Below are 71502 nucleotides of genomic sequence, written 5' to 3' on the forward strand. Positions count from 1 at the left end.
TAATATTTTATAACATATGATATGTTATGTAAGTAATTTGCTGAAATTTAAGTAAGAATTTTTGCATCTATATTCATGAAAGACATCGGTCTACATTTCTCTTTTCTTCTATTGTTTTTGGTTTTATATGAGAATATAAAAGAGAATGACTTGCAAAGCTTTTTTCCCCCCTCTGCATATTTTTAGAGGAGTTCATGTAGAGTTGTATTATTTCTCCCTTACATGTTTGGTAGAATTCACCAGTGAAGCTATCTGGGCCTAGAGAACTTCTTGTGGGAAAGGTTTTAAACTACTAATTTAATTTCTTTAATAGATATAAGGTTATTAAAGGTTATCTATTTCTTCTTAAATGAGCTTTGATAATTTGTGTCTTTCTATGAATTTGCTTATTTCATCTAAGTTGTCAAATTTCTTGTCATAAAGTTGTTCATAATATTCTCTGTGTATTCTTTTAATTTTTGTAACATCTGTTGTTATGTTCTCTCATTCCTGATATTGGCAATTTGTATCTTTTTTCTTTCTATTCTCATTAGTCTGGCCATAGATTTATTATTTTTTTGAGCTTCTCTAAGAATCAGCTTATAATTTCATTGATTTTCTCAACTTTCATTGATGTTTATTATTTCCTTCCTTCTGCTTAATTAAGATTTAATTTGCTCTTCCTTTTTTGTAGTTTCTTAAGGTAGAAGCTGAGGTCCTTGATTTGAGACTTTTTTNGGCTCTGGTCATCTGTTGCTATATAATAAATTACTCTGAAACTTAGTGGCTTAGGACAATTACAATACTTTATTATTTCTCATGGTTTGATGGGTCAGGAATCTGGAATGGTTCTGGCTCAGGCAGCCATTGGCAGGAGCTGGAACAGGAAGCCTGGGGTCTCTCCCTCTCTTTCCATATTGTCTCAGGGCCTCCCCGGGCCATCTCCACATGGGCCAGTGTTCTTTACAGCAGAGTTCCTAGGGTATGTGGACTGCTTTGTGAAGGCTGGGGACTTGAAGAGCATGCGTTCCAGGAGACTGGTGGAAGATGCATAGCATTTCCTGGCCTGGCCTTGGAATTGCACACTGACTCCATTTTGTTGGGCACAGGCCAGTGGGTGAGGGGACACAGACCCCACTTCCTGTGGAGGGATCAAAGAATTTGCAAAGGGCTAGAAATGGCCCATTTGGTCAAGTCAAAGGAGCTCAGGAGAGCTGGAGTCCAAGGGAGCTATAGGAACAGGCAGGTGATGAGGACATTGAGGACTGAGGACCCAGCATGTGGCGGCCTTGCATGTCCTCTTCTGGAGCCTGACTCTTTGTAGAGGTGAGCAGGAAGCCCGGGAACATTCTGGAACAAGGTGGGGCATTATTCTGAGCCTTGGGTTACCTGTGGGGAGTTGTGGTTTGGAAGGGGGTCATATTGGGAGTAGAGGCTGTGAGGGGGCCGCAGTCAGGGGGAGGGTTCGGGGTGGGGTTCAGATGAATGATGCATTGATAGAGTCCTAGAGGTAGAATTGGCAGGTTTGGGGTCCGAGTGAATTAGGGGCAAGGGATTTGGGGCAGTGGGGATGGTGCCAAGGACTGCAGCTTGGGCCCCTGGAGGGTGGGCAGTGCAGCTGCTCATGGGAGCCAGGAAAGGGAGGGCTTGGTTTGGGAGACAGAGCCCTGGGGCTTCCTCTTCCTTCATTTTCCTCTGTGGAGTCAGCTGCTCTGCCATTGTGAGAGTGTGGATCTAAGCAAGTCTACCCACCTCGCATGTGGCCCACAATCCCGAATCCTTCTCCATGCTGGCCCCTGCACCTTTATCTCTAGGAGATGGTAGAGCCCAGTCTGTGATCCTCTCTGTGAGGGGGGCAATGTGTCTTTTAAATACCAACACTGTGCTGGTGCCTCCAGGTGAACAGGATGTTGGTGCTGGTCAAAAGGCTTTTTTTTGGTTCTGGTTTTTTTTTTTAAGTTTCAGGTGTACAAAACAATGTAATAGTTATACATTTCACCCCTCACAAAGTGATAACCCCCCTCCCCCAATCTATTGCCCCTCTGACATTGTATATAGCTATTACAATTCCATTGACTCTATTCCCTATGCTGTACTCCACATCCTGTGGCTATATATTATATATATATATATATATTATATATATATGTTATATATATAATATATATATATAATTATAGTTGACATACAGTATTATTCAGCTTCACCTTCAGGTGTACAGTGCAGTGCTCAAACATTTATACCGTCCAAGTGGTCTCCCTAATAAGACGTGTCCATCTGACACCCTACAAAATCTTTACAACATTATTGATTATATTCCCCAAACTGTCTTTCATATCCCCATGGCAATATTGTAGTTATACAAAATTGTAGGCAATTTGTGCTTTCTAATCCCCTCCCATTTTGGTTCTGTTTTTAAAATTGTGGCAAAATATACGTATCATAAAATTCACCATTTTCACCATTTTTAAATGTACATTAAGTACATTCACCACCATACAACTCTAAACCTTTTTCATCTTCCCCAGCTGGAACTCTATACCCATTATAAATCAATTTCCCATCTCCCCTTGCGCTCCAGCCCCTGTTAACTACCATTCTACTTTCTTTCTCTATGAATTTGACTACTCAGGTACTTCATAAAAGTGGAATCATACAGTATTTGTCCTTTTGTGACTACCTTATTGCACTTAGCATTATGTCCTCAAGGTTCAGCCATGTTGTAGCATGTGTCAGAATTTCCTTCCTTTTTAAGGCTGAGTAATATTACATTGTATGTTTACACATTTTGTTTAACTACTCTTCTGTTGACTAACAATTGAGTTGCTCACACCTTTTGACAATTGTGAATAGTGCTGCTATGAACATGGATGTGCAAATATCTGAGTTCCTGCTGAGGAAGAGCATGTAGCCTAGGACATTGACCCTCCACCCCCACCCCTACAATGTGAGATTCCCCACTGGTTACACAAGTAACAAGTGACTGTATCCAGTACTTGCACCTGGAGAAAAACAAGAACCAGTTTCATCCAGCTAGGCTGATTCCTATGACTGGGACTTGACCTTTAGCTAATTATAATGTCATTATAATCTCATTTGGATTGCAGTTACTATGACTCCTATCATGCATTTGACTCCATGACAGTTCCAGAGGAGCAAAATAAGGAAGAAAAAGTGGGAAACAGAGGGCTCCGCCCAGGGGAGGAGATGAATGAACAACGTCAATGGGACTCACCAATTCCTACCCAGGAAGAGATAAAAACTCTTGATCTTGACTTCCTCCATGCAACTAATTCTCTGAGTTTGCCGTACTTTCCTCTCAAGTATTAACTTTCATTTTTAATAAATCACTTGTGCTTTCCTGCATCTGTCTCGCTCTTGAATTCTTTCTTGCGGGGAGACAAGAACTTGGTCACTGCTGCTCTGGGTTGAGTCCTCTCTAGGACATCTCCGTGAGCCTCGGCAACACTGCCTTCAATTCTTTTGTGTATCTACCTAGGAGTAGAATTTCTGGATCATATGGTAATTCTATGTTTAACTATTTGAGCAACCACCGTACTGTTTTCTTTGTGGTTTTTTCTTTTTACAGCAGCTCCACTATTTTACATTTCCACCAGCAATGCACAAAGATTCCAAATTCTCCACATCCTTGCCAACACTTGTTTTCTTTTTTAAATAGTAGCCATCCTAATAGCTGTAAGGCGATGCCTCATTGTGGTCTTGATTGTGACTAGTGATGTTGAACATTGGTTAAAAAGTTTCCATCAGAAGGCATCCACCTTCTGGGAAATCAGCAAACTTGGCAGTGGAGATGTGGTAAACATGTGTGGGTCAGGACAGATGTGGAGGCCCAATGAAATCAATTGCCCCATGCTGTGGATCGCCCGGCCAGATGGAGGGCTCTTGAATAGACTAACACATGACAGGCTACCAGGGCTAGCAAGAGCAGAGATGAGGACTCCACTTATGGCAACGTAGGCTGGAAGTCTTTGCTAGTAGACCATTTTGTTGTCGAGGCTCACCGGGATGTCCAAGACAGGAGTCAACCCAGAGCAGTGCTGACTGGGTTGTTGTCTCTGCACAAGAAAGAATTCAAGAGCGAAACAGATGCAGGAAAGTGAAGTGATTTATTGAAAACGAAAGTACACATTTGAGAGGAAAGTGTGGCGAACTCAGAGAATGAGTTGCGTGGAGGAAGTCGTGATCAGGGGTATTTATCCCTCCTGGGGCAGGAATTGGTGATGTCCCATTGACATGATTCATTCATCTCCTCTCCTGGGCAGGAGCCTCTGTTTGGTTCCTCCTGAACTGTCATGGATTCAGATGCATGATAGGAGTCGTAGTAACCACAGTGCAAATGAGATTCCAATGACATAATTAGCTAAAGGTCAGGTCCCAATCAAGGGGATCAGCCTTGCTGGATGAAACTGGTTCTTGTTTTTCTCCAGCTGCAGGTACTGGATACAGTCACTTGTTACTTGTGTAACCAGTGAGGCATCTCACGTTGTACCCTGGAGGGAGTGTCAATGTCCTAGACCTCATATCTTGCCTCAATTTGATTAATTCTTGTTTGGCTTGCTGACACTTTCAACTTTGATCAGTGCCAAAGAATTGGCTGGTGAAAGTATAGGGATATTGAGTAAGAGGGACCATGTAATTTAATGTTTGTAAAAATGAAAGAAGAGCACATCAGCCTAAATTTTTCTAAATTCAGAGGAAAATAGAGGACTGACCATAAAAGACAGGAGGGCAGGCGCCAGCAATGTTATCCTAGAGAACTATTATAAAGGGGGATGAGAGGGCTCAAAAGAGAGTAAGGAGCACCTTGAAGCTCAGGAAGGATGGGAATTAGATTTTAATCCAACAGGCGGACCGATGACATGGAAAGACCTGGAAAAATGGTGTCAGTGTGGCAGTGCCCAGAATAAGCTGGGGCTTGGGAACAATGCTGGAACAGTAAAATGACTTAATTAAAAGCTAAACTACATTTGGACAAATGGTGAACACAGAAAGATTGGCTCTGTTTGGGGATGATGGTGGGCATAGCTTCTCAATCCTCTAATACCTACCTGTGTGGTCAGAGCACCAGCTTCACTACATCAGAAGGGAGTGAGCCTTTGGGTCTGGGCAGCACCTGGCCACGTGCATTGGGCCCAGGTGTGGGAACTCTGCTCTGGATGGTGTTTATGAATCTAGGTGATCAGAGTCTCTGGGGAGCTTTTCTATCTACAGCTGCCCTTTTCCCACACTGGGAGAACCTGATAAAGAGAATTCTAAGTGAGGCCTGGACTGTCTTGTTAACAAGTGCCCAGGTGATTGTAAAGCCCAGGCAGCCTTGGCATACTGTTGGGAGCTGGCAGGTGAGGGAGAGAACCATCACCAGAGTCCGCTCCAGTCCTGGATCCACCCAGAGTCCCGATGTAAGGAAGAGCCTGCTGCTCAGATGGCTCTGCCTGGTGACACTGAGGGCCCATAAGCAGGTGGTGACAGGCTCCGGTGATGTGCCCCGGAGCTCTCTCTGCTCACCTTGGACTTTATATCTGAATAATGTGGAAGGTTCACACAAGACAGTTGTGGCCAATGTCGTGGTGTGATCTGGGTCAAAATGCTTTCTGCATGCACAGAATTTGGATTTTGCCTAGCGCTCCTCTTTTATATACAAAAGTTTCACTCACATTGTTCACTCATGTGGCCCTACCCTGTTTAGACTTTGGATCAGTGACATTGGCATAGTACAGCCCCACATGTAGCCTAGGGTCTCAAAAGATGACATCAGAATCCATCTCTGTCTTAGGAAAGGGGTCCTCAGGTTCTATTGTACCTCTCCCGCGAGGGGGAGCTTAGTTCTCCCAGGCCACTCTCACCACGTGGAGACAGTGGTAGTCCTTAGAGATGCCTTTCTTACAGTGAGAATGACTCTCCCATCCAGACATGTAAGTCTCTCCTCCCTCATCCATGGTGATGCTGTTGACACAAAGACATGGATGTGTCTCCCCTAAAGCTTTTCCTTTCCAGGCCAAAGAGAGTCTCCTAGTACTTCTCAAAGTTTAATGTACAAACAAACCACTGGAGAATCTTCTGAAAATCCAGGTTGATTCTGTGTTTCTAACAAGCTCCCTGGTGGTGTGGAAGCCACTGGTCCATGGACCGCACTTACAGAAATCCGGGTGGGGGGTGAAGAGTGTCTACCTAGAAGTGAGACAGACCTGAGTGCTTGGGTTGGCCCCTCACTTAGTGACTGTGTGACCATGGGATGCCACTCCACATCTCAGTGCCTTTGCTTCCTTTACAGTAATATGAGGCTGATGAGGGCACCTCCCACAGGGTTGTTGTGAGGACAGAGGCCAGGTTCAAAGCTCCCCAATCAGGGGGGGGCACAGGACATGTAATTGTCAATGTGAGCTCTTGGTTGTTTCCTGATGAACAGCCCCAGGACCTTTAACCATTCCCTGGATGCACTCTGTATTTATGTACGCTCTACAGGAGATATTTAGAGGGGCCATAACACAATGGTACAAATAGTGGTTTTTCTGGGCAACTCAGATGAGTGAAATATTAATTCAGAAGCTAAAGGACATACCAACAAAGGTCTATCCTGGGAGGCTACACTGCTTCCATTCTTGTGCTGATTACCAATGCTCAAGGACAATTAGCTAAACCAATATACTTTGAGATGGTAAAATACTCTATTAGTATTTAACAAATGTCATTGTTGTTTGATAGATAGATTAAAGCTGGAGAAATTCTGGTTTCTTCATAGGCTGATGCACTACTTTGTGTTTCCTGACTCAGCTTTTATTCCATCTCCTGCAGGAAGCCCCGTTCCTTCCAGGCTGAGTTAGGTGCTCCTCAGACCACCCTATTAAATGACTTACCACATGGGACTGTATGGTCTTTCTTCTCTTTTAGATTTCAATTCCCTAGGTGCAGAAACCATATCTTATCATGGTATATATATCTTCAGTGCTTAGTGAAGTGCCTGGCACAGAGCAGGGCTCTGAAACTGTTTGTAATGGGGGGTGGGAGGGTGAGGGAGGGAGGAAAGGAGGATGGGGGGGGTAGGAAAAAGAGAGAGGGAGGAAGAAAGGAGGCATAAATGACCTCTTACACAAACAAAGAGAAAGAGAACATCATTTGGAAATGAGTTGGTCTTCACTGACTTTTTTGCCCTGGAGGCAAAATTATCTGTTTCTTAGGAACAAAGGGACATAGCACTTTGCTGTAATTCACAGAGGTCTTCTTTCTAGCTGACTTGCTGGGGAGCCAGGTGTCCTTACTCTCTGATATGAGCAGGTGTTGCATTCTGCCAGATGCCCTGTTGCTTTGCATCCACAGGAGCTAAGAGGACTGGGAAGTTGACCTTCGTCTTCAAATGTCTATCTTTATGTTTTCAGCACTATCAATGGCCCTACTCGTATTGCTTCTAAGACAGAAGATGGCTGCTTTCCCAAACATAAGCTCCCCTTATGTAAAGTATATTTTTCCTTGTGGAGACATGTTACTGTAACTATGGTTATTTTTAACTGAGGGACACTTCTTTTGTTAGGCATTTCCTGGGCCTTGAGAATTTTAAAATGAGATATTACTTTTCCTACTTGAATAAGATGAAAACAAGTGGAGAGGATGGTTGGCGATTTGGTGGCAGAGCCAAGGTCACAACTCTGTTCTCTTCTCTTGCATTTGGGAGTGAGTGACTTGGGGGAGCCAGACTTCATGGACGATGGCCTTCCTGCACTCCTGGCTCATCGCCTAGTTGACTCACCAGCTGCAGACAAACCTAATGGCATCAGGCTGGGGGATTTGTGCAGTGTTTTCACAGTAAAATTAAGGTGTGGCCACACTTGTTGGGAAAAGAAACAGGTATAAAATCCTGAATCCAAACCACAGACAGAATATGCTCAAGGCCCCTGTGTTTGTGAGTCTGGGACTTGGTGAGCCGGGTGCCTCCCCATCTTCCCAGCCTAGGAATCATTACCCCCTGCAAAAAAAACCCCAAGGACAATGCATTTTGTGTGGTCCCCTCAACAGCGGCCCTTCTAAACAAGAGGGGAGGTCCTTTTGCCCCCATTTTCCCCACATGGCGAGAATGAAGTGGCTCCTGCGGAAGCCTCATGGGAAGCCCACGCGGTTGCCCACATGGACGTTTGTTCACAGACCCCCAGAGGTGCAGGGGAGGTTACTGCATTCTGCCGCCTTGAGTTGATTCAGATACTTTCCTCCAAATCCCAAAGGCCAGGGACTTGGGGGAAAATACGATTTCCTTTTGAGCACAGAGCACAGCTACTGATTATTAAATCAGGACAGTCAGGGCCTGACTCAGGTCCCAGGTCATCTTTGATGGTGGGCTTGGGTCCTCCTCATCTTTGCCCCCCAGGACTGGTGGAGGTCCTGGCCCCAAGAGGGCATGGACAGGTGTTGAAGGATGGAGGGACACAGGGACAGCAGGAGATGCTGAGGCTGCTGCTCTGTTCAGACTTGAAGACCCTGCGTGGCCTGCAAGATGAGACAAAAGGCCTGAAGGGCATGTGGCCCTTTACTCACCAGCTGAGACCCACCACTGCCCACAGAAGAGACAGGAGTCCAGTGAAAGAGCCACATCTGCAAACTTGTTTCACTTCTTAAAAGGTAGCCTTTTCTTTACCAGAAAATAGCTTTCAGAGAAAAGTTTTCTCAGTAAAGAAAACCATTCTATTGAAATAAACGTTTTTGCAAGATTGCCTTGGGTGGGTCCTCAGCCATTTCCGCCTGGGGTGAGCTGGAAATGGCTGCTATGTCTGAGTGATGGGGTGGAGTCGACCTGGTGCTGCAGGACATAGAGGAGTGTGTGCTGGGAGGTTTGCTCGCCTGGTAGGGTTCAGCGCAGCCTTTCTGCAGGCCTTGGGGGCTTGCTTACTGTGTGAGCCTGCCCTAGAGATGGAGTGGGCCTGGTGCTGGAGCAGAACAGCCCTGAGCAATCAATCGGGGTGAACCCACTCTAGTGGCAGGGCCAGAGCAGAAGGATAGATAGGAAGGGAGGGGAAGAGAAAAGGATTGGAGTGGATTTGGGGTTTGGGAAGGGGCTCTGAAGGGACCAGGTCATGCGATTCGTGACCTCCCAGGAAGGGGAGCCCTGGGGTGCCCCAGGGGAGCCCTTTAGGTGAAGTTTTCTCAGGATCCTCACTTCCTTTGAGACTTTTGGAATCTCAAATGGCTAAGTGTGTGTGTGTGTGTGTGTGTGTGTGTGTGTGTGTGTGTGTGTGTGATTGATCTGAGGGAAGGGGAAGTAAGGTCTTCTGGGTTTATTTGGGGGGAGGGCGGTTAGCCTGCTATAATTCTCAAGAAATGCCTTCTGTGGCAAAGTCCTCTAGGTCATTGGTGGAGATGATGCCCAGGCTTGCAGTGCCTTCCCCTTCCTCCCCTGGGCTCTGGGGAGGTCCATCGGAGCGATGGTCTGTAGAGTGCTGGCTGGGGTCACTATGAGGCCCAGGGGCTGGCAGCAGGTCAGCATCATGGGTGCTCTGGGGCCCAGCGCCAGTTGCCTCGATAGTGCCAGGGCCCTGCCTTAGGAAGGTAGGGGCAGAGAGCTGAGAGGAGCAGCGCAGTGGCATCAAGGTGGTTGTGGTCAGGGGCCGGAGGCTGGGGTACAGCATGTAGGGGGCAGCAAGCACTTCTGGCAGGGGTGGCTCAGGAGAAACCCCCTTAGAAGATGGGATGGAGACCTTGACATATTTGCCTGTCTCTGGGTCATAGAAGGTCTTGATTTTCACCTGGAGTGGCACATCGAAGATAAAGTACTCTCCAGATTGGGGGTCTTGGAGGACCTTCTGGGTGGCCCTGTAAGGGGGCAGGGGCACGAAGGACTGGGGTCCCCCAGGCTGCTTACTGACCGGCTCTGAGAAGGTGGACACTGAATGGCGGTGCACGGGAGCGGGCAGGGAACGGACTGTGGGGAACCTGGGCCAGGGCCTCTCTCGGGGGGACAGGGGCCTGTGCTCTGAGTCCTCCAGGCAGGGCTTTTCCTCATGGGCTTTGCCATGCATTTCCTGTGTCTGGTCAGGCTTTCTCCTCTTGCTTGCCAGCTTCTTTGCCCGCCGCAGGGCCTTTTCTGTTTTGGGTGGGACTGCAGGTGGTTTGGTGGCCGCCCTCTCTAGGTGAGCAGGAGGTTCAGGTTTTTCAGAGAAGCTTGCTGAGCTGGTGGTTATGTCCACCAATGAGCCTCTTGGAGAGAGTGTCCTGAGGTCTTCTGCTGATGGCTCAAGTTGGGGGTCGGAGCTGGCCTCCCATGTGAAGGTGTGTGTCAGATCCTCCCTCCGGGTAACCCTGGCAGGGCTGGGGCTGGCCCAGGGGCTGGCATGAGGAGGCGACCCTGGCATCAGGCCCAGTTCACTGGGGGCCTGAAGAGCATCGTCCCAGATGCTGCTGGTGTCAGGGGAGCATGTGTTACTTTCCCCCAGAGAGCTGGTGTTGGGGGAAGTTGCCATCTCACCAGGCGCCAATCTTCTCCCTGGGGGCCATGCTCTGGGTGTAGATAAAAAGTGACTGCTGAAATCTTGCGTCTCTACTTCCCAGGAGGTTCTACGCTGCTGTGGGGGTGGCTGGTTTTCGGAGTCACTTTCGGGAAAAGCGATCAGGGGGATACGCCTTGGAGACTCCAGCTTCCTTTGGTCTGTGAAACCGCTCTTGCCGTCATTTGCCACAACCTTCCATGAGGCACCTGGGGGTGGCTTCAGCCCGTTGCCCTCTCCTACAAGTGTAGGAGATGAAACATTCCCTTTTGTCTCCATCCTGGCCACACTGGGCACCCACCCATGGTCCTCCATGCTCTTGTGGGCCACACGCTTTAAGTGTGTGCTCTGCATGCCAGTGGGTGTTGGGGTGCTGGGTATTTCTTGGCTGTGGGAGGCACAAAGACCAGCATCCTCGCCCCAGCCTTGCCTTGGCAATTCTTCCTCTTTGTGGCCACTGCCCAGTGGATCCTCTGAGGACAAGGTCCTCAGGAGGGGCAGCATGATGGGTTTTATCACGGGGGTGGCCCTGAGGGTGTTGTCTTTAATTGAAAACAGTATGTGTTTGTTTGTAGTGGAAGATGGTGTGGGGGTAAGGTCTTTGGCCTGTGAAAGGGCCACGTCCTTACTTCCGCCGATCCAAGTGCCTCTGACATTAGCTTCTTCCCTCGATGCCTTCCTGGGTCTCCCTCCAGACACACTTTCCCCTTCTCCATGCAACGTTCCCCTCTTGCCATGCTCCTCCACGCATGCGTGCCTGCTACTGGAGGCGCAGCGCTGCAGCTCGTCTCTCCCCATCACGTTCTCCCTTTCATCTTTCTGACTGTCACATGCATGCATGTCATTCTTTCTGTCTTCCCGCTGGCTCTCGATGAACCACGTCTTCTGCTGATCTTCAAACGAGGCAAAGGACTGATCTGAAGAGCTGGTGCTGAATTTGGCCTTACTCTTGAAGCTTGGCATAAAATCAGACTGGCTGTCGCTATAAAACACATCTTCCTCCTCAGGAGAAAGGGGCCCTGGGGAGAATTTCTGGTTGAAGTTTGGATTCTGAAGTCCTGTTTCTCTCTCAGGTTCTGTCTCTTGAGAGATGGATCTGGAGAACCCATCTTCTAAGCTGGGGGGCTTTAGTTGCTCCGCAGCCCACTCCACCTCAGGCTCTGTGCTGCAAAGCTTCAGGGACAGGTGTTTCCTGGGGCAGTGTTCCCTGGAGTCTGGACACCAGCTGGACCTGGTGGGGCCCAAATCCGAATCTCCATTGGCAACATCCTTCTCATAGCTGTTCCTGTCGGCAGCCTCCCCGTTGACACAGGAGGGGGCTTTGGTGATAGCTGGAGGTGAGCTGAGGGTTGTATAGTTGTCTGCAGAGGTTGCACCAGGATCGGATTTAGGATCTTTATGGGTACTGACCTGTGACAGAGGAGTGTCTGCTGGTGTCTCCTTAGAAAGCTCATTTGGGGGACTTTCCTCAAGCCCGTTGGGAAGGATGATGCCGTTGCTCATGGGTTCTTGTTTGCCTCTGGTTTTCTCATCGAGGCCTTTCAAGAGAGGTGAGGGACTGTATGTACTCTTAACGCGCTTGCGCACATCCTTCAGGTTAAACAGCAGGCTGGGGGCTTTGGATTTGTAGCTTTCCCGAGACGGACACTCACTGACCTCCTTCTCTTGGTATCCATTCAGCTGTTCTGGGGGTGATGGCTGGCTGTCAGATGAATCCAGGACATGCTTGGTAGGTATGATGGGGGTCAGAAGCTTACTGATGTTAAAAGGAGGATTATAATGCTCATTGGGGTCCATGGCATTGTCAAGAGCATCGTTTTCTGGAAATTGCTCCTGAGGATTGTGCTTTGTGTACAAGGTTGGGCCTCTTCTTTCGGTCTGCTTGTTCTCTTCCAAAGCATCTTGTACACTTTCTTTCCCTCCTTTGCGAGTCTTTGGTTTCCTCCATGGGGGCTGGGTCGACTTCACCTGAGGGTCAGGCTGTAAGCTGGAAGCATTTTCCTCCATAGGGAATACCTGGACTCCTGGGTCCCTAGATCTCCAGGGCTCTGATGTGGAGAGAGCACCTACTGCCAGCCTGTTCTCTTCTTGACCACAGCTGGCCCGGACTTGGCAGGGAGAGACTTTGCACTCAGCAGGGGCCCTGGGCTCTCTTAACAAGGGTGCACCCTCATAATGTTTGGGAGATTTGCTTTCAGGGACGGCCTCAACAGGGTCCTTTCTTTCAGGCAGCTGTGGTTGGTGGGTGCTCCACGACTCAAAAGCACTGTTTTCACTATGAAGGAAGGTGCCTTTGCGAGCCCACTCCTTGCTTCTCTCAGGCTCACTCATAGCTGGTTTGTGGGGTGGGGAGGGGAACTTGGACTCCAGTGAGTTTGCCACATTTTCAGGTGTTGGGAGGAAGCCGCTGGAGCCTTGACAGGCCATTTCAGGACTCTTGGGGGACTCCTGCTCTCCAAGCTTCCTGCCAGGCTGGTGGCTATGCTGATGGGTGCTGGAGACTTCAGCAGGCACCCTCCTGACAGTTAAAAAGGCAGAATCGAAACAGAAGTTGACACCACTGTCTGGAAGAGGAGCAAATTTGGGGGGGTGTTTGAGAGTCGGAGGCTTACTGGTAGGAGGCCTGCTATCACAATGTTGGCTCTCGGTCCTGTCAAAAGATTTAATTAGTGAAGACACTTTGGAAATAGGCCTGTTGCTGCTCCTCAGACCAGAAATTGGCACCTCCAGTCTCCTCTGGACTGGTGTCAGTGGGGGGCTGCTTTTGGGATACTTTTCTTCTCCTTGAACGTACTTGGGTAGCTGTTGGAATGTGGCTGCCCAACCCGCATGCTCTGTGCCTTGTGATGGTAACTGGCTCCAAATGCCACTTTTCCTATGGGTGTGGCTCACCGTTCCCTGGTGAAAATTCCCAAACACCTGGCGGGAGATATCCGGGGACAGGGCCAGGTTGGCATCATTGAAGGATGTGTCTTCTGAGATGCACAGACTCCGGAATGCCCTGTCTGTGAGACTGCTCACCTCCCGGTCGGCATCATCCAGCACACTGCCGATGCTCGAGGAGTCGCTGAGCCCATCCGTGCACTTCTTATTCCCCTGCATTGTCCACTGCCAAGGAAGCCTGTTCCTGGGCAGCCTGTGGGCACCTCTGCGTGATGATTCTGGGAGGGTTAGATGTAGCCCTCTTCACACAAAATTGGAGCTTCCTGTCAATCGGATATGATTGCAAAGTAGGATTTTTTTTCTCTGCAAAAAGAAGAAGAGCAGGGTATGAGCAGGATATCCGAGTTAGTGGCTCCATACAAGAACTATACACACTTGCCCAGTGGGTAATTGTGCCGGTGACAGTGAGTTTCAGGTGTCAGCTTGGCTGGGTCCTGGTGCCTAGTTTTTGGTCAAATACCAGTCTAGATGTTGCCTTGAAAGTATTTTTTTAGATGTAATTAATATTTAAATCAATAGACTTTGTGTAAAGCAGATTACTCTCCATAATGTGGGTGGGCCACGTCTAAAAGATTGAGAAGCCAGGAGGAAGAGAGAATTCTACCTGCAGTCTTTGGGCTGGAGCTGTGACATCAGCTCCACCGTGGTGTCCAGCCTGCTGGCCCACCAGCCCCCACAATTGTATGAGCTAGTTCCTTGAAATAAATCTCTCTCTGTACAGTCATGCATCACATAACGACATTTTGGTCCATGATGAACTGCATACCTGATAGTGGTCCCACAAGATTATAATGGGCTGGAAAATTCCTATCACTTAGTGTCATCATATTCATCATAATGTCACAGCACAATGCATTACTCACGTGTTTGTGGTGATGCTGTGTAAACAAACCTGCTCTGCCAGTCCTATGAAAGTACAGCACATACAATTATGTGCAGTACATAATACCTGATAATGATACTAAACAGTTATGTTACTGGTTTATGTATTTACGATACTATAATTTTTATCATTATTTTAGAGTGTACTCCTTTTGTTTATATATAAAAATGTTTGCTCTAAAACAGTATGCCATGTTAGGCTGGCAGCAGCCTCACACATCTTGTGTTTACTGCATCTCTTGATCACATCATTTTCTCTTGTGCTTGATTTAATGTCGTGTTGTTTTGTACAATAACATGCTGTACAGGCTTGTAGCCTAGGAGAAATAGGCTGTACTACACAGCCTGGGTGTGCCGTAGGCTGTGCCATCGAGGTCTGTGTAAGTACACTCTGTCATATCCCCACAGTGAAGAAGTCGCCTAAGAACACATTTCTCAGAATGTATCCCCATTGTTAATTGGCACATAACTGTATATGTACATATCCTACTGGTTCTGTTCCTCTGTAGAACCCTGACTAATACAGTGTCTAAAGTTCAGATGTGTCACTTTTGCAGAAAAATCTTCCCTGACATTCCTTGGGGTGTTCCCTCCTCACTCTCTCAGAATGGCTGGTTTATTTTCTTTGTTGTACTGAGCACAGTCTAAAATTAAATTTATTTCTTTGCTGCCTCTCCCCTCATTAGATGGTAAGAACCAGGAGCTTAGGATCTAGTAAGCTGTCTGTTCCATGATTATCCTTGTCCTCCAGAGCCTGTGTCTCCTGGGTTCCCTCAGTCACTGCCTTACCCTTGGGTGTGGCCAGTGGAAGGTGCCAGTAGAAGTCTGGAGTCGGGGGGCGGGGAGCATACTTGCCCTTGCCCCTGGGGCTGTAGGGGGATGCCTCCACTATTTTTGAGTGATTCCACATCTTGGGGTCTCCCTAATTCTGCTTATATCTCTGTTATAGCCCCTTCATTACAGTCTCTTCTTTTTTAAAAAATCGACACGAAATATACACGGCATAAAATTTACCATCTTAACCATTTTTAAGTGTAGAGCTCACTAGTGTTAAGTACATTCATATTGTTGTGCAACCATCACCACCGTCCATCTCCAGAACTTTTTCATCTTGCAAAACTAAACTGTGTACCCATTAAGCAATAATTCCCTTTTCTCTCTCTCTGCAAGCCCCTACAACCACTATTCTACTTTCTGTCTCTATGAATTTGACAACTCTAGGTACTTCATATAAGTGGAACCATACAGTATTTGTCCTTTTGTGACTGGCTTATTTCACTCAGCATAATGTTCTCAGGGTTCATCCGTGTTGTAGCCTGTGTCAGAATTCCCTTCCTTTTTAAGGCTGAATAATATACCATTGTATATTAATAGCACATTTTGTTTATCCAGTCATCCATCAGTGGACACTTGGGTTGCTTCTACCTTTTGGCTGTTGTGAATAATGCTGCTATAAACATGGGTGTCCAAATATTTATTCCGGATCCTGTTTTCAATTCTTTTGGGCTCCTATCCTGAGATGGAGTTGCTGGATCATATGGTAATTCTATTTTTAATTTTTGAAGGAACCACCATACTGTTTTCCTTAGCAGCTGTACCATCTTACATTGTGACCAATAGTGCACAAGAAGTCCAATTTCTCCACATCCTTGACAGCGCTTATTATTTTCTGTTTTAGGGTTTTCTGATACTAGCCATTCTAAAGGGTTTGAGGTGGTGCATGACTTCCTTTCTGGATCATGTGTGAGGATGCTGCTTCAGGCTAGAACCCTGACCGCCATACCTCCAATGCATAGGACAGGCCTGGCCTGTGGCAGGGGATAAGTAAATGAGTACATAAAAAGTTAGACAAAATAGCAAGCTTAGACCCTAGAGATGGCCCAAACGGTGGGCATTTGGGACCGCAGTCATCTGGCGGGGTGCTGTGAGACCTCAGCTCACAGATGGAGTATTGTCACACAGCGGCCATCCACGTCAGTAGCAGGTCAGCCAAAGCAATGACATAGTCACGGCTTTAGGGGCTGGGGAGTGAAGGTGCTCCCATTAGGAGTCCTGATCCTATCCTTGTTCCACATCTGGGAAAGCACACAGATGTCCTCAAAGGCCAGTGCTGCTGTGCTCGCAGTGCTGTTTCACTCCAGCAGGCCAGCCTTCTTTGGGGTTTATTGTTTCCTGTTTCCTGACCACAGCACTCTGGTGAGTTACCTATGCTGATCTGTTGGCAGGCCGACTGAGTGGACGCTGCTGGAGAAAGAAAAGGGCCCTGACTTCTAGCATTGAATGAGGTAAGAAGGAACCATGGACCCACTCTGGGAAAGCCTCTATTAGGTGCTGATCAGCCTGGCCTTGACCGTTAGGGCTGCTTGCTCCCCAGAAAGCACAGAGCATGCCTTTTAGAAGGCTGCAGGAAAAGGGAGAGTGTCTGTCAGACCCCGCTGGTGGCCAGCTTCATGACTTCCCCACCCCTCCTTTTTAAATATTTTTATTAAAATATAGCTAACATACAATATTATATTAGTTTCACATATATACCATAGTTTTTCAACATTTATATACCTAAAGAAGTGATCACCATAAGTCCCTCAACCATCTGACACTGCACCAGCTATCACAATATTATTGACTATATTCTCTATGCTCTACATTATATCCCCATGACTTCTTTGCTTTATATCTGGAAATTTGAACATTTTATTCCCCTTCCCCTTTTTCCCCCTTTAAAATATTTTCAGGGGCTGGCCTAGTGGCCCGTTGGTTAAGAGTTGGCTTCAGAGCACGAGCTCTGAGCAGCAGAGCCGCTGGCTTGGATCCCACATGGGCCAGTGACGCTGCGTCCTCTACAGCTAAGATGGTGAACAACAGCTCGACCTGGAGCTGGGCTGCTGTGAGTCGCCGGTGATGGTGTAGTCTGCAGCAGGGCTGCAGTGGGCTGCCATGAGCTATGTGAGTGGCTGTCAGCCAGCGTGAGTGGCTGGCAACCGGTGTGAGCTGCCATGAGCCGCTATGAGCGGCCGTCCAATGGCTGGCGACTGATCTGCTTCAGCCTGGAAGAGCGCAATGATCACAATACCAACATGGGCCAGTGAAGCGGTGTCCTCCACAACTAGACTGAAGAACAGAGGACAGCAACTGATCTGTTTCCCTTCCCTGATTCCCCAATCAAATCTTAAAAAAAAAATTTCAATTGCAGTTGACATTCAATATTATTTTATATTATGTTCAGATGTACAGCATAGTGGTTAGACATTATATAATTTAAGACATGATCCCCTGACTAGTCTAGTGTCCACCTGACACCATACATAGTTATTACCATATTATCAACTATATTCCCTATGCTTTACTTTACATCCCCATGACTATTTTGTAACTACCAATTTATACTTCTTAATGCTTTCCCCCTTTTCACCCACCTTCCAACCCCCCTCCCATCTGGCAACCATCAAAATGTTCTCTATATTTATGAGTTTGTTTCTGTTTTGTTTGTTTATTTTGTTCTTATGTTTTGTTCACATATAAGTGAAATCACATTGCATCTGTCTTTCTCTGTCTGACATACTCCACTCAGCATAGTACCCTCCAGGTCCATCCATGGTGGCACAGATGGCAAGAACCCATTCCCTTCCATGGCCGAGCACATCCTTTTTACCCTTTTTTCCATCAATGGACACCCAGGCTGCCTCCACATCTTGGCCATTGTAAACAATGCTGCAATGAACATATGGTTGAGCACATCACCTCGAAGTAGTGTTTTGGGCTTCTTTGGATAAATACCCAGAAGTGGGATTACTGGGTCCTTCTTTGTCTCTTGTTATGGCCTTTGTTTTAAAATCTATTTTGTCTGATACAAGTGTTGCTACTCCAGCTTTTTTTGTTATTTGTTTCCGTTTTCATGAAATATCTTTTTCCATCCCTTTACTTTCAGTCTGTGTCTTTCAATCTGAAGTGAGTCTCTTGTAGGCAACATATGTAAGGATTTTGTTTTTTAATCCAATTTAGCCACCTTATCTTTTGATTGGAGCATTTAATCCATTTACATTTAACGTAATTGTTGATAAATATGTAGTTATTGCCTTTATTATTCCTATTTTCATTGGTTTTTTTGTTTGTTTGTTTGTTTTGTCTTAAAGAAGTCCCTCTAACAGTCCTTGTAATACTGGTTTGGTGTCAATGCTCTCTTTTAGGTTTTCATTGCCTGGGAAGCTCTTTGTTGTTTGATTCTAAGTGATAGCTCTGCTATGTAGAGTGAGCTTGGCTGTAGGTCCTAGATTTTCATCACTTTGAATATTTTATGTGCAAAGTTTCTGTTGAGAAATCAGCTGACAGTCTAATGGGAGCTCCCTTATAGGTAACTGCTTTTCTCTTGCTGCTTTTAAGGTTATATCTCTTTGCCTTTAACCTTTGGCATTTTAATTATATGTCTTGGTGTGGGCCTTTTGGGTTCATTTTGTTTGTGACTCTCTGTGCTTCCTAGATTTGTATGTCTATTTCCTTTGCCAGGTTAGGAAAGTTTTCCACCATTATTTCTTTAAATAGGTTTTCAATACCTTGCTCTCTCTCTTCTCCTTATGGTACCCCAGAGATGTGAATATTGGTACACTTGATGTTGTCCCAGAGGCCCCTTAAACTATCCTCATTTTTTTAGATTAGTTTTTCTACTTGTTTTTCTGATTGGGTGTTTTCTGCTACCTAGTCTTCTAAATTGGTGATTCTATCCTCTGCTTCGTTTAATCTACTATAGGTTCTCTCTAATGTGTTCTCCATTTCAGTTATTGTATTCTTCATTTTTGACTGGTTCTTTTTTATGTTTTCTGTCTCCATTTTTATGTTTTTTATCTTTTTTGAAGTTCTAACTGAGATCATTGAGCATCCTTTTAACTGTTACTTTGAATTCTGTACCTGGTAGATTGCTTGGCTCCATTTTGTTTAGTTCTTTTTCTGGAGTTTTCTCTTGTTCTTTCATTTGGGACATAGTTCTTTCTTTCTTCATTTTGGCTGTCCTTCTGTGTTTGTTTCTATGTATTAGGGCTTCTATATCTCCCAGTCTTAGTAGAGTGGTCTTATGTAGTAGGTGTCCTGTGGAACCCAGTGGCACAGTCTCTCTGGTCACCTGAGCCAGGTGCTCCAATTGTATCCCTTGTGTGGGTTGTGTGTGCCCTCCTGTTTTAGTTGAGCCTTGGTTGCTCTTTGCATGTCAATGGAAGGGTTTGACCCTCGGGCTGGTTAGTTGTGAGGACAGGTCCTTGGAGGTAGCAGGGTAGAGCTCTGGCTTGTCTGAAGCTGTGCCAGCCCCAGGCCCTTTTGGGAGGGGCTCTGCCACAGGCCAAGTTCAGCAGCAGCCTGTGTCCTGCCTGGGGCCACCTGGCATGAGCCACAAAACAATCTACAGATGGCTGCCACCTGCACTGGGATTGGAGATGTCTCGAGAGACTAAGTTGCAAACTAAAGCCAGCTGCCACTCATGCCAGGGTTGGAGCTGCTCAACAAAAGGTATAGGACATGACAAAGCCAGCTGTTGCTTGTTTGTGTTTTGGGAGTCTTTGAGAGGTTTTAGGAAAGTCCATATCATAAACTAAGACAGGCCATTTGTATAGAAAAGCCACTAGAAGTGGCTTGGGTGTGCCCCAAATTTGGGTGGGGTGGGGGTCTCAGAAAATCACCAGGACAGGGTTGACAAATGGTATTAGCTAAGTTGATGGAGACTCAATATGGTGGCCATCTATGTCTGCATGTCAGGAGCCGGGAGGGCTCAACAAAGAAACAATGGATTCTGCCAGCACTTCTGTCTGGGAGAAAGGTGCTCTTCTAGCCTCCTGAAACCCAACAATTCAGTTATTCCCCATATGTCCCTGGTGCCATTCAAGCTGCTGCCCCAAAGCTGATGCTCAGAGTGAATGAGTCGTCAGGGAGTAAATCTGTGAGTAGGCCCTTTAAGAGGAACACCTGGGACTCTCCCTGCCCTCTGTCTCATGCAGCCACAATGTCTGCTCGCTTTCACAGACGGAAGTTATGGGGACTTCTCTCCCTGGCACTGGAACTCTGGGCTGGGTTACCTGGTTTGGAGCTGGGACCCTTTGCTCCTCTGGGGGGAACCTCTTCAGCCAAGGTATGCCTCCTGATTTTTAATGGTCACATGCGGGTGTGGGACCAGCCCATTCCACTTCTCTGCCCCTCCTACCAGTCTTGAGGTGGCGTCTTCTTTATATCCTTAATTGTAGGACTTCAGCTCAGGTAGACTTCAGGCATTTCTCAATGATGGTTGTTCTGTAGTTGTAATTTTGATGTGGTCATGAGAGGAGGAAAGCACAGCATTTACCTATTCCACCATCTTGACTGAAAAATTCTGATTTCCCCATTTTATAAGGACACAAGTCCTATGGGGTTAGAGCACATTCTCATGACCTCATCTTAACTAATTACATCTATACTGAGTCTACTTCCAAAGATCACATTCTGAGTTCCTGGAGGTTAGGATTTCAAAATATGAATTTTGGGGGGCTAGAATTCAACTCATGACACTGAAGCATTCACTCTGCATCCATCAGGGATGAACAAGGACAACAAAGGCCAATATGTTGAAGATGGCAGGGTGGACAGAGAAGAACAGTCCTGGGTCCTTGATTGCACTGCTGAACCATGAGCCTGTGCCAGAACCACCTCCTTCCAGAATTTGTGTTACTGTGGTGGGGTGGGGAACCTTGATGTCTTCAGCCACTGTAAGTCAGATTTCCAATCCTTTGAGGTCCTACTGATATAGTCAGGGTGTCTTCTGGTGTTCTGAGTGCTGGATTTTGATCTTGGACAATAGTTGAATTCAGTAATACTGGGGTTTCTATACTTCTGTATTAAGATGAAAATAGGATTGTTGGAGATCTAAATTTAGAATCTTAGAGTTGTAAACCCCCCCTCCCAATCCCTCAGTCAATTAAATACACCTTACTATTAGCAGATATTTGTTATTTCTTTTGAACACTCAGCTTCTATCCCGTTCTTCTGAGTAAAAACACTTGATACCTTTTGGGGAAATTTCTCTCTCCATGGTGTTTAGTCTTGGTGAAAGTCAAGGTGCCTGCCAAGACCACTCTTGGCCAAGTGCAGATATGAGACCCAGGCCAAGTCCATTGTACATTTGTACTGGAGTGACACAAGGATGGAAACGTTCTTGGGCATCCTTTGGAGCAGCACAGCTCCCTGTTCGTCTTTTCTCTGCCTGTAACTCGGCCTTCACCTTGAGTCTACAAGGGCTTCAATTTCCTTTGAACACTTACCCATTCCTGCTTGATTTTTTCAGTGTCTATTTCTGTTGTGTGTGGCCAAGGAATCCTAGCTGATCTTGGGTTTGAGCCATAATTCCAGACAGTAATGAAGGATGCTTACTGATATTTAGCATACTCAGAAAATAACCACATTCCTTCTGCCTCAGTAAATAGAGAGACCTCCCTCTTGCTAGCTTCATTCAATTCTGATTTGATTTACCTGGGTTCAGATAGGACAGTCATAAAGTTGGCCTCATCCCCCCCTCCACCCCCTAGTCCTCCCCTACCCCGTGGAACTCTTCAGTATAGTAGCTAACAACTGTTTCCAGAGGCTGGCTCTTGAGTTGGTGGTTCCATACCTTTTATAACAGTGGGGGCTGCCAGTGCCTGCCTTGCTGAGTTTTAGGATCTGTAGTTTTAAAACTTCTTTGCATGCTTATGTTTGCTGTCATCACTGCCCATCTAGAAAGAAGAGGAAAAATAATTTCAGTGGAGCCCAGCTGACCAAAAGACCAAGCACATTTTCAGGGCAAAATATATCTTTAAATGTCAGTAATACACTTGGCCTGCGTGTTTTTGTTTTTGTTTTTAATCCACAGTTGAACTCAAGAAAATTCCAAGCATAGGCATTTTTGGTGAAAACCAATATAGGGCCAATTTATATCCCTTCCAATATTCATTAATTTGTCTATGGTCCAAGAAATCTTCAGGAAACTGTTTCAAGCCTTTGGGATTTCTAATACGATTGGCCCAGTTGTGAATTATTTTCTGTGAGTCAAATATGACCAGAGGCCCTTTTTCCATGTGAATTAATAACTCAGGTTTTGCAGTAAAGAGAAGCAGAGTGGCCAAACTTGAATCCACTCAGCAAGCTGTAGCACAGTGTTTGATTTACTGATGGCAGGAGGCTTGACTACCTATTTTGACAGCTAAAAGAAACAAAAAGCTTCCCAGGAGAATTTTAAGAGTGCTTAGAATGAAGTGTAAACTAATCAAAACAAATCCACGATGCAGATTTTAAATGCAGACCATCAGGGCTTCCATAAGACCTTCCTCATCACACAGCTCCTGGATAGTCATCTAGTCCATGGTAGTTTATTTCTAATACTAATAATCATACTAACTCAAATTTGTGGAGTACATTTCGTTGGAGACTTACAGAGGTGCTCTGCATCACAACCACCCAGTTCGCCTGTCCCTGATTCCCAGGCTTTCCTTCAGGACCCCACAGCAGCTGGGCTTACCTTTTCCATATTATATATCACAATCATATGTGATATGTGTTCGAAATTGATGACTGCTTCTTTGTCTCCTTCAGTAGAAAGAAAATTTCTTAAACCCAGAAAGGGTGACTTATTTGCTTCTGTGTACTAAACACACCAACACAGAAGTCAAATAAATGTGTGTAGCAATGCTCTGAAATGGATATCTTTATGCTGAATTTTTTCTGGAGGGCAAACCAAGACAGAAAAGGAGCAAAAAAAAAAAAAGGAGAAATTCTATTCAGAAGGACCCTTGGCCGTGGGTCTTCAGGCCACCTGAAAAATTCAGTGATCCATTTGTGTCACTGAATAGTGAGTCCACTCCCCTGCCTGCAGCCCCATGGAGATACAGTTTAGGGATGAGGATGACATCAATCCATGTCTAACATGGATAAGGATGAGACAGGTGGTGGCTTATATTTTGTGAACATACCTCTCTGTGCCTGGGTTCAGGGACTCCCTGTCATTGCCAATGAAATGCATGTTTCAGAGGCCAGCACAGAACTGTCTTGCTCACTGCTTTGGGCCATTTAGGGGAAGCCAGACTGAATTAGTGAAAAGTCTGGCTGGTAGAGCACTCTTCAGGCAAAAGGGTGTGGTTACCCTCAGGTGATATGAATGAGGAAAAACTGCATTTTGCTGAGCCATGTTATAAACAAGGTGTTGGAATCTGCTCTAATGAATACATAGGAACAAAAATGAATGTTTAACCATGGCATGGTAAGTTCCAATTTATGTCTATGGCCTTCAAAATAGTTTGTTCTCTTAAATGCTTCCTATCACCTCCTAGCTCCCTTTATTTCCTTAACTCATTTTGCTCCCCCTTTAGTCCCCCTCCCCCACTGGATCCTTCAACAGGTGACCTTTGCCCCTCATCTGACTTAGCTTCTAAGCTGCAATCAAGACTGATGACTACTATCTTCCCGAGAAGCAATCCCACCCCTTGACTTGTGGGATGCACAGTTCTCCCTGCCCCTCTGGCATGCTCAGTCTCTTATCTTCTTCTTCTGGATGGTTGGATTTCCTCCGTTCCTGCCCTAGGGCCTCTTCTCTTCCCCCTCTATGGTCTCAACAAGGACAATTTTACACGCACACGTGCTCTCAGCCAGCAGCCTCGCACTGACGGCATGGCCAGCCAGGCTGCTTGTCTGGGCTCCAGCCCCGATCTCCACTGCCCACTGGAGAACTCCACACAAATGTCTCACAGCTCCACAAACTCACACGTTTAAAAGGGAAGCCGTGACTTTTGCACAAGCCAGTTCTTCCATGAGATCACAGGACTATGAGAGTCGCCTGTGACTTCTCCTTCGCCCTCCTCTTCATGCCTCCTCCAACCTGATCCACCTGTCTTCTGCTCATTGCCAGGATCATCTTGGTGAATCAGAATATGTCAAACAAACCAAATCTGAGCAAGTTCCCCACAAATAATCTTTTTCTCATGATGAGCAACAAAATGTCCTTTGCATAGTCACCACTAAATTCTAACCCTCCCAAAATGTTTTCTCATGTGATGCTTTTTTCAATGTCATGTTGCATGATGCTGTTGAACTATCATGGACTGGAATACACTGCTTTTTGCAGAAACAATGTTCTCTCTCTCCTGGTCCCTTACAAAAGCCTCTGCGTGACCCTTGAGGTCTCCTGATGGGGGGAGCTGGAGCTCTCCCCAAGCTCCCTCTCCCTCCAGGCCTGTAGTGCTCTGCAAGAGGGAGCTGCAGGCCTAGATGGGTCCTGGTGTGGCTCCTCTGAGAGGGTAGTCCCTCCACCTGGAAGGTCTCTCTCTGCTCTCCAGTCACCAACTGCTGACCATTTCCTCCTCAGTTCTCCTAATCCTTGTAGGATTAAAAAATAGTCACTTGTACTGCTTTATTCCACTTCATTTGCTGTGAATTCATCTCTCCAATAAGGGTTTGAGCTCCTGGGAGTGAGGTCCCCAGCCTTGTTCCTCTATGACTGACAGGTTGCCTGGTGCGTGGTGGTCACTCCTCAATGTTTTCAGCTGCCCTTGCTGAGTGCGCTTCTTGGGCCCCAAGGATGTGATGACAGAGCTTTGCTGCAAGTGCGCAGTGTGCAAATGGAAGGCTAAAGCTCTGCTGCCCATGTTCTCCATGTCTCTCCTGGGGCTCCTGCCAGCAGCCAGCCCAGGCCAGAAAGGTTATGTAGCCCGGGCTCTGAGGGTTTGCCCCAGGCTGTGAGGACAGAGTGGCTGGGGAGGGGCTTGTTCGTATCACCCCCTACAGGCTCTGATCCAGGTCTCCACACACAGCCACTCATGTGAGCCCCACCACTGAGGAAGAGTGACAGGCCCACAGAACCAAGGCCCTGATTGGTGACCCTGGGAGGCCCTGCTTCAGAACCATTCATCCATGTGGAGGTTACTACCAGCTTCATTTCTGAGAGGACATAATGGAGCCTCAGCGAGGTGAGGAGAATGTCCACGTCACAAACACTTTTTTAGTATATGTCTCATGCAATATCTGGAATGTAATTTTATTAGTCAGAGTTATCTATAAAATTAATCATCACATACTTACACTAAAAATAGGTATTCATTGTTCATCTGAAATTCAAATTTCACTGGACATCCTGTTTTTTATCTGGCAACCTGAGGTCCTCACCAACCTGTAGGACCCAAGGTGTATCACAGCCAGAGGAGGCCAATACAGCGAGTCCACACTGGAATGACTCAGGTTTGCACGTCACCCTGCAGTTCAGGACTCACTTCCGCATCCATTATCTTGTTTAATTCTCCTGACTCCTAGGAGGTGGGGTGATGAGGCCTTATTGTCACCATTTTCTGGGTGGAGAAATAAAAGCACAGGTGCGGAACATTGCTCAGTGTTACACAGCATAAAAAGAAGAGAAGTGGGACTGGGATTCAGTTGACCAACCTGCACCTTTTCCAGGATGAAACCCTGACACTCTGTTCATGGGCTCAGGAGCACAGGGTGTGTCTTGGGTTCATGGACTGGAGTTCAAGGGAGAACTGAGGATAGGTGGAGGAAAGGAGGGTTTTCATTTCTATTCACATCCCAACAATCTTCTCAGCTCAGTTTTTCGTGACAACCACAGGAGTGGAACTGATGACTCAGCCAGTAAGCACAGGATCCCACCTGTTTGGGGTGGTGGGTGTGCGGGAGGCTCAGGTGACCGGTGCAGAGCTGGGAGGGACACTCTTGAGCTGTTAAGGAGGCGGTTTGAGTCTCCTCTTGGCCTGCTGTCCCTGAACAGGAAGCCACTGGGGTTTGCTTTGCTGCTGGGTTTGACCACTTGCCTGTAGTGTGGTTTTTGAACCCAGGCTCTTTGGGTGGATTTAATTACCTTAATTGAATGGTGTTTTCACTTCTCAGTAAAAGGGAAGCAGGAAGCTGGTGAAGATGACAGGGGTTGGCTTTATCACACCCAGAAGGCCCTAACAAGTTGGAATTGATTTCTCTTGCGCCTCTTTCTAGGTGTTTTTTTGAGACATTGACTTGGGCATGCCTTAGGAGTGGTTTGGTATAGAGAACAGTGACAGATGGTGAACGTTCCCGCCGGTACATGTGCAGAGGTCCCACATGCAGCCTCCACCACCCACCCGACATCGGACCTTTTCTTGAGCCCATGCCCTGTTGGCCAGTCTTGGCCAAGCTCTTGACCTCTTTGTGTTATCGCCAACAGCCCTCCTGCTTGCTGTTTCACAGGGAATGTCCTTGTCTACATCCTACATTTTACGAGGTGAATAATGAGACGGCAGATTGACTTCCTCTGTTGGGGTCCTTCAGGAGAGGGGAGCAGACGTGTGTCGAGTATCTGTGGGGTGACAGGTCTCAGGCCCACTGCTGCATGTGTCTGCATTCATTCCTCGATAAAAGTCAGCGGGGTAGGCCCCACTCCCCACCTTACAGCTGAGGAAACTGCGGCTACCTGGGTTTGAGGCTACACATGCAGAGGGCCTTCAAGCCCTGGTACATGTGGGAGTCCAGGACATCCCAGGGAATGGGGCTGAAGAAACTAGCTTGCCTGGGATTGCCGGGCTCACGGAGTTGGCTGTGAGTGGTAGTTATAGCTGCTGTGGGTGTTTTGCTGCCCTTGGAAGAGAGCTCAGGAGCAGAGACTCTTTCTTTCTGGGGCTCAGCCCAGCCTCCCACCACCATACCTGGCCTAAGTCACGTCTGGTCTGCTATATCTGGATGGGATGTTTCCTTAGGAGACTTTGAGCACTGCTTAGACCTGGGGCCATGTCTGCAGTTAGAGACCAGGAAGCCAGTACAAGAAAGACCAGGTCTGGTCCAATTTAGCGCTCCACAGGACAGGGTGGTGATGGCACCTGGCATCACACAACTGGGGCAACTCAGTCGTAGATGGAAGGGGAGAAGCAAGACATGGAGGCATGGCGGGCTGGGGCTGAGCAATGTTTAACAACCAGCTCTCTGGGGCAAAAGCCCTGCTTTGTAGCACTGGTCAGTTTTCTGCTGTTGACCCGGCATCACGGCAGAGGGGATGAGGTGTGCACAGAGGGCCCTCACATGGTGGGTGCACAGCAGTTTCTCAGATAAGGCTACCTTGGCAGTGGTTTCACTCCACAAAGGCTCTCAGCAGCACATCTTCACACTGCTTCTGATCCTTTCTGGTGGCCAGGCATTGGGAGATCACTTCTTGGAGCTCCTGGTGACGAGATGGACTGGACTTGGTCCTCACCATCCCCTCCACCAGGAGAGCTCAGGCCTGGTGCTGCCCAGTTCCTTGACCCTGCTCCACTAGGAACCTCAGTGGGTGGCTAGATGCCCCCTGGGCAAGGGCCTCTAACCCTGCTCGTGGGCTCAGAGGTGCCTGATTTACCTTTACAGGAGCAACTACACTGGCATCAAAGATCAAAGTAGGGACAGAAAAGAGCCGACCCCAAACAGCCCTGTCCTCACCTCCCTCGGGACCCCAGAGCTGGGTGAGTGCCATTCACATACTACTGCCCAGGGAGGTCAGAGGTGAATTGTCTCAGAGGTGAAAGGCTGGGGAAGACGAAGGGAACAGGCTGGCAGGAAAAGTTTTGCGGCTCAGCCCTTTGAGCCTTTGACCTTATTACTTATTAGATCCACCCAAGCTCTAGGGGCCACATCCACGGCGGACAAGGGCAGGATAGCCACTGGAAGGAGACACCAACTCTTTCAGAAACACGAGGGCCACCAACACGGAGGGTCCAGCTGGGATCTAGGCCAAGTCACAGTGCTGCTCTATACCTGCTGAGTAGAGCTTGGCTAGGTTACCGCACGTCTGTGGGCCTCAGGTTTCTCATCTGTAAAATGGAGCTAATGATCCCCACCTGTCTATTAACAACAGGGTTTCTCACCCGCAGCACTAAGGACTTTGCCAAGGCCCCCTGGGACAATTAGCGCTGGTCGATAACGGCTGCCATAGAATCAAGGCGAGAGCGTTAGCCCAGCCTCTTCTCATCACTCGTTCATTCATTCGCTTATCCTTTGCACATTCGCCAGAGCATCTTGCCCTGAATTCTGGAAATGGTAGGAACTGAAATGAGACAGGAATCAAATGGGCAGTTCTAGGCAGTAGAAAGGGCTGGAGACCTGGGTGAAGGCAGTGTCACCTTTGCAAGTCACTGAACCTCTATCTATACCTGTAAAACAGGGACAATAAAAATAGCCCTGGCTCGTCCCCCCACCCCCAGGGCGGGGCTGCTCTCCAAACTGGAGAGGGCTGAGGAAAAAAATTGTCATGAAATTGGTCTGGAGCCGTCAATGCCTGAGAGTCTCTAGACCCTCAGAGCTGCCTGACTCAACTAGTCCTGGGGTCTTCCCCACCCAGGGGACGCCTGCTCCTGAAGGAGGCGCAGTGAGCCCCAGCCACTCAGCCCTGTGCTTTAACTGTAGGCCCATGGGCAGCAAGGTAAATAAATACAGAGGGTGCCAAAAAATATGCACACATTTTAAGAAAAGAAAAAACTGTATTAAAATTGTAATAATATATACTGATAACAAAAGATGAATACAAGTCATGTGTATACATCTTTTTGGCACCCCGGTATGTGCACAGTCCTTTCTTTACACGTCTCCCCAGAATAGAAGTATCACACTTGTTTAGTTTCCCCTCAACACACAATAAGAAAAATATTTACATCATGGCACAGAACATGCTCAGACACACCCACGCGCGTGCGCACCCCCCCACACACACACACGCCCCAAAGAAAATTCATGAAGCAAAACTCACCCTGCTTATATGTGCTGTCTGAAAGTTCCATTCTATTCTTTTCTATTCTATTCTATTCTATTCTATTCTATTCTATTCTATTCTATTCTATTCTATTCTATTCTATTCTATCCTATCCTATCCTATCCTATCCTTTCATTAAAAAAGCCTATTTGTAATTTAGTAAGCGATTTTAGGATTCAACAATGAGTGATGATCTGCAGTGGTTTTCAAAAACCTGTTCTGGACCAGTAACCCTAGGTGTTCCTGATGAGGCTCAGTTGCTGCTGCCCTGTCCATAGCGATGCTGGGTTTTCATCAGGATAGAGAAATGGAGACCCAATGTCCAAACGCAGTGACTGGCAGGGTCGGACCAGATTCACAAAAGGGGGAGAGGAGAGGACACCTGAGGGGGGAGCCACAGGACAGGCCCTGCCTTTCTACTTCAGTACTGTGTCCCAGTCCCCACGCAGAGCCTGGGCCTACCACAGGGCCATTCATTTGTTAAATAGATGAATAATGAAGAAGAGAAATCCCCATTTACTGGATATTTGGTGCAAGATAGGCATTTTAATAGTCCAATATTATTTATTCATATTTATTATTATGTAATGATTCTTGCAACCTGTGAAGTAGAAATTACTCTTGCTCTTTACAGAGGAGGAAACTGGGGTCCACCAAAGTTTAATACCTGGTGGTGTGGAGCTTGAACCTGGGACTGCTGGAGAGGGAGAGGGTCCCTGCATCCTGCATTTATCTGCGTTCCTCCTGGAGCCTGCTACATATTGAAGTGCCCTGCTCAGCACCACCCCACCCCTGGCCACCCTGCAGCCCCCACGCTCCTGGTTCTCACTCTCAGGTCTCTTTGGTGCTCATCTTAAAACCATAGGATGTCCTTCTATTCCTTGCATCCCATTACACTTGGGAGTCCACATATGGCCTGCAAAGGCCTTGACAGCCTTCCCTGCCTATTACTGTCAGGCACACAGCTCTCTAGCTAATAGCTGTGGCATAAGACAGACTTTGGACAAGTCTGAGCCTTAATCTTGTTTTTGTAACCTGGGGCTGATGGGAAGGCAAACCCAGCAGCCTGGTTCTCATGAAAGCCACTGTGGATTGTAAAGTGGGTGTTGCAGGGATGAGTGTAACCGATGGCCCGGGCTCCACCTTGGAGAGCCTTTTCCAGAGAGGAGGCCCCTTCAGAGGCTCCCAGAAGAAGAGGCACTTGGGTTTGTTGGGAGTAGGGTGTCTCTCAGCAACCACCCTCTTTCCAGCTGCTAGGGAGGCATACCCCTTGAAAGCAGCCCTGGGGTGTCCCAAGCTTGGGCAGAGAAATGAGGTTCCAGGAAGGGCTCCTAGAACCACTGGAGGGCTGGGGTGCTGCAGAGTTCTCCTCATCATCTGTGGACCCAATTTCCCCATCTGTAAACTGGTGCCATAAGGCTGGGTGACAAAGGCAGAGAAGAAGCGCTGGAAAAGTCATCACTGAGCATCAGGAGTCTGCCGGGCACTTCCAGAGGCCCATCCTGGTTATCCAGCTCCCACTACCTGCCATGGATTTAACCCACAATCTCATTCAGTGGTTACAACCTCTAGGCCAGTTGGTAGGGCTTGTGCTAAGGGAATCTAAGGCAGAGAAATTGAGGATCAGAGAGGTTGAGGAACTTGCTCAAGGTCACACAACCAGGGAGCAGCAGAGTTGGGATTCAGACCCAGGTCTCTGTGCCACATGCCTCTGCCCTCCCTATGCAGCCCAGGCAGAGCGGGACATCAGGTGGGGTTGGGGGGAGATCACCCTCTGCAATAGTGGCAGCCTTTCTCTTAGCACCTTCTCTTCCATCTCCCATGGCCCGTTGCTTCCCACTAGGGAGCATTTGCTTTAGTAAAGCCAGAGAAGCTATCTTTTGGACCTGGCTATCATGTCGAGAGCATCTGGGAGGGTGCCATCTTCCCTGTCCTCTGACTGCCATGAAGGTGAGAGTATCTGGCATGGGGGAGAGCCACTGGGAATTTCTAAACCTCCCCAACACATCAGAGACCTGCTGTCCCTGGCCTTCTCCTCACTTCCCACTGGAGGCTGAGAAGTAGGTGGGAGATGGCTGGTTGGTAGATAACAACTGTCCTTTCTCTGACAAGTGTGGCCACAGTGAGCCTGGCTTTGCCAGAGAAGGAAAAGGGGAGAACTTTTCTGCCATGGGGGACACAGCACTGACAAACATCCCACCTTCTTCATGGAATGCTTTACAGAGGCAAGAAAAAGAAGTCAGTCTTGGCCACCCAGGTTATTCTTCTGAAAATTAAAACTGAAAAGTGCTCTTCCAATAGGCAAGGTTATGTAAAACAATGAATGGCTCAAGTTGATGTGAAAAGATCAGTTTCTTGGAGCTTCTCCTTCTGTGTTTGAGAACAATGAGGGAGTCTTGTCCTCCTTTCCTTCCCTAAGGCAGTCTCCTCACTGCTCAGAAAGCCCTGGGGAGCTCATTAGACCACATGGTGGCCACACCCAAGAGGGCCCTTCGGGAGGTCCGGGTGGGGAAGGGAATGGGAATCCTGCTGCTGCCCTCCTGGGACCACATGTGGAGCACCGCTGCCCTGGGCCTTGTGTGATCAGAGGCCGTATCCCTTTCTGGGAGGTTTTATTGATAGGTCATAGGCTCTTGGGTGACTCAGGTCTCAGGGTTGTCAATCACTGTGTTTTGGGCTATGTTTGTCTTGTGCTAGGCCTGGCTTTGGGCAGGCCGTGTATGTGCAGGGTGCAGAGGTGAATCGGAAATGTGGCCCTGTCCAAGGGATGGTCACCTATGAAGGGAATACCAGGCAGAGGTAAATACAAGCTACAGGGTCAGGAGATGGAAAGAGAGGTCTCACTGGGCTTGCTTGAAGGCAGCTGTGAGAGAGCTTTGGCTGCCAGTCTATACACAAACAGCCTGCTGAGTCCAACCTGGGCACCAAGCAGAGGGTGGTAGAAAAAACAGGAGGTTTAGAGTCAGACTAGCACCCCCCATTCCTAGCCTTGTGCCACCTCGACAAGTTACATCACCTCTCTGAGCCTCTGCTCGTTCATCTGCAACAATACCTACCTCCCCGGGTGACGGTGAATGGTGGAGGTAAGGAATTGTCAAAAGCCCAGAAGAGACAGGCTTACAGAATAAGGACTTGATAAATGGAAGCTTCCACCACTAGAGACCTTGGATCTCTGAAGCAGACAGTGTGGGGAAGGGATCCTGTATTTACCACAACAGGATTGCTGAGTGCTTTAAATGAGCTTATGTATGGAAAGCATGTAGTAGGGGCTTACTGAATGCTCATACACATCATTTCGAATCCCCAGACTGGGCGGTATAACATCATGAAAAGGGTCTGGACAGAAGCCAGACCCCCTTGGGCATGGTTCCTGGCTTTACTGGCTGAGAGTGGCCCTTGGCACATTATAAAGCCTCTTTGTGCTTTGGTTTCCTCATCTGTGAATTGGAAACTACTATTCGTACCTACCCAGTGATTGTTGTCTGTTAGGTGGTCGGAACCTAGTGACCATCCATAAATGTGACTGTTGTCCCCACCATGCAGCCTGCTTAATCCAGGGCCAGGGGCCTGAGGGTCACTAGAACGACTTTGCCTTTTCCCAACATGAATGGGGGAGAGAAATGAGGCAGCAACTGACTAGAGCACCCAGAGGGCTCCCCTGTCCTTGGTACCACCCCAAGTTTGCCCTCTCTGCTGGTTTCCTAGCCTTAGCAATGCACTCAGGTCTCATTCTTAGAATGGATCACAGCTGCCCCATTGCTCTTGAACGATGGGTCTGGACCTCCTCGGCAGCCACCTGAAGCCATCTGAGGAAATCTTGCACCTCAGTTAGTTTAGACTCCTGCCCTCCCTTGCTCTTGAGACTTAAGATTGAAGTTAGGTAAATTATGTCAAATTAGGTAAAGTTTTAACTGCCTGTCTATTCCTCACGAGGAACTGGGGGGCAGAGCAGAGTGTCCTGGCTGATGTCGGTGTGTGCTGAGGTCCCCAGACACTGCCACGTTGCCGTGTGGGGGTAACATCACTTCCTCTCTAGGGCTGCGTCCTCCACCCCAAGCACTAAAGGCGACGAGATCCATGATGCTCTTTGGCACAAGAGAGGAGGTAATAAGGATGTGTGACTGTCCCGAGGCCACTGTGAAGAGGGGGTCAGTCCTCTGTGGTGCCAGCTGCTCTCCCCCAGAGCAATGAGCACGATCACCTGAGCCCTGAAGCACTGGAATTTCTTTTTAGTGGCCTCTGGGGAAAAAAGCCCAAGTTGGATTTAAGCAGGAGAGAAAATAATGGACAAATAGGACAGTTGAGGGGGACAAGCAGTTCTTGTATTTCTATCATGGGCCTGGCACTTTTCACGTTTACTCATTTAATGCATGAAGGACCCTTTGAGATGGAATTCCCACTGGATGGCAGCCAACACTTGGTATCCCCATTTTTGCAGAGGGGGAAGTTGAGGCTCAGGGGTTTGCTGAGAAGGGCAGAGCTGGCCTATGAATCCAGTTCTGCTATGTCCCGCCGCCCCTACTGAGCACTCCAGCCACCTCCCAGGAACAGGGTAGACTGCCTGAAGCTCTGAGGGGATGGACCTGCCCAGGCACTCGTGTCCTTTCTAAGGGAGGTTCTGACTCCTGGTGAGTGGAATGGCTCCCTTTGTAGAGAGACTCCTTTGGATGCTGATGTGAGCTATAGGTCTAGGGAGCAGTTAGGGAAAGATGTGGACTTTGGACTCAGGCCCCAAGTTTACATCTTAGTTCTTTGGTAGCTGTGCATACTGGGGCAAATTACTCAGTCTCTCTAAGCTGCAGTGCCTGCTCTGTGAAGGCGTTCCTAAGACCTGTCATGCTGGATGACCTTGAGAATAGCACCAGGCAATGTACGTAAGCACCTTGCATATGGTGTTAATGCAGCCAGCATTTGCCCTAATGAAAATGGTGGGCACACCAAGGGTAAGAAATGGCTCTGAGTTCTGACCCCTTGACCTCTGTGACCTTTGGGCCTAACCTGCCTCAGAGAGGAGCAGACAAGGCCAGGTGAGGTGAGGAGCTGGTGGTGCTGCATGTGGCTAGGCTGCCCTAGGACAGGGCAAGCCAAGGGGCAGCTCCAAAGTGACCCGGCTGTCACAGGCATGGCTCAGAGGCGTGAAGCTTGAAACCAGCCTCCAGACTTGGCAGGGAGTGGGGAAAGCACTGGTCACTCAAGCAAATCTCAGAGTTTCCTCTCCTTCTGGCCTTCCCTAAGCTGTGGGCGAAGGCTTTAAGACAGGAGGTGGCTGAGACAAAATCCCTCCCTTAGCTCAGCCCTGCAGTCCCTCAGAGGCTCAGGCTCATCTTGGAAGGGGCCCCTCAGGGACAGAAGAGACCAGCTAAGGCCAGGGAACAGTGTGCAGGCAGCAGAGGCCCCTAGGAGGCCCTGAGCTCCCACCGAGGCCATGTGCTAGCAACTCCTGGGGATTTGGAAGCCCTTCTGGGCCTGGCCATCTGGGCTGTGCTCATGTCCTCTCTAGGTACAGCCTTGAAGGAGGGCCATGTAGAGAATGGAGGTCACGAGGAAGAGCTCTTCCCCACTTTCACATGATGTGGTCCAGAGGGGTCTGTTTCCCTTTCTACCAAGAAAGGCAGGTGTCTGTCAGGTGCTGGGAAGAAAGCTATTCCTGGTTGATTGGCTCTTCGGATGCTCTTGCTGTCAGAATCCCAAACACTCTGATTCCACTCTCAAGCTCTGTGAGGCTGACTGACACAGTCTCCGAAGGGAATTCACTTGAACCAAACAGTCTTCAGTCTTCTACTTGACAGCTGAGGTCAGCTGAGAACCTGCTCTGCTTCCATCTTGACTCAGGGGGCTATGTATTACACATGCAGCCCCCTCCAAGGAATGTTTTAGAATGATATTGATGACTTACGGTGGGGGTGACACATCAGCAGTGCTTCAAGTGCCCCACTTCTAGGTCTTGATGCATGTACCTTGACCTTGTCCTCCCCCTCCATCCACCCTCACCAGCTTGAGTCATGGAACCCCTGGGAACCAAGTCAAAACTAAGAGGTGTTTTGGGTTTTCCCAACTAACTAAATGAAACATAACATTGAGTTGTAGAGCCATGGATTGGCTGGATTTGGTGAAATATGGTTTAAACCATCAAATGGCAATAAAACCAAGACCCATGGTAGCCTGTTGGGAAGTACCAGCACTGTGTTTCTCCATGAGGGCTGTCTTCTCTTACCGTCCTCTGTGTCTCTGTAGTAACCCTAGGCAGATGAAATGAAATCCCAGGAGACAACGAAGAAGATGGCCCAGCCTTGGCTCTGCTGCTGGTCGGTTTCTGTACTGAGATTTCTGGCATAGGCTGGAGGGATAGGGCTATTTCCAGCCACGGGGCTTCCCCATTCTGCAAGTGTCTCTAGGGCTTCTTTAGGGTCAGGAGCAAAGAAGTACAAAAACACAAGACACTTGCTTGTGAAAAGACATTGGGATGAGCGCATACTTTTTCTGAGGACTTGTGGCCCTCTCTGGTCTTCCCCGTCTCCTCCACATACCTCTGTCTCCCTGGTTTCCAGGTCATCCAAGCCCCTCTGTTACCAGGACCCAGCATTCCACCACTCCCCTAGTTCTTCCCAGTAGGCACAGTTGCTCCCATCCCAACAAGCTTCTGGTGACCAGAGAGCAGGCACAATTGTTCTCCCCCCAAAGACCCAGGGGCAGACACACGCTGGACTCAGGTCACCCGGAGATGTCTATTTATAAACCATCCTGATAAGCACAATCTGCCTTGCTCAGCTCAGCTCAGGCCACACTCCACAGCAAAGCTAACCCTCCCAGTCGTGAACTGAACACTTCCTGTACCAGCCAGACGAGAAAAACCGGCCCAGGGAAGAGGCATGGGGCTCCAGAGCCAGCCACTGGTCCATCTCACAGGCTGTGTTAACTGCCAGAACTCTCACTGCGCGCGTGTGTGTGTGTGTGTGTGTGTGTGTGTGTGTGTGTACCTAATTGACTCATCTCAAGGAGAGCTGTCGTACAGTACTTTCTCTGTAAAGGGTTGAATAATAAATGTTTTTGTTTTTGCCAGTCATATGGCCTGGGCTGCTGTAGCCATAGACAATATGTAATGAACAAGTGTGGCTGTGTGCCAATAAAACTTTATTTACAAAACAGGCACTCAGCCCACAGCCATGGTTTACCAACCACTGTTGTAAAGGGAACTCAAATACTGGAAAATTAGACCTCATTTAACACAAACATTTATTTAATCTACACTCCAGGATCCCTATACTTGTGGGTTTTAAAAATATTACCTCAAATAGAGTTTATTAGAATGGGACTATATGTGTTGAAAGAAATGGTCCATAATTTAGTTTTTAAGAAAATAACCTTTATTTTCTAGAGCAATTTTAGGTTCACAGCAAAATTGAGCGATTGAGTGAAAGACACAGAAATTTCCCACATACTCCCTATTTCTGACATGCATGGCCACCTCTATTATCAACATCTGTGGGGGTGTTTTAAAGTCCCTAAATAATAATTTTTAAAGGCTGTCTAGCTTTCTACCTAGATTCAATATTGTTCTTCTCAATGATCAATTCTTCTCTATGAGAAAAAATAAAGATACGATTTTAGATTTGGCCAAGCCTGCCCTGCGGGAGTCTGGTTGGGGACCCTAAGAGTATGGGGGGAACACGCAGCCCGGGGGGGGGGCTCTGTGTTGAGGACACTCATGCTCTTAGTGTCCATGGGCCAGAATGTCCCAATGACCAATTACCCTCTTTGTTACAGCTGGTCAGATCCTGCCGGGCCCAGCACTGGGGGACACAAGATAGCCAGCCTCCTGCCATAGAACATGTGATCTTGGGGTCGCCCACATTTGGCAACACAGCAACCTGGGCACATCCACAGGCTGGTGACCACTCGGCATGTGGGAGCAGAGTGCCCTGACAGATGCACATAAGGACCAAGTCACACATGTCTACACCACATATTCTGTCCGACGTACCCCTCATGGTCCACACAGCAGTCCCACGCCCACAGCACACCCAGCACACTGAGCAACAGCCCCCAGTATGCCTCTTGTCACTCACACTGTCCTGCATAGCACCCTGGCCCAGAACTCCATCCCCAACCCTGCTGGCCCAGAGTGAAGGTCCCTGCCGCAAGGGGAGCTTGTGCCTTCCTGCCTACGCCAAGAAACCGAAGTCTGCACCCTACCTTTCGCTCTCCTTGTCTCCTGCTGCTTGATCTTCAGGCCTCCACAGGAATGGAGGAGACTCTTCCAGCAGCCCAGCTCTCCCCAGCAGCCCAAACTTCTTCCCTTGTTCGCTGGGCTGCCCAAAGATGAGAGGGGGAATGGATTCAAGACCCAAACCTCTTCTTCACAAACCTGCCCACCTGAGGAAAATCAGTGAGCAGAAGCTGGCCAGACACTGGAAGTTCGGGCAGCGTACCTAAACAGAGACCCAGCCGGGGAAACCAAATGGTGTTCTTGGTGGGGAAGAGGCAAACAGTGCTACTGGAACACCCGCGTGGTGTCAAGTAACAGTCAGATTAAACAAACAGCCTCAGCAGCTATTTTTACATCCAGAACGGCCGAGGGAGCGGGTAATAGATAACTTGGGGAGTGCGAAATTGCTTGCTGCTTAGCTGGACCCTAAGCACGATTCCAACTTCAATCCAGAACCATTTCTAAAGCTATTCCAGCACCTATATTCAAATAAAAATATCCCAAGGTGCAAAGGAAAACATTTGTTTAGGGAAACAGTAAAAACATGATAGTGTGTGCCTGGGAGCCAGCGCCCAGGGGCCTGCTGATGTCCCGGGCAGAAATAGCCCCTTTCATCATCGGCTCAGAGGCCCGCAGGCTGCATTCCTCGAGTAAGGAGCCTACTCTGCTGTGCTTGTGGAGCAAAATAACATGCCCAGCTGCAGGCTGGGGAAAAGCCAGGCTGGGGTTTCAGGGTGAGGGTTGCAGAAGGAGACGAAATAATCAGGGAGGAGGCAAGGTAAGTGCCCACTTGGTGAGCCTGACCATCCAAGGCCCAAGTCCCAGGAGACATTTCCCACTCTGCCAGGTGAGAGCTCCCCTCTTCGTCTCTGGGAGGGGCTGGCCCAATGGTCATTTGTCTTGGCCTGGGGTGACCTGCTCCCCAAACTGCCTGCAGACCCCCAGACATTCTCCAACCCCTATGCCTTTGCTCATGTGGTGCCAGCTCCTGGGTGACCTCACCCTTCCCAAGTTGGCCCCATGAGAGTCCACTCACTGCCAGAATTTAAAGCCAGAGCTTTTTTTTCTTTCTTTCCAAGAGCCTTTCTCACACTCTTTGTCCCACAGCCTGGGAAAGCTGAGGTGTCTAGTTCCTGCCGGGAGCCCTGCTCTGTGTGGTCCTCAAAACCCAGGGAAGTCTGCATCGCACTGTATCTCTGTATCTATTTTCTGTCTACCCCTCCTGCCCCCATGGGTTCCTCATGACAAGCAACCTCTGTCCCAGCCCTTACTCAGGGCCTGGCACCACTTCCAGCCTTGAACCCGCTGCTGGCCAGGGTCACAGGGACCAGAGTCTATGCATTTCAGTTAGAATCAGGTCAGAAAGAGGAGCTAGCTCCTAGTTGCCCCACAGATGGAGGGGTCAGGTCCCAACCAGCAGGAGTATCCAGCCCCGGCTTCTCCTCGGAGCCTCGTGCCTTGCCGTTTGCCCTGAGAACGTCGGACCTGGCTGTGGGGACACCTGCTCACTGATCACTACTCAGAGATGGTTTGAGGGGGGCCCAAAGTGAACCCTTTGATTTTACCCTCTTTACCCACCTCCCCTGCTTGTCAAAACTAATGCTAGCTAACCTGGCCGATGAAAAGAATCAGCTTGAGACATGAGTCAGCACTTAAAAAACAAAACAAAGCATAGCATTTGGAGCCTTGGCCCCTGTACTTTTTAACTATTTGACACCAGCCAAATCACTTAACCTCTCTGTGCCTCAGTTTACTCATTTCTGAGATGGATGATTGCCTATGCTCTGTGGGGTTGAAAAGCAGAGTTCATGTACATGGATATGCTTGTATATTGCAAAGCTTCTCTAATGTCAGTCATTTGCTATTTTTTTTTCTTGATTTTTGCCACATCTTCAACCACCTGTACCATTCATTGCTTACTTACTAATTTTCCTTAAAGAGATCTTTTAAAAATAGAGCTTTATGACAAACAACAATACCTGTGAAATCGTGGATTTGATGTTTTAGTTAATTTTTTTCCCGTTTACACATGGAAACAAATTTATAGCCAGTTCAAAATGTTACTCGCGTTTGACTCAGTCATTTTGTCCCAGAAAGGTTGCATCATTAAATCTCATTTCTACGGAGGAGTTTGCTTTGGGGCACAAGTAACGTGAGTTGAACCGGTTCAGCAGGGCCCCTGATTTTCCTGATCTGCTTTCCTCCCAACCCTCAGTGCATTTCTTCCCAGCTTACTTTTAACTCTTCGCAGGTGGAGAACATGACTTCATGCCTGGTTTAGGATCCTAGAAGCAGTGAGCTTTGCTGTGCAGCAGGAGCTGATGGAGAAAAGAAAACCGTGAGGATGACCCAGGGAGACTTCAGGGGCGGGGCAGCGGCCAGCAGCTTTGTCAACCACGTCAGCAGGAGCGGTGGGAGAGAACAATAAAACACAGTAGACAAGGCAAGAGCCTGTCCTGGGAGCGGGAACCCTCAGAGAGGGGCTGGGGCCCCATGCAACTAGCCTGACCACAGCTGACTGCTGCGGAAGCCATTTTCTCCCAGAATGGGCCTCCTTCTGCCCCGTGCCATGGACCCCACCTCTGGTTTGGTCGTGATGGGCACACTAGCACTTACCACCCCAACACCAAGCACAGCCTGAGAATTCAGCCCAAGCTCTAGACCAGGAACTCAGGGTATGCATGAGCCGGAGTTGGCATCTTTCCAGGGGACGGGCCCAGGCAAAGTGACCACTCTCTTCCAGTCCAGGAGCCATGAGCTGCGTGGAAAGAATGTGAATGAAGACACAATTCTAAATGTAGAATCACGGACGCTATGTGAGCTGGCTCTCTAATCGTCCAGAAAAACAAGACCCGCTTGTACATTCTGCAAGAGCGTAAATAAAGCTGTCCTCAGACGGCAGGCTACAGCGTCCCAGCCTCGCAGTGACATCGCTGGCCCCAGCTCCCCGCAAAACTCATGGAACATTGTGGGAGCTGCCCACCTGTCTGTGTGGGTGAAAATAGCCCGGCTCTTGCCTGGACGTGCATGATGCTTGCTAACTTAATTTTGCAGCAAATTTATGCTGTTCTGCATCTGTATTAGATAGAAAAGTTCAAAAGCTGGTAATGAGGGCAATGTGGAGTGGGTTCGTCAGGCCAGTTTCTGGTTCTGGGTGTTTGATGCTCACATCCCTGCGAATACCATGAGGCACCTTCCCGATTCTTCCACCTTGTGACGTGGTTACTTGGATGGCTTGTCAGGAGGCCTCAGGAGACTTTTCTTCACTAGTGCTCAGCCTTCTTTAGGATTCTTCTCTATAAGCTTCTTCAGCAGGTTGGTGCATTTCCCAGGCTTAATAATAACAACAACAACAACAATAATAATAATAATAACAACAACAACAACAACATAATAATAATGCTAGCTAACACATATGAAACCTTTACTCTGAGCCCTGCACAGTTCTCAGCCTTTATGTAAATTAACCTGCACACTGGATACTCTTTATCTTAGGACTGGCACCATTTTGTTCGATCCCCATGAATCACTGCCTACCTGTCAGGAGCCAGGCAAAGATGAGGTAGGGAACTGGTATTTACTAAGCACCCGTTGTGTGCCGGGCTCTGTTGCTAAATCCTCACGAAGTCCCTGTGTGATGGCTGCTCATGGCCCCTCTTACAGATGAGTAAACTGAGTCTTGTAGAGGTCCTGGATGTCATGCAGCGAATGGTGGCATTGAGGGTGTGGATGAGGGTTTGGTCTGCCTGCCAGTCCAGCTGGCACATCTCTGTTGCACCCCCAGCTAACCGCTCTTCCAGCCCCAGCCCAGGGACACAGCCTCCTTTCACCCACCTGTTCTCTTTGCCTCTCTCTGGCGAGAGAGCAGAGTCAGGCAAGGGCACCTCCTTAGCTACTGATTTGTTATGGGAACCGAGGGGATTCAGTATCTCAGAGTTGGAACAGTAAAAGTGTGTCCTCAGGGCTGATGGCAGAATGGGTCATCACCACAGGAGGGTGCTTCTGGAGCTCAGGCCCCACTGGGCCACTTACTTGCTGAGACCCCTCCTTCAGATTGATTTTCTTACTATTGTAGAAACTCTGGGTTGGACCCTTGGTTGCATGATAATGTATATCCAGTGCTTAGCTCAGAGGGACTGCATTTATGGGGGGGGTGGGCTCTGTTTGCAGCTTATGCTAGAAAACAGCCCACCAGCCTAGGTCGCTGAAGCTCTCTCCCTGGCCGCTGCCCTCCCAGCTACCCACCTGGTGCCAGGAGGCTCCCCTGAAGGATTTCCTTCAGGATTCTTTGATTAGAACTTTACAATGACAGATTACTTAATTAACTAATTAATTAATTTACGGTTTGATTCTGTTTATTTAAAGTTAAAACATTACCCCAATTAACAGCCAACATACTAATTAGTCTTTTTAAAAATTAATTTATTTTTTCCCCTTCATCTTTCCCCCTTTTTAAATTTTTTCAGTTACAGCTGACATTAAATATTATTTTATATTAATTTTAGGTATACAATATAGTGGTTAGACATTTGTATAATTTAAGAAATGATCTCCTGATCAGTCTAGTACTCACCTGGCACTATACATAGTTATTACCATGTTATTGACTATATTCCCTGTGCTTTACTTTACATCCCCATGACTATTTTGTAAATACCAATTTATACTTCTTAATCCCTTCACCTTTTTCTCCCTGCCCCCAGTACCCCTCCCATCTATCAACCAACAAATTAATACCCGTCTGACACTATACATAGTTATTACAGTATTATTGACTATATTCCTTATGCTATACCCTACATCCCCATGATTACTGTGTAACAACCAATTTATACTTCTTAATTTTTTCTCCTTTCACACTCACCCCCCAAACCCTTTTCCATCTGGCAACCATCAATGTATTCTCTGTATCTATGATTTTCTTTCTGTTTTGTTTGCTAATTTTGTTCTTTAGATTCCAAATATAAGTGACATCACATTGCGTCTGTCTTTCTCTGTATGACATACTCCACTCAGCATAGTACCCTCCAGGTCCATCCATGCCACCACAGATGGCAAGAACCCATTCCCTTCCATGGCTGAGCAATATTCTATTATGTATATGTACCACCTCCTTGTTATCCATTCTTCCATTGACAGACACCCAGGCCACCTCCACATCTTGGCCATTGTAAACAATGCTGCAATGAACATATGGTGGCAGATGTCCCCTCGAAGTTGCATTTGGGTTTCTTTAGATACCTTGAAGTGGGATTACTGGGTATTTCTTTGTCTCTTATTATGGCCTTTGTTCTAAAGTCTATTTTCTCTGGCATAAGTATTGCTACTCCAGCTTTTTTTTCATTTCCATTTTCTTGAAATATCTTTTTCCATCCCTTTACTTTTAGTTTGTGTGTGTGTCTTTTAATCTGAAGTGATTCTCTTGTAGACAGCATATGTATGGGTTTTATTTTCTTGTCCATTCAGCCCTCCTATGTCATTTGATTGGACCATTTAATCCATTTACATTGAAAGTAATTGTTGATAAATATGTAGCTATTTTTCATTTTATTATTCATAATTTTGATATTTCCCCCCATCTTAAAGAAGTCCCTTTAATATTCCTTGTAATGCTGGTTTGGTGGCAACGAACTCCTTTAGCTTTTCCTTGTCTGGGAAGCTCTTTATCTGTCCTTCAATTCTAAATGATAGCTTTGCTGGGCAGAGTAATCTTGGTTGTCGGTCCTTGCTTTTCATCACTTTGAATATTTCATGCCAGTCCCTCCTGGCCTGCAGCTTCTGTTGAGAAACCAGCTGACAATCTTATGGGAGCTCCTTTATAAGTTACTAGTTGTCTTTTTTTTTATGCTTTTAGGATTCTCTTTTTGTCTTTAACTTTTGCCATTCTTATTATAATGTATCTTGGTGTGGGCCTGTTTGGGTTCATCTTGTTTGGGATGCTCTGCAAAAAGCCAGGGCAGCCCAAGGCCTGCTGCCGCCTAATTTCTATGTTCTTTTTTATGTTCACTATCTCTTTGTTGAAGTTCTCACTAAGTTCCTTGAGCATTCTTATAACCATTGTTTTGAACTCTCTATCTGGTAGGTTGCTTGCCTTCATTTTGTTTAGTTCATTTTCTGGAGTTTTCTCCTGCTCTTTCATTTGGGAAGTATTTCTTTGTTTCCTCATTCTGGCTGCCTCTCTGTTTGTTTCTATGTATTAGGTAGACCTGATATGTCTCCTAGTCTTGGTCAGGTAGCCTTACATAGTATGTACCCTGTGGGGCCCTGGCACAGCCTCCCTAGTCACCTGCTCCAGGTGTTCCAGGAGTGTCCCTTATGTGGGTTGTGTGCCCTCCTGTTATAGTTGAGTTTTGATTGCTATTGGCACATCAGTGGGTGGGATTTACCCTCAGGCTGACTAGCTGTGGGGTCTGGCCACATCTACAGCCTATAAGCTGCTGGGAGGGGGGCTTACCCCATGGGTGTGGAATTTGCCCCAGTAGGCTCTGGTGTCTGTTGAGACCACCCTTTGGGTGTGGCACTTGTGGGACTAATTGAGTGGTGCTTTGTTGTGGTCTGAAGCCGACCTCCAGGTTTGTTGGTTCTGAGGCCTCTTGGGAGGGGCTCTAGTGCAGGCCCAAGTCAGCTATTGCCTGGCTGGCTGTGTACTACCTGGTAGGAGCTACAAAGCAATCTGTAGCTGGTTGCTGCCTGTGCTAGACCAGGAGGCTGTGGGAGAGGACTTGCTGTGAACTGAGGATGACTGCCACCAGTACCGGGCCTGGTGTAGCTCTGCAAAAAACCTAGGACACCCCAAGCCCTGCTGCTGCCTACCTACTCCCATAAAGCTCACCTGTTGATTAAGCCTTGTGCAGTACATGAGTTGGGTGAGGCAGGGTCTCAGGGAGTCATCAGGGTGGGATGAGTGGTGTTCACTAGGTTAATGTATTGGGTGTCAGAAAAGTCATGACGTAGTTTTTCTATGTTTTTTGTTGCAAAAATGGGTCATGACTTTTCCAACAATCCAATATATTCTGGTTTGGTACCAGTGCTGAGCCTGGAGCTATTCAGCAAAAGTCTCAGAGCACACTGAGGCCAGCCACCACATGCCTGGAGCCTAAGGACCCCTGAGAGTTGTCCAATAAAGAGTGCTGCTTGGGCAGGGCTGGCTGCTTGCTGAGAAAGTGACTCTGGTGTTGCATAAGTTGGGTGGGGCAGGGTCCCAGGGAGTCACCAGGGTGGAGCAAGTGGAGCTCAGCAGGCCAATGCTGATTCAGATTTGGCCATGTAGGGGAAGGCTCAACACGGAAAGATGGTGACAGCTTGGCAGGTGCATGGGAGGAGGACTCTATACAGGGAAAATGGTGACAGGCAACTGTCCCTCCAGTCCTTGTTTTGAAGCCACACAAATCAGTCTTTCTCTATATGTCTCTGACACCTCCTGTCCCTCCACTGGAGCCCAGGGTGAATGCCTGTGAGCGTATGAGTCTGTGTGAGGGCCCTTTCAGAGGACATCTGGGTTTCCTGCAGCCTTCTACCCTACCAGGATGGTAAGAATCCCCACTGTTTTTCACAGCCAGATGTAGTGGGGGTTTCTCTCCCTGGCATTAGTACTGTTGGCTGGGGAGCCCAGTGTGGACCTAAGGTCCCTAGTTTCTCCAGCGGGGACCTCAGTGGCTGAGATATCCCTCATGATTCTCAATCACGATATTCGGGCGTGGGTCCAGCCTGTTTTGCATCCCTGACACTCCTACCAGTTTTGACTTCTTCTTTATATCCTTAGTTATTAAAGTTATGTTCAATAGACTTAGATGGTTCTCCAGGTTCATTATTCTATAATTTAGTTGTAATTTTAATGTGGTCTTGGGAGGAGGCAAGCCCAGCATTTATGTACTCCACCATCTTGGATCCTTCTGCTTCTACAATGAAAAAATTAAATGACAGAATTAGAACCTGTACTGTAAAATGAAGTAAATCCAGTTTATTAAAATCCTACCAAACAGTAACAAAATAATTGTGGCCATCGGGGAGGTTGGCCACCAGCACATCTGGAGTCCATTTTAATCATCTCTCTAGGGAGAGATCTGGAAATCCAGAGTCAGAAGGAGCTATTCTCTAGAGTATGGGTCAACAAACTTTTTCTGTAAAAGGCTAGAGAGTAAACATTTTCAGCTTTGTAGTCAAGATAGTCTATGTCACAACTTCTCAGCTTGGCTGTGGAAAGTGCTCAGAGGATGTGTAAACAAATGGGCTTGGCTGTGTTCCAATAAAACTTTGTTTATGGACACATTTAAATTTTGTATATTTTTCACATATCACAAAATAGACTTATTTTGATTTCTCCCCAACTATTTAAAAATGTAAAAATCGTTGTTGGCTCAGAAGTCTGTGCAAAAACAGGGGCAGGGTGAATTTGGCTCATGGAACAGAGTGTGCCCACCCTTAAGCCATTCTGTCCACTTCAGTCACCACCAACCAAGTGTGGATAATGAGCACTTGATACCTGGCTAGTCTGATTTGAAATGTGGGGTAAGTGTAAAATGCACACTATATTTTGGAGACAGTACAAATGAACAAAAAAGGATGTAAAATATCTCCTTAGTAATATTCTATATAGAATATTGTATTGAATCTGTTGACATGATAATAGTTTGGATATTTTGGATTTAATAAAGTGTATTATTAAGGTTGTTTTAACGTGTTTCTTTTTATTTTTTTAATGTGGCTATTGGCAGATTTAAAATGATACATGGCTCTCACTGTACTTCTATTGGACAGCACTGGGCTAGCTGTTCTCCTGGACATGCACCCTACCTCATTACCCACTGTGTCCATGAGGTCAGTCTGCTCCTGGGATCAGGGCTAGTGTCCTCATGGTGAAAATGTCTCAGCTTCTCCACTGATAACTGCTCTGACTTCAAATATTAAGCAGGAACTTTTTATTCCTAGATCACTAGTATTGATGTTCCTATGTGATTCTACCATTATCTGTAAAATATTGGACCTAAGAAATTAAACTTTCTGCTAATGAAATAAAAAAAGATGACAGTTATCATTTTTCAAGCACCTATTAGACACTGGGTTAGGTGTCTATACACTGTGTAGATTTTGATCCTCACAATCATCCTGGGAAGGAGACATTCCTATCTCTATTTTTAGATGCAGAACAAGGTCAAAGAGGTGAAATCTCTTGCCCCAAATTATGTAATTGGCAGCCGAGTTTCTCTCAAAGAGAGAATGAGTCTTCTTCCTGTACCATAATCACTAAGATGCTCACAGAAACAGGACCTTCCTGGAAGAATTGCTTCTCCCTACAGTGCAGCGAGGTGGTGGGGAGACCACACAGAGCAGCCTGGCTGTGGGGGAAGAGGATCTTGATGCAAAGCTGAAGTGTAAAGCCCAAGTGTGCCCTCTTGCTGCTCTGCAAACCTAGCAGTAGCTGGAGAGGAAGACCATTTTTAAACTGTTCTACAGCCACCTCTGGCACAGGGCTAGCAGGATTGTTTTGACCTCAAAGATGAACTAGGGTAGCAATCACTTCTCTTATACTGACTCCAGGTGCACTGGCCGTCTTGCTCCTTTTCATGTATCAGCTCTTTCCTGCCTCAGGGCCTTTGGACATGCTGGCTCAGAGCACTCTGAACTGATCTTTATCCCGCTGCTTCCTTCTCCCCATTCAAACGTTAGCTCAAGTGTTACCTCCTCAGGATTTTTTCTGACCATCCCATCTAAAGACCCTTACCCCACAACCCAGTCACCCTCTGTCTTGCCACACTGTTTATATCCTTCATGGCACTGATCACTAAGAGGAACCATCTCACTTCTTTAGTCATGGGTTTATGCTGTCTATATGTACCCTTACAGAATGCAAATTCCGAGAGGGCTTTTACTTTATCTGCTTTGTTCTCCCCTGCACCTAATATATGTTAGTGAATGAATGGGGGTGCACTGGGGGTGAGGGTCTTCCTTACTGCCTTGCATCTCTCCCTGCCGTTATGGACTCAGAGGGCTGGGCTTATCGCAGAGCAGTGGTTCTGAAGTTACCTGGAGGCTGGTGAAAACACAGATTGCTGGGGCCCTCCCTCAGAATGTGCATTTCCAACACGTTCCCAGGTGATGCTTCCACTGCTGGTCCAAGGACCTCACCTGGAGAAACAAGAGCTGTGACTGGACAAGCTGGGCCAATTCCGCCCTCCCACTGTTGCTACAGATTATTTACTGGGAGATGCTGCTCAAGAGTGCTTCCTACTCAAATTGATTCAACAAATATTTACTGAGCACTCACTGTATCTCAGGCATCTCTCTTTATCCTAACTGAACCTCTGAGGTAAGTTTACAAATAAGAGAACTAAGGCATGAGTTTAATAAATGACCCAAGATCATGGAACTAGAAGATGAGGCTGGGGCTTGGATTCAGGGACACTTGCATTTAGCCCAGGCAGGAGGTATGCTCCCATCCTGACCTGCTGCCTTTCTGAGATCTTGTCTCCCAGAAGCCTTTGGGTATGCGTCACGGGTGCCAGGTAGATCCAGCTGTCTATTTCCACTTCTTATCTGTGTGAGGCTCGGCAGAGCTGTGCAGAACTTCAGAAAGTGCAGCTGGGAGAGTCTGTGCAGCTGAGTGACTAAGATGGTAGATTTTGGCCTCAGAGATGTAAGTGTTCCATTCCCAGACCTACCACACAGTGTGACCTTTGGCATATGACTTGATTTCTCCAAACTTCAATTTGCTACTCCCTTCATTCATATGCCTGTAGCCAATGTTAAACGAGATGATGCACGTACTTAGTGCAGTGACTCCACATAGATAGGTACAAGAGGCCAATTAAGCTATTTTGTTATAACCCTGATTGCCTTGGCTGTATCAGGGTTGAGGAGGAGGGCAACAACAGGTCTGCAGTGTGAAAAACCTGGGAGTTTGGGCTGAGGAGGTAGTAAGCAGAGGACCAAAAATTTGGGCTCCTCCTCATGGTGGAGGACTACATAGCTGTAGGATGAGGGGCATCTCTCCATCCTTGTAGGAGTCAGTGCCAGGACACATGGAAGAATGTGTGTATTACATGCTACCATTTACTTAAGGAGAGGGTACAGCTGTGTGTGTATTTATATATACTTGCTTATCCTAAAGGAAAGTAATAGGAGAATAAACCCATAAACAAACAGTTACCTGTGGGGACAGGAGGGCACAGGTGTGGGGATAGAAGTAGGAGTTTGACTTTCCTGAGTCTACCTGGCTTGGTAGATTTGATGTGGAGCCATGTAAGTACCTTATAGAATTATAAAACTAAATTAAATAAAAAAATATTTTAAAGGCAGTCCCTAAAATGTAGGTCCCTAATGTGTAGGTAGCATAATTTCACAAATTTGAACACTGCCTGTGTATTAGATGATATTCAGAAATTACTGCTTATGTTTTAGGTGTGATAATAGTATGTTGAAAAAATAAGCTTTATTATTTAGCAAGACTTACACTACTATTTATGAATGAAATGATATGATATCTGGGACTTTTAAGAAATGCAGTGTATGGGGAAAAAGAGGTGGAGTGTATGACACAAGATTTTTGAAGTTGGGCATTATTTCAAATGACTTTAAATTTTACTAGTTTGACTTATAAATCTATAAGAAGAATATACCTTAACACAAAATTAACTGTGAAGTAAAGCCTTTAACTGTTCTCAGAAATAGATATAGATAAAGCAAATTAGTATATTAATCTCATTAGAAAGCAAGACTATTTTTTGTGTTAAAGAAGAGATGCAAATATAAAACCAAAAGAGTTAGTAAAACCTGGTACTTGTGTATTTGAATATCAATATAAAGTGAAGAGATTCTATAAAATCAAATATGAAAATATCAAATATAAAAAATATATAAGACATATTTTCCTTTAAAATTAAGAAAGTATTTCCTACTGAAAAGGCCTCGAACCAACCAACACAAAAGCAATGAACCTTCTTTGTACCTTGATTTTTGCCTCTAAATACAATTTCTCATTAAAAAGAACAAGTATTTCTTTATCCGGAGCAGAAAATGTATAAGAAGAGTTTGGAACCCCTTGTCACACAAAAAGGCAGGCAGACTAAGAAAAATTTTTGGAATGAAACCAAAGAACTAAGGAACATCTTGAAGAGGGTCCCACCAGAGAAATATGGAACAGTGCATACATCAGTAAGAATGAAAACTACGATGGGTTGAAACACATTGAATATGTTTGAGCCCATGAGTCCATAAAGATGCTGAAAAAAATAACAACTGAAACCGCCCTCCATGGTCCCCTTGGAGGATGCAGGGAGCAGCTGCTTTTTCTGAGAAGTGGAGCAGGGTCAAGTACCTCACCTGAGACTTTCCTGTATGAGCTGATACTCCAAGGAACCAAATGATGGATAAAGGAGAGTTTCTCTAATAAAGAAGGAAGGGTAAAGCTAGAATATTATCATTTTTCAACCCCTTGGCAAAATAATGGATCAAGACAATGATCGTGAATGGACCTCCTGTGAAAATACCCATTGTCCATGATGTATCCTTGCCGAAAAACCAAACCTAAATCAGAACAAGCCTCTATTTCTGGATTTAACTACCAGATTATAGGAATAACAGGGACAGAGGGAACTGATAATGACACCATGAGGAAACAACCAGCAAAATCTGGGGCGTGGAAAATGCTACAAGCGCTATAACCAATTTCTTTAACAAATAAGCTGTTGAAATCGAAGCAGGTGGAATCGATTAATTTAAAGACACTAAAGAGGCACATCAGTCAAAGGCTGCTTACAGACTCTCTTTGCATCCTGATTCCAACAAACCATCTGTGGCAAACATTTATAAGACACAGGAAATTTGAATGTTGCCTAGGTATTTGATGATATTCAGAAATTACTGCTTATGTTTTAGGTGTGATAATAGTATGTTGAAAAAATAAGCTTTCTTATTTAGCAAGACTTACACTACTATTTATGAATGAAATGATATGATATCTGGGACTTAACTTTTAAGAAATGCAGTGTATGGGGAAAAGAGGTGGAGTGTATGACACAAGATTTTTGAAGTTGGGCATTTGTTATACTATATTCTGAACTTTTGTGTACATTTGAAGTGTTCCATAGTATTAAAAACCAGAAAATTCCTTGGGACACAGAGGAGAGAAAAAGAGGATCAGGGTGAACTGAGGGGGACGTGGGAGCTCCAGGGAAGGAGAGAGACCCTGAAAGTCAGAGAACGCTCTGCGGGAGCCAGGGTGAGATCTGAGACTGTCCTTTGGGCCACATGGCAGAAGCGGTGGCACTTAGGCCTGTCTGGCCTGTCTCATAGACTCCAGTCTGTCTGGTAACCTCTCTTAGGGTTATTTGATATAAAGTAGCTTTAAGGAGGCCAACCTCTCTACAAATACTGGCAGGTACACAAAACACCTAAAACAAACATCTCATTTCAGAGGTTGGTTGACTAAGGCTATGCTTAACAATTAAAAAGTTAAAATACAAGAAAATATCTGTAGTAGATTGTTAACTAACCAAGTACCAATGGCGTTTATATATTGACATAAAAACATGTATCTTCATGGAATGGAAAAAAAAAACCCCTGTAAAAATGTAGTTTTGAAAAAAAAAAAAAGGCCTGAAATATATCACCAAGCATGGAGTAAAAAGATATGTAAACCCAACAGATATTGTTTTATAAGCAGGATATGTATGTGTTTTTTTTATTTTTCTCCTTTTTTTTTTTAAAAAAAAGATGATAATGCATTTTTCATTGAGATGGTTTGTGGCAGGGTGAAGAAAAGCTGCTCTGACTGTGACAAGAGATTACAGTTGGACCAACTTGCAGGGAAACCTGAGTCGAGCGTTTCAGTGAGATACTTCCCGTTCCCTCACCCTCGTTCCCTGCTGGGGCCAGGCAAAGGTGAGTGACTAATTTCACCTGTGACGTTAACACCCTGGAATGGCTGTATGGGATGGTGGGGCTAAAAATACCCAGTGCAGGGGAGTTTCTCCAGAAAATCCGGAGCTGCCTACTCCCTCCCAGGGCCTGGGGGTCAGTCCCCAGTGGTCAGTGGCTGTGATATGGTGACTGTGTCAGGGACGAAAGCTGCTTCCTGGACCCTTGCATATCTCAGGGTCCTTTTACAGGCATCATTTTTGCTGCAGAGGTTCAGTTACCTCGGACCCTAGGAGGGAGGCTGGGGAGCTAACCACCAGCGATGGGCTGCCCAACTCATGTACCCTTAATCTTGTCAGAGCTCTGGTCTCCTGTTAGGAAACAGGAGGTCAAGATGCCCTCCCAGAACATCAGCTCCGCTCTCGTTCTCCTGTCCTGAGGTAGGGCACAGAGGGGAAACAGACATTCACAGTGGGACTGGGACTGGCTCAGGCTCCTTGTGAGGTTTGGATAGAACCAGGTCATTCTCAGACGAGTAGCTTTGCAGGTCACCTTCTGCCCTCCAGGTTTGCTATCTGACATTCAGGTCCCAACTTCCCAAGACTAGCCCTGATTCCAGAAGCTTCCAGGGTCAGAATTCAGGTTGCTATGAGACTTTCACATGACTTCCTGGGAACCTACTAGTTGCTGTTCCTTTGGCATGAAGGGTGTTGTCTGGTCTGCAGAGGGCTCCTCATCATTTTAGGGGGCATTGAGTCTAGTGCAGCCCTTTGAGGAGCAGGGCTCAGTCACCTCGTCACCCTCCACTTTTTAGTAGAGGAAGCACCGAGGGTCTTGGGGACTGATGGAAGCCACATGGTGAGTCCAGCAGGTAAGGGAGCTGGTGCCAGGCTGACCCTTTCAGCTTTCAGGCTTTATGGCTCTTTCCAGCCTTTGTGGAGGGGCCAGCACACGGCTTCGCCTGCACATCCCTGGCTTTCAGCTCCAGGCTCCAGATTCGCCCAGTGCAGCCCATGGTACAAAAGGCTGCAGGAGGGTTTTGTTCTAGAATAATTTGGATTGGTTAGCAGCATTTAAAAGTCAGGAGATTTTGTGGCAATTGCAACATTTCTAGCTCTTTTTAACGGAAGGTGGGACACTGCTGGGTGTCATTCCTGAGTAGGGGCAGCAGCTGGGGCTGAGCCTGCCTCTTCAGACAGGGCACGCACCCTCTTGCTGGCCACCAGTGAATTTCACCATTTACATCACCTGCCAGGACTGAAGACTTCAGTGTTTGCAGCTCCACTCTAAGCAGGTTATGGCTTAGACTGTGTTTAAAAGAGATAGCTGTTCACAACAAAGCTAGCCTTCTCAGTGTTTCCCCTAAAGCTAGCTGGGGGTTGGACCCCAATCACCCAGTCCTGTCACCTTCCTTATCACTGGGCACCCTCAAACACTTGGAAAGCTGGGTACCACACTGAGTTGAATTAAGCCTTGGAGAGGACACAAACCAGGAACTGTTCTGCTGACATTTATATTAAATAAGGCTTATCTTCGGAAACATTTACCTGCTGTGAGCAGATATGTCTTCATGAAATATGAAATCCACTCAAATTTATTAAAACCGCCTGCATAGTAGTGGGAACTCAAACTGTGCAGCCCTCCGTTAGAGCCTCATTATTATTACGGCATTATTTATTTATATCCTACCCTAAGACAGACATGATGTAATCCAGTAATTAAGATTGTTATGATTGAATATTTATTAAGCACCTACAATAAGCCAGTCACTGATCCACATAAAATGAGCCTTTACCCTCAAGAGCTCCCGTCTTGCTGCCATGGGGAGCTCAGTGCCTCTCATGGGGAGCAGGGGAGTTTAATGGATTTTGTCTTCCCTGAGCAAGCCTGAGAAATGACACTGATCAGAAATTAGACCCGGTTTAGTCTCGCTTTTCAATCTGAATGAAATGAAGACAATCCATTACTGGCATTACGAAGAAATGGGGATGCAGAGGAGCTGTCTCCCCAAAATGCCTCTGATGAGGAGCCAGGCTCCCCAGAACTCATGAGTGGAAAGGGCGACAAACTCCTCTGGGACAGCTGGGCAAGAGGCATGGGCAGTTTGATCTGCTTTGTAAACTTATCCCTGGGCCCAGGCTGGGTGGCCGTTTTGTACTTCCCATAAATTGGCCCCGCTCGGACATGTCACAAGCCAGCATTGGCTGGGTCCCTACTGTGTACCAGGGCTGGGGCTTCACAGGGAAACCACACGCAGCCTCAGGCCTCCCTGAAGCTAGATCCCCAGACAAGGCCTCACAGGGGGCTTTCTCCGTCTGCCGCTCTCCAATTGCTCCAAACAGCCTGTGAAAGCTTCCAGAGCACCTCTTCTCTCGGGTTCTCCCCACCTCTTTTCTTCCTTCTTTGTCACATAGGGTGCTTCTCCCTAAGAGGACCTGCTGGGACCTGAGCTCACCAAGGTTGAGCCTGCACTCTGGGCCCTGCTGCTTCTTCTTGCCCCGGGGCCTGACAACTGTTTGTACAGTAAGAGACTAAAGAGTGAATGAAAGCACAGAAGGGTCAATGCATGAAACACAATCATGAATGTGTACCTGGCATTGATACATGAACTTCTGGGACCAAATTTCTTCACCTACAGTTTTTCCCTAGCAGATTATTTCTGTGTTTGGAAAGAGAGTGGAATGTCCCCTGGGTTCTCTGGTGCCTTTGGTTGGAGATGTTTTGAAAACTGACACATGCATGCCTCGCTTCTCTTAGCACCAGCCCTGACTCCTACTTTTGGATCAGATAAAATCCACTTTGTTGTGAAGGGAATCCTAGTCATTTCTACAAAATATCAGGGTTGTTGTTGTTATTGTTGTGATTTTTTTTAATGGTGGTGAAATACATATAACATAAAATTTACCATCTTAACCATTTTTAAGTGTACAATTCCGTGCCATTAAGTACATTCTTATAGCTGGGCAACAATTACCACTGTTCATCTCCAAAACTTTTTCATCTTCCCCAAATGAAACTCTGTACACATTAAACACTCCTTCCCTCAGTCCCTGGCAACCAGCATTCTATTTTCTGTGTCCGTGAATTTGACTAGATACCTCATGCAGGAGGAATCATGCTGTATTTGTCCTTTTGTGACTGGCTTATAGTGCACTTACCATAATGTCCTCAAGGTCCATCCTTCCATGTTGTAGCATGGGTCAGAATTTCCTTCCTTTTGAGGCTGAATAATATTCCATGGTATGTATGCACCACATTTTGTGTATCCAGTCATCCCCTGATGGACACTTGAGTTGCTTCCACATTTTGGCTGTTGTGAATCATGCTGCTATGAACATGGGTGTACAAATACCTGTTCAATACCCTGCTTTCAATTCTTTTGGGTAAATGCCCAGGGGTGGAATTTCTGTGTCATGTGGTAGTTCTATTTTTAATGTTTTGAGGAACTGCCATACTGATTTCCATAGTGACTGCACCAATTTATATATCTGCAAATAGTGCTTAAGGATTCAAATTTCCCCACCTCCTAACCAAAACTTGTTCTTTTCTTTCTTTTTTGTTTTTTTGTGGCCACCCAAATAGGTGTGAGGTTGTATGTCATGTGGTTATGATTTACATTTCCCTAATGATTAGTGCTTTCACACATGCTTTAAAAAATAATGGTTTTAGGTTTCAATGAGCTTTCATTTTAAGTGAAAGTCTTCATATGGGACATGCCATATGGCTTGTAACTATGTCTTTGGATGGCCATGCAGATGACCAAAGGTGAGACCCTACCTAGGGAGGTGTGCAGCTGCAAGGATACCAGATGTGCCACCTCTTCCCTCTAATACAGGGCCACCTGTGCACTGGGACCACCTGTGGGGCATTAACCATTGTAATGCTTCTTCCTACCCCTTATGTTTCTGATTTCATCCATCTGGGGCGATGCTCAGCCATACACAGGGGATGGTGACAAAGCTTCCCATAGAAATCTGATGTGCAGCCAGGCTGAAAACACCTGCTTCAAGCTGTGCTGTTGTTTCCTTGGTGCAGGGACCATGTGGGGCTGAAGATGGGGCATCACTGCCTGTGTAAGAGTAGATGAAAGCCTTGCTTCAGGTAGATGTTTCCTGGTACTGGTGAGGAGTGCCACTTGGAGGTCAGCTTCAGATCTTCTTCCTTCCTTAACACTTGCCCTGATGCTACCAGGAACCCTTGAAACCAGGTTTCCTGGCCTTACAAGATACTCAAGACTAGGCTTGGAGATACCTCCCCGCTGTAGAAACGCTTATGCCACCTGTTACGCACATCCCCACATGGACCATTTGCTTTCACCTAAAATGTTTGTGATCTGTAACTAGTCATTAAGCTGCAACATTTCCTAACCATCTCTGAAAAGACTGGCCTGGAGGCTTGTTCCAATATAGATTACCAGGCTGTCCCTTGGAACTTCTAATTTGGTAAGTCTGGGTTGGTGCCCAGGACCTGTTTTGTGTTGCTTTCAAAAGACAGCCCATGAAAAGGATAACTATTGCATTGTTCTGTATGCCTGAAACTAACAATAAAATAAAATAAAATAATAAAAATAAAAGACAGCCCAGATGATACTTGTCTGGAGTTAGGCAACACTGCCCTGTGGTGTGGGGGTGGTGCCGAGGGGAGCAGTTTCCTTGTGTATAGGCCTTGCCCTGTATCCTAACACCTCTCAGCATGGGCCACTTCATTCTTAGTCAGACATTTTCCAAACCTGGTCCCTGGACCAGCTGCACCAATATCTTGGGGCTTGCTAGAAATGCAGATTCTCAGGCTCCACTGAATCAGAGACTGAGGGTGGGCCCAAAAAGCTTTGTGTTTGTAAGCCCTTCAGGAAGTTCTCTTGTGACCTCTGTTCTTAAAGCATTTTCCACCTGCCCTCACTATTCACAGGCAGGAAAGCAAGGCCCAGAGGGAACGCATGGTTTTTCCAAAGTCAGACAGAGAACAAGGGGTAGGGCTAGATCCAGGAGCTCCTTCCCGAGGGCAGAGGGGCTGTCAGGACGCGGCCTGGAGCCGTGGAGTTCACAAGGTCCTTGTCCCTGATGCTAACTTCACTGCAAGGGATGTGGAGAACCAAGAACAGAAGCAATGAAATATATGCCATATGGATATACCTTTCACATAAATTAGAGTGTATTTGGCCAATAAACACATAAACAAACTCCAATTTAAAGACAATCCTTCTCCTCTAACAAAAAGCCCTATCAATTAGTGCCTAGGATTCTAAATGACACTAAAGAGGAAGAACTCTTTAAAACACAGGCTTGCATAACTAGGCAAGTCAGATGTAAATATGCTGTCACCACCGATGGCATCAGTGAAAACTAGTCACCAGTAAACAGGACTGGCATTGACCATAGTTTTAATTTGGAGCAATACCAAGCCACCAGACCCAGGCCACACCCATCAGGAACTATTTTAAAAGAGATTGCTGTGGGAATACCACCAGGTCAGCCAAGGGTGGAGAGGAAACCCCAGAGTGGCTGGGCTGGAAAGAGAAGCATGACGTCCAGACAGAGCTGGGACTCAGGGAATGCTTTCTACCTCCTTAGAAACATTGCCCCCCCGCCCTGCTCCCAACCCTTCCAGATGAAAAGGGATTGTGAGGCAGCCAGAGAAGAGAAAAGAGCTGGCATCTGGCTTCAAAGCCCAGCTTGGTGTCTTACTAGGTTTGTGGGTGTGGGCACCGCATTCATCCACCTCTGCCTCAGTGTTCTTATCTATAAAGCGGGCATAATAATATTAGCCTGACAGTTTTTGTAAAGATTAAGTAATGAACATTCAACCTTAGTTATAATTTACCTGATGATGTTGGCACTCAGTGAGAAGTGTCTATGGTCCTGAAAGAGGCCTCTTAGGCAGACCCTGCCTCTTTTGGTCGAGGCCACAACTTTAAGCCACAGAGAGCAGAGCCAGGATGCCTCTTTGTCTGTAGTAAGTGCACTGGGCAAAAAGTCAGCACTGTCACCCCTTAATGCTTCTCTCCCCAGAGAGACAAAAATAGCCCAGTCTTCCATCTTTTTAAAGTTCCAATAGAGAGCTTGTTGCCACCATTTCCCCAGTGTCATTTTCTCCTAATTCACATCTAAGTTTCATCTTTTTAAGTTCCATTGGGTGGTCGCATTCTTAAAAAGTTTTCCACGTGCATTTACAATACAGTCATTTGAGGGTGGTGGTGATGGGTAGCGTGTACAGGTGTGTATGAGTGTGCAAGAGTGTGTGCATGCATGTGTGAGTGTGTGAGTATATGCATGTGGCTGAGTGTTTGTATATGGCACAGTAAGTTTTGTGGGTCAGACTTTGTATTATCATCTTATTATACAGAAAAGATAACAAGAAGCTGATTTCTACTGTTCGGAGAGTTAATTTTCTAAGGATCTTACCCTGAATTCTTTGAAGGTGTTATTACATACAACATAAAGAAAAAAATGTCTCGTATTTTGGAAGTGCTTCCATATTGAGAGTTCATTATATATTCAAGTGATCCTTAATGGGGTCATAAACCAGCATCATGGAAGGGCTGTGGGAGCTCATCCCATCCCCTCATCCTATACCTGCAGAAACCCAGGCCTCAGATGGAAGGAGCCTGGTCCAGGTTGTGTGGATGCAAACCCCAGTCCTGGCATCTTTCCTGTGCAACACAGTTGGGTGCAACTGGCATTTAGAATGACCTTTAGAGACTAAAACAGGCTAGATATTAACAGTTCTTCCTGTGGGGTGGTGTAATGCTTCTAAACACCATCACTTTCCACAAAAACCCATTTCCCAATTTAAAGTTGCAAAGAGTGCCAACAATGGACCTCAAACTCATCCATTCATTTATTCAACGTGCCTGTGACCCCCTGATTCTGGATACTGGGGACCCTGAGATGTGCACACAGGCCTGAACTCTACTAGGCTCAGCACTCTTCCCCCTGCTGGTGGGAGGCTAACATTGCAGGTCAGGATCTCCATAGGCCTTGGCGGCAGTGTGTGTGTGTGTGCGTGTGTGCGTGTGTGCATGCGTGCTTGTGTGTGTGTGTGTGTGTGTGTGTGTGTGTGTGTGTGTGTGTGTGGTAAAGCCAGAGAATTTCTGCCCAGGCTGTAAGGCTGCAGGTTGGAGCGGGGCTCATCTTCAAAAGGAAAACTTGCCAAAGTTACAGAGAGTGGGAGAGTGAGTTCAGGAGGCTTCTTCCATAGGAGGCCAGATGCGATTTGAATTTTTTGGGAGGGTTGAGATGTTGAGAAAGCATTAACTCCCCTACCTGAGAGAAAGTATGTGGACAGGGGAAATGAGATCACAAACTGAAAATTGTGAGGAATGCCAGTGGTGAAATAAAGAGGTATATCAGGAAGCAAAAGGGCCAAGAATCTGTCTGCGTTCTCCCTTTGGAATGAAGGGTTCCACTTCTTGTCTTTCCTTCTTCTTTTCCCCCTCCCTCCCTTTCTCCTTTTCTTCTTCTCTCTTTTTCTCCCTTCTCTCTTTCCTTTCTTCCTAACAAAATGTATTTTCTCATTATAGGCAATTTGACAATTTGGGAGGAAAAAAGAAAACGGGGGAAAAAACCCACCCGGGGATAATGATAGTGTCAGGTGAGGGGATATATGGGAAATCTCTGCACCTTTTGCTCAATTTTGCTGTGAACCTAAAACTGCTCTATAAAATAAAGACTGTTAATTAAACAAAAAAAAAGGACCCTCCACCCATAAGTCCCATGTACCATTCATTCATTCATTAAGTTTTAAAAACATAGTTTTGATTATACCATCTGGGCAATTTTGTGACCTTGTTCTTTCATTAAACATTATAACAAAAACATTTCCATGTCATTATAAATTCTTCTGAAATACTATTATTTTTTGGAGGGGTTGAGCCTCTTTATTTTTAATTTTAAAAAATATTTTTATTAAAATATAGCTAGCATTCAACATTATATTAGTTTCAGGAGTATACCATAGTTATTCAACATTTATATACCTAAAGAAGTGACCAACAAGGTAAGTCCAGCAACCATCTGACACCGTACCACACCATCACAATATTACTGACTGTATTCCCTATGCTGTATATTACATCCCCATGACTTGTTTTATACCTGGAGATTTAAACCTCTTATTCCCCTTCACTCCCCCCCCCTTTTTAAATTTTCAATTACAGTTGACATTCAACATTATTTTATATTAATTTCAGGTGTACAGCATAGTGGTTAAACATTTATAAAATTTAAGAAGTGATTCCCTCTAACTAGGCTAGTACTCACTTAGCACTATACATAGGTATTACCATATCATTGACTATATTCCCTATGCTTTACTTTACATCTCCATGACTATTTTGTAACTATCAGTGTGTACTTCTTGCTCCCTTCATCTTTTACATCCTGTCTCCAACCCCCTCCCATCTATTACCCCAACAAATCTGACAACCATACATAGTTATTATAATATTATCAACAATATTCCTTATGAAATACCCTACATCCATCCCCATGACTACTGTGTAACAACCAATTTTTACTTCTTAAACCCTTCCCCTTTTTCACTCATCCTCAACCCCCCTCTCATCTCTGTATCTATGAGTTTGTTTCTGTTTTGTTTGTTGATTTTGTTTTTTAAATTCTACATACAAGCAAAATCTCATTGCATCTGTCTTTCTCTGTTGGACGCGCCACTCAGCACAATTCCCTCCAGGTCTATCCATGCTGCTGCAGATGGCAAGAACCCATTTTCTTTCCTGGCCAAGCAATAGTCCATTGTATATATGTACCACATTCTCTTTATCCATTCCTCCAACCACAGACACCAAGGCTGCCACCACATCTTGGCCATTGTAAACAATGTTGCAATGAACATATGGATGCACAAGTCCCCTCGAAGTTTGGGTTTGGGTTTCTTCAGATAAATACCCTAAAGTGGTATTACTGGGTCCTTCTTTGTCTCTTGTTATGGCCTTTGTTCTAAAGTCTATTTTGTGTAGACAGTCTTCTAAACACCATCTTCTAAACATTCTGTCTGTATTGCTACCCCAGTTTTTTGTTTGTTTATTTTCATTTTCATAAAATATACTTTTCCATCCTTTTACACTTTGTCTGTGTGTGTCTTTCAATCTGAAGTGATTCTCTTGTAGGCACCATATTTAAGGATCTTGTTTTCTTATCCTTTCAGCCATCCTATGTCTTTTGAGTGGAGCATTTAATCCATTTACATTGAAAGTAATTGTTGATAGACATATAGCTATTGCCATTTTATTACTCATAAGTTTGATCTTTGTTTTTTTTTTCCATCTTAAAAGAAGTACCTCTAACATGCCTTGTAATACTGGTTTGGTGGTGATAAACTCCTTTAGCTTTTTCTTGTCTGGAAAGCTCTTTAACTGTCTTTAATTTTAAATAATAGCTTTGCTGGGTAGAGTAATCTCAGTTGTGGGTCCTTGTTTTTCATCACATTGAATACTTTGTGCCAATCCCTCTGGCCTGCAAAGTTTCTGTTGAGAAATCAGCTGTCAATCTTGTGGGAGCTCCCTTATAAGTTATTTGCTGCTTTTATCTTGCTGCTTTTAGGATCCCATCTTTGTCTCTAACTTTTGTCATTCTAATTATAACATGTCTTGGTGTGGGCCTGTTTGGGTTCATCTTGTTTGGGACTCTGTGTGCTTTCTGGACTAATATGTCTATTTTCTTTGCCAGGTTAGGAAAGTTTTCAGTCATTATTTTTTCAAATACGTTCTCAATCCCTTGTTTTCTCTTCCCCTTCTGGTACCCCTATGATGCAAATGTTGTCACGCTTGATGTTTTCTCAGGGGCCTCTTAAACTATCCTCATTCTTTTCGATTATTTTTTATTTTTGCTGTTCTGATTGGATGTTTTCTGCTGCTTTGTCTTACAAATCACTGATTCTATCCTCTACTTCATTTAGTCTGCTGGTGAGTCCTTCTAATGCATTCTTCATTTTAGTTATTGTATTCTTCACTTCTGACTGGTTCTTTTTTTTATGGTTTCTGTGTCTTTTTCTTTTTTTCTTTTTTTGCTTTCTATATCTTTGTTGAAGTTTTTACTAAGTTCCTTGAACATCCTTATAACCATTGTTTTGAACTTTGAATCTGGTGGGTTGCTTGCCTCCATTTCATTTAGTTCTTTTCCTGGAGTTTTCTCCTATTCTTTCATTTGGGATGTATTTCTTTGTTTCCTCATTTTGGCTGCCTCTCTGTTTGTTTCTATGTTTTAGATAGATCTGCCACATCCCCCAGTCTTGGCCAGGTGGCGTTATGTAGTGGGTGCCCTGTAGGGCCCAGTGACACAGTCTCCCTGGTCATCTTCACTGAGTGCTCCAGGAATGTCCCTTGTGTGGGTTGTGTGTGCTCTCCTGTTATAGTTGAGGCTTGGTTGCTATTGGCAACCAAGGGTGGGATTGACCCTCAGGTTGACTGGCTGTGGGCTTTTGCCAAGTCCACAGCTTACAGGCTGCTGTGAAGGGGCTTACCCCAGGATTTTCCCCAGTGGGCTCTGGTGCCTGTTGAGACCACCCTTTGGGTGTGTGACTTGTGGGACTAATTGGGCAGTGCTCTGCTGTTGTCTGAAGCCAACCTCTAAGTATGTTTGTTCTGGGGCCTCTTGCAAGAAGCTCCAGTGCAAGCTAAGGTCATCCGCTGCCTGTGACTGGCTGGAGACTACCTGGTAAGAGCTACCAAGCGATCTGCAGTTGTTCACTTCCTGTGTTAACCCTAGAGGCACATGGAAGAGGCCACACTGCGAACCAAGGCTGTCTGCCACCAGTACCGGGCCTGGGGTAGTTCTGCAAAATGCCAGGACACCCTGAGGCCTGCTGCCACCCACCAGCTTCCTTAAAGTTCAGCCACTGTTAAAGCCTCATATGGTATGCAAGTTGGGTGAGGCAGGGTCCCAGGGAGTCACTAGAGTGGGAAGAGTTGTGGTTACCAGATTAACATAAATTGTGTTTTGGTGCCAGTGATGAACCTGAAATAACTCAGCATCAGTCTCAGAGCACACTGAGGCCAGTTGCCACCTGCCTGGGGTCTGTTTAACTCTGATAGTTTTCCAAGAAGGAATGCATATAGGCAGGGCTGGCTGCTTTTGGAGATAGTGCCTCCCATGTTTGGAGAGTTGGGTGGAATGCGGTCCCATTGAGTCAACAGGGAGGAGCTTCAGAGCTCAGCAGACCAATCAGATTCAGATTTGTCTGTAAGTGTATGGGGAGGGCTCAACTCAGGAAATCTCAGGAAGATCCCTCACAGGGAAAATGCCAATTGTCCTCCAGCCCTCATCTCAAAGCCACACAGCTCGGTCTGCCCCCATATGTCTCCAATGCCCCCCGTTACTGTCCTTCTGCTGGAGTCTAAGTTGAGAGCCTGTGAGTGAGAGTCTGTGCTCAGGCCCTTTCAGAGGATGCCTGGGTTTCCCGCTGCCTTCTGTCCCTCCTGGATGGTCAGAATCCCCACTGTTTTTCACAGCCAGATGTTGTGGAGGCTTCTTTTCCTGGCACCTGTCCTCTGGGCCGGGGAGGCCTGTGTGGGGCTGGGGTTCCTTGCTCCTCTGTGGGGAGCCTTCACATCTGAGATATCCCTCCTGGTTCTCAATTAGCACATGAAGGTTTGGGGTTGGCCAGTTTCATGACTGCACACATCCTATCTATCTTGAAGTGGCTTCTTCTTTGTATCCTTAATTATAAAACTTCTGTTCAGCCAGACTTGTTCTATAATTTAGTTGTAATTTTGATTTGTTCATGGAAGGAAGCAGTCACAGCATTTATCTACTCTGCCATCTTGGGTCTCCCACTGAAGCATTATTTTTAATGGCTTAATATTCTATACTATGGGATTTCTATGTTTTTGGCTCCTTAGAAAATGCTACCATGATGATGTTTATAGGTAAGACTTATTTTTATTTAGATTTATTGCTTTAAGATATATTTGCACATGTGTAAATTGCAGCATCAAAGAGATACATTATTAAGCTCTGTATGCATACATCTTGCCCAATTTCTTTCCACTGCCACCAGCACTATGTGTAAGCCTGCCCGTTTGACCACATGTTTGGCAGCATTAGTTATTTCTTTTTTACTATGCTTTGTTACTATGAGCTGTAGGAAATGGGGCCTGCCATATATGGTAATATCCTTGGTAATGGCTAAGACCAGGTGTGGAGTGCCGTATGGGATGATACTAGTACAGCACACATGGAGTGGGGAAGAGTCTTTCCAGCACATCCAAGGTGGGGTAGCCTTCCTGTTACCAGGTGGGGCCAGAGGGAGCAAGCGCCACTGAAAACCATCCATGAGCTTCTGTTAAAAGGCAGCACAAGGGCACCACAAGGCAGTGGGTGTATGCAGGGCACATTTAGAGCAGCGCTCTAGGTTTGAATCCCTTCTTGTCTAAGCTCCTGGCTGTGTGTTTGGGGGCTAGAAGTTATCATCTGAGTCTCTATTTCCTTTAGTGCCTCCAGGAAGGGCTGTTTTGGGAAATAAAAAGAACGACTGCCAGCAGGACTTCAGGTCAGGCCCCTTTTCTTCTTCCCTTGCTTCATTCCCAAATCCCCCAACAGCCAGGTCACAGCCTATGGCCCAAGGCTGATGCAGCCTGAAAGCAGAGCCTCTGTTAGCTGGAAAAGACATAGCTGAACCCCGATGGTGAATCTGCTGGCTGCCCAGAGGCTCTGGCAGACTCTGCCAAGCTGTGCCAGGCACACGGCACATGTGGGCATGGCCAAGGCCATCCAGTGTTTGCAGGGTGAGCATCTGGAGGCCAGCTTTCCAGCATTTTTTCTCATTTTTGGGATGATATCATGAGATGCAGGCTGGTAATTGCACAGGAAAATAAGGCTCTTTTTAAATCAGGTGCTAAAAGTGCTTTCAGCAGCCCGGGCAGTGCTGCTGACGAGAGCAGTCTCCAGCCAATTTCGTGACACTTCAAAGCGCAGAGGCAAGATTGCTTCTGGGACATTAGCACCCCCACCCCCAACCTTCATTTTCTTGGACCATTTAGCATGGGTCAAACCCAGAGATGGGAAATGTTGACATGTCTGCAACACAAATATTGCTGAAATCCTGGTTGAGGCCCTAGTCTCATCTTCTCTAAGTGTTGCATTCAGCTTCTTTATCTGTAGAAGGGGGACAAATGAACTAAGTCCTACCTCATGGGATTATGAGGATCAAGGGAAGGGGAGAGAAAGGCACAGCACTTATAGTGCTGTGTACTTTTCATGTTATATTTCATTTGATCTTTTCGAAACCTCCATGAAGTGGGGAACATCGTTATCTGGGATTTGATCCATCTTGCTGCAAGCCCAGTTCCCACTCACGGACTCCCTCTCTTGAAAGCAGCAAGGATGTGGACACAATGCCTGGCTTTGTGACCCATGGCCAACATGCTTCTTTACTCTCTTGTGCTGAAATTCCTCCTGCTACAAATAGAGCTGATTGGTTTTAGCCTCCACCTCCAGGCCAAGAACCCTTGGCAAATCACAAAACGTCCTTAACAGTGGAAACAAAGATGTGGCCAGAGGTGGACACTTTCCTGGGCATTCACCAGGGCCCTACAGCTGGGGTGGCCCAGGGTGGGGGTTCTCTCTGTCAACTCCCTTTTTCTCCCTAACCTTGTGGTTTTGCCCCTGATAACATTTTAGGTCAAGTGTGTGGTTAAATATAGCCACTCTACCCTCTGGGCTGTTATGTGGACTGTCAGTGGTGCTCCTGGGTTTTCTGACTTAGTATCAGGCTGAGACTTCACAGCCAAGCTCAGTTATAGGGTATGGATTTTGTTTTCAGAAGTCCCACCCTCCTCTTCACTCTGATTTTAGTCCCCGGGACAGACCCCCACAGAGCTGACTAGAAGGCAGGTGGGCAGTGGGGTGGGGCTGGAGAGGGCCTCGCTGTGCAGACCTGAGCGTGACAGTGTACTGAAACCTCAAAGTCAAAGTCTCCGACTCATATGCTCCATGGACTTGGGAACACCGCTGCCTCACTGGAGCTGAGGGGCCATTCCTAGGGCCAGGATAAATCTCCATCTCATCATCACAGCATGGAGACTTGGACAACCACTGAACCTCTTTGAGTTACAGTAGCCTCATGTGCAAGAAGGAATGATGGTAGCTTTATGCTCAACATTATGGCGAATAAAGGAAAATGAAGATGCAATGACTGGGTGAAATGAAGGTCCTCATGCTGGTGGAACTGGTGTGTATCGAGTCTGTGCATGCTTTGCCATTGCTCCATCAGCCCAGCCAAAATGTTCTGAGCATCTCTGTGTACTGGGAGCTCAAGGCTCAGTAAAAATGTGCTTAGGAATACACAGACAGTAAGCATCAGAGACACATGTTTAATGGTCCCTATATGACACTCCTCCCTTCTCACCAAGGGATGAACATTTGTATTGATCTCTGGTTTATTGGTCTAAGAATTCCTAAGGAGGAAACCAACTGAGGGCAGAGGGGTCTGAGCAGGGATGAGGGACGGGGCTCAACAAGACTCACCCCTGTTGGAGTGGGCTGAGGGTCCAGAGCTGCTGCTCTACTCCATCTGATAATTCCAGGAGCATTGTTCTATACCAGAGGCATTCCTGGATTTGTGCAGCCCACAGCTTGTGCAGCCGAATGCAGTAGCTCCTCTAGGGTCATTTTCCCCCAAGGCCACCTTGGCCCCTTGAAAATACAGAGACCCCAGTAGTGTCTTTGAGCCTTTTTAGAAGTATCTGCAAAACTGGAGGGCTCTCATTGATGTGGTCCCATCCAGGTGCACACATGCAGTGGCTGTTCCAATGGCTAGCCAGCAGGGAGGGCTTGTGAGGTCAGCTGACAGTCATACATGGCCACAGTGGTCAGCAGCACACACTGGTAGGAGAGGAGAGAGGCACAGAAAATGATGAACACAAGCTTAGAAGCCCCCAGGTCCTTGTCTTTTGTCTCATGTTGAAACTTCACCCCAGGATTTCTTTGCATGGATCAGCGGGCCAGTTCCCTGGTCATAAAGACCTGCTCTCCAGAGCACAGTGGGATGTGCCAGCTCAGAGCCTTGAAATGAACTGCCCCATATGTGCACGTGTGCACACGTGCTAAGCATTGGTATGTGTGTGGAAGCATTCGAAGCTCTCCTGTGGGCCATGAGACAGTCAGAATAAAGAGGATGGCATGCGAACGTTCTTGGCAGAGAAGGAGATGGTGGTACAGCTGGAGGTTCAGGTAAAGGAGGAAGAGGTTTTCCCCTCGGGCCTCAGGGCTGAACCAGGCACTGCACCTGGGAATTGGGTACCATAAACTCCACCTTCTAGAGCAGCGGTTCTCAACCTTCCTAATGCTGCGACCCCTTAATACAGTTCCTCATGTTGTGGTGACTCCCAACCATAAATTATTTTTGTTGCTACTCTATAACTGTAATTTTGCTACTGTTATGAATTGTAATGTAAATATCTTTTTGTTTTCCGATGGTCTTAGGCGACCCCTGTGAAAGGGTCGTTCGACCCCCAAAGGGGTCGCGACCCACAGGTTGAGAACCACTGTTCTAGAGGATGACACTAAGACTCTGGCTCACATCAACACTCCATGGCAGGGCCAGCCCTGCACCCCACTTACGTGGCATGTGGCATGCCTCCTGCCATTACGTCTTTGGCTCCCACATGGCCATCCATTGTGTTAATTGAGTGCTTCACAGCGTTTGAAGGCTGGGTTTTGTGCTTGAATATATTGCCACATTAATAACTTCGGAACATTTCAGGCAGCATTGAAATAGTAAATTAGGACACGACGGGCCATATATTCAGGGCAGAGAGCTGAAGTACCATTTTATTACATGTGCCATGGAATTAAAGGCTTAATTTTCTTTTAAAAGATGGCGATGCATCATTTCCTGCAGCCAGGTGAAAACAGTTAGCAGAAATGATTTATCCTTCATTCCATTTAAACATAGGGAACCGGAATCCCAGGGTCTTGCTCTCTGTTATTTATCTCTGCCTGGAGGGCACTTTCAGACTCTGATCCACCATTCTGACTTGAAGGACACAGCCAAGCCCTGGGTGAGGTCAGGAAATGGAGATGAGGACAGAGAGTGGCTGTCTTTGTGGGTTAGGGGCGTGTGGCTTCCCAAGCAAGGCTTAGGAGGCAGCCAGGCGGCATCCCTCTCCCAGGCTTGACTACAGGCTGGTTCTGTGCTCGGACTATCATCTTTTGGCACCTGTTTTTCTCACCTACAAAATGGAATAACAGCAGAGCTGCTCATGGCGCTGTTGTAATGATCTCATGAGATTATAGGTAGAAAGAAAGTGGGTGTCTAGCGACTCTTGCACGATTATGTGATATTTGTAGGAAGAAATTTTTAGAACACCTATTATTTCTGATAATAAAAGTAATGCTCATTGTGAAAAAACTTAGAAAATATAGAAAATAACAAAGTAGAAAGTAAAGAATATGGTATCCTATTGCCCAGAGATGGTCAATGTTATTTTTTTCTTTTGTGGCATACTTTTAAAAACAAAGTTAGATTCATATACATTTACAATTTAACATTCTGGTATGCTGTTTTCCTGGCTTGATATTTTAATGTGAACATCTACCTCATCATTAATGACTGTCTATACAGACTTCTTTGCATTGCTGCACCCTCATCCTTTGTATAAATGTACATGACCTGATGTCCTATTGTTGAATTTTTACGTTCTTTCTTTTATGAACACTTCTTTTCTGGTCCTTTGTAACTTATAACTGTAAAAGGTAGATATTATTAACCTGTTTTATAGACCACTGTACTGGCTTCCTGTGCCTACGGTAACAAATTACTACCAATTGAGGGGTTTCAAACAACAGAAGTTTAGTCTCACACGGTCCTGAAGTAGTCCAAGATCAAGGTCAGCAGGGCTGAGCTGCCTTTAAAGGCTCTGCTGGGGAGACCCCCTTGCCTCTTTCAGCTTTGGGGGCTCTGCATGTTACTTGGCTTGTGGGCACATCACTCCAGCCTCTGCTTCCGTCTTTACATGGACCTCTCATCTCTGAGTGCCTCTAAAAGGACACTTTGTCACTGGCTTTAGGTCCACCTAGATCATGAGGATGATCTCCTCATTGCCAGATCCTTAACTTAATGACATCTGCAAAGACTCTTTTCAAATAAGGTCACTTACACAAGTTCTGGGGGTTAGGATGTTGACTGATCTTTTATGGGGCCACCATTCAGCCCACTGCAGCTGGGGAACTAGGGCTTTAGGAAGTCCCGCACTTTGCCCAGGGTCCCAAGGCTTCAGTAGTGGCACTGGGATTCTAACCTAGGCATTTGGCCTAAGCATATTTAATTTGTCTGAACACCTTTTTATGTACATGGGAGTCAGCTTTAAAAAATTATGTTTTAGTGAACTCTGTTAGATAACACTGGCTTTCTCCTGTCTGTCCTTCCCGGGCCCAGTCACCCTTGGGAGCAGCCCCTCCAGACCCCATCCTCAGATCTGTCCCTACCACTAGGGTGGGGCCTGCCTGGCCACCTGCCCACCCAGCTGTAGTCTCACCACCTTCTTGTGAGGCCCTGGGCTTTAGCATCATTTTAACTGGAGCTCATAGTCACAGTAAGGTAGGCATGAGCCCCACCCCCGACTGGGGATTCCTGCCGTCTTAACCCACCATTCACCCCATCAGATGCCTCAGATGTCAACAGCACCACCTAGATCCAGGTCACCTCCCCTAGTCTGGCCGTAACTTCTCTGGGCTTCTCCCCTTTCCCAGGAGACCTCTGAGCAGGTCTGCTCTGCCTCCTAACTGAGGTCTAAGGGACACAACCCTTTCCCATCCAGGTACGTGAACTTCCCATGTGGCCAGAGCTGCTGAGAGGCTCAAGTGAGGTTTCTAACAGTGATGTCCCCCTGTCCATTGCTTTGCAAATCTGGTTAATACAAGAGAAGTTTGTGAATGGATATGAAGCTTGGCAAGGCGCTCCTGAGGGTAGGGCTAGCTGACTGCCCCTATTTCCTACTGTAGCCCTGAGTGTTGGCCCTTTTAATCCCCCAAGTTATTCTCAGCTCACTCTGATTTATGGCTGTCCACACCCGTAACCAGGTCTGAGTTCAAATCTTATCTCTCTCTCTTCCTGGCAGGGTCCGTGTCATGTCATGAATATGATAAAGAAGAGGGAGATGGCTCCATCCCAGTAGCTCGGCTGCCTGTGTTTCTGCTCCTCGACAGCAGCACTGTGGAGCCCTGGTGTCCACATCCACAGAAGAGGGGTACGTTTGGGTGTGACGCAGAAGACGGTCTTGATGACGGTCTTGGTGGGTAGTGTTGTGGGAGCTCTCAACCCTGGGCAGTGTCAAAGTCGTGGGGATGGGGGCTTGTTTAAGTATGGTTCTGGGGCGGGGCCTGAGACTGTGCTTCTCTAGCTAGGTCCCAGGTAATGCTGGTGTTCTGATGCTGTGGGAGTTGCTGGTGTGATCAGGGCCTGCTCAGAGCGGCTGGTAGCTGGAAGGGCCCTGGGAGCCTCCGTGACCTTCAGGGATGGTCTAGTGCATGTTCCCAGCCAAGGCTGACACACTTCTTCGGTGGCCAGGGCATGGGGGCTGGCCAGAGAAAACAGGTCTACACCCTGCCTGGCTTGCTGTAGCCCCAGCAGTGCCCTCAAAGTCAGAGCGAGCCCTCCCCCAGACTGTCATCTCCTTGCTGCTCTCCTCTGCAGTCTGGCAGGGCTGTGCCTGTGGAGGGCCTGAGAGGAGCTTTTTTTTTTTTTTTTTTTTTTTGCTGAGCCATTCTGCTACCTATTGGCAGCTTAGGGGCAGCTCACCTCGGGCCGGGCATTGAACCGCTGTTGCTCAGAGCTCAAACTCTTGAGCAAACTCTTAACCAACTGAGCCACTCGGCTGGCCTGAGAGGAGCATTTTTAAAGAGCCTCTGGAGGAGCTGAAGGTGGTGGACACCTACGTGTGTGTGGGAAGCACAGTTAACACCATTCCTTTGCCCGCTGGACAAGGGTGGGACACGGCCCCTCCCACTGCCTTCCTCTTTGCTTGCTGTGGAGATGTATGCGTGTGTTGAGCAGAGGCCTGTTGTTCACTCAGTGTTGATACAGGGCACGTGGCTCCTGGGGTTTGGAGGGAGTGACTGCTAGGATGGACACCCAATGGGTGGGGTGTTTGAATGTGAGGGTGTGGTGTCTGTTTCTCAAGGTTGTGCAAAAAATCCAGGCTCCAAACCTACACATTCTTGGTGCCCCACCAGTACTGCGGGCTGAGGAGCAGGGTGGGAGCAGCCGTTCTCCAAGCTGCCTGTCAAGGAGACTGAGTGTGGGATAGTCTAGGAGGGGCAGGAGGCCTCCAGGAGGCTGTAAAACAGCATGGCAGGTACAGGGAGGGCCTGGCCTAGAACAGCTTCCCTCGGAGGGAAACGGCCAGAGGTCCAGTAGCAGGTCTGAACAACCAAGTGGACGTGGGGGCAAAAGACAACTGATCAACACCACACCTGCATGCTCAGGAGAATCAGGGACGTAAATGGATTATGTGTGTGTGTGTTGGGGCGGGGTTGGCGTCAGGAGGAGGATTAAGTTCAGTTTTGCCTCAGGGGGATGAAACGCCTTGGGAGTGACGACACCTCCCTTAGGCCCTGGAAAGATGTATTGGCATTTGATGCCTCTTTCCTCTTCGTCCTGGGGGTGAACCGGTGAGGCCTTCCTGCTGGGACATCAGCAGCTAGGACCGGGAGGTAGAGCCTTCATGCTTTCTCAACTCTCCTGGGTCTGGGCGCCTCCCTGAGCCAGCCGACTCCTGCGTCTGGGCTGAGCCACACCACTGTGCTTATGCAAGGTGGGGCTCAGGACAAGAAGACGGGCAGGGGCCTGACGTTAACCGAGCACCTTCTATATCGCAGGGGCCAGTCCAGTAATTACCAATCAACCTACGGTCACCCTGAGGCTTAGATATAATTATACCCATTTAAAAGATGAAGAAACTGAAAAGAAAAAACAACTGTCCAAGGCCACCTAAGCAGCAGGGAGCTGCACCCCGTGGCTCGTGGAGTGGTAGGTCCTTTTCCACAGATAACCCCTACTGTATACAGATTCTGCACCTACTGCAGCATGAGCTATACCCTGAGAAGTCCATGGCCAGGCTTCTGAAGGGAAGACAGGGCTTAAGAGTGAGTGATAAAGACACAGGCTTGGTTTTAGACTTGGAATCTGGGTCCCCTGATCATGACCAGCTGGGCCAGAGCCCAGCATCACGTGGGCTGCATGGATGTCCCCGTGAGCCTCCTCAGCAGAGAGAGGCCAGCCCTGAGTGCATGGTGCCTAATGGAGCATTCCATGTGACAGGGCACACAGCTGGGGTGGACTGGGCCTCTGCAGCTCCAGCAGGCTTTCTCAGGGAGGAAGGTTCAACAAAAAAGAAGACGTCCAAAGGCCTGGGAAGTGAGTCCAGATTCTATGGATGGGATGGTGCTTCAGTTGTGTATAACGTCCCATCTAAC

The 71502-nt window shown here is 46.8% G+C and overlaps 1 protein-coding gene across 5 annotated transcripts; it reads right to left on the reverse strand.

The window, feature by feature from the left end:
* Window positions 1-8563: 8563 nt before the first annotated feature.
* On the reverse strand, window positions 8564-39908 carry CUNH10orf71 (chromosome unknown C10orf71 homolog). 5 transcript variants are annotated; one of them, XM_019655041.1, is made up of 5 exons: window positions 39836-39908; window positions 39455-39537; window positions 37207-37322; window positions 21904-22006; window positions 8564-13709 (listed from the first exon to the last, which is right to left on the reverse strand). In XM_019655041.1, exon 5 carries the CDS (start codon window positions 13563-13565, stop codon window positions 9294-9296), a length of 4272 nt encoding a protein of 1423 aa, XP_019510586.1. In that variant the 5' UTR covers window positions 13566-13709; window positions 21904-22006; window positions 37207-37322; window positions 39455-39537; window positions 39836-39908; the 3' UTR covers window positions 8564-9293. The 5 variants fall into 5 exon arrangements, 4 of the variants coding, with proteins under 4 accessions (XP_019510586.1, XP_019510588.1, XP_019510587.1 ...); XM_019655043.1 differs by lacking the exons at window positions 37207-37322; window positions 39836-39908 and adding an exon at window positions 25341-25603 and having other exon boundaries at window positions 39455-39494; XM_019655042.1 differs by lacking the exons at window positions 39455-39537; window positions 39836-39908 and adding an exon at window positions 25341-25603 and having other exon boundaries at window positions 37207-37756.
* Window positions 39909-71502: the final 31594 nt, after the last annotated feature.

This window comes from Hipposideros armiger, unplaced genomic scaffold, assembly GCF_001890085.2.
Source record: "Hipposideros armiger isolate ML-2016 unplaced genomic scaffold, ASM189008v1 scaffold_235, whole genome shotgun sequence".
In the NCBI taxonomy this organism is placed as follows: domain Eukaryota; kingdom Metazoa; phylum Chordata; class Mammalia; order Chiroptera; family Hipposideridae; genus Hipposideros; species Hipposideros armiger.

Coding starts and splice junctions, on each gene's coding strand:
- CUNH10orf71 (XM_019655041.1), bottom strand. CDS start 13,565: ATGCAGGGGAATAAGAAGTGCACGGATGGGCTCAGCGACTCCTCGAGC.